This window comes from Saccopteryx bilineata, chromosome 2 (genome assembly GCF_036850765.1).
Source record: "Saccopteryx bilineata isolate mSacBil1 chromosome 2, mSacBil1_pri_phased_curated, whole genome shotgun sequence".
NCBI classification, from domain to species: Eukaryota; Metazoa; Chordata; class Mammalia; order Chiroptera; family Emballonuridae; genus Saccopteryx; species Saccopteryx bilineata.
Window position 1 is genome coordinate 297,476,726 of NC_089491.1, and position 72,089 is coordinate 297,548,814.

At 38.1% G+C, this 72,089-nt stretch overlaps 1 protein-coding gene across 4 annotated transcripts; it reads right to left on the minus strand.

The window, feature by feature from the left end:
- Positions 1–457: 457 nt before the first annotated feature.
- RCOR3 (REST corepressor 3) lies at positions 458–51,083 on the minus strand. Of its 4 annotated transcripts, none has more exons than XM_066261430.1 (12): positions 50,728–51,083; positions 50,265–50,321; positions 39,156–39,233; positions 36,388–36,440; positions 34,287–34,448; positions 32,783–32,907; positions 31,943–32,021; positions 22,574–22,792; positions 20,836–20,913; positions 13,060–13,117; positions 3,522–3,763; positions 458–3,051 (listed from the first exon to the last, which is right to left on the minus strand). In XM_066261430.1, the coding sequence occupies exons 1-12, from the start codon at positions 50,894–50,896 to the stop codon at positions 2,707–2,709; spliced, it is 1,665 nt and encodes a 554-aa protein (XP_066117527.1). In that variant the 5' UTR covers positions 50,897–51,083; the 3' UTR covers positions 458–2,706. The 4 variants fall into 4 exon arrangements, with proteins under 4 accessions (XP_066117527.1, XP_066117529.1, XP_066117531.1 ...); XM_066261432.1 differs by having other exon boundaries at positions 50,731–51,082; XM_066261434.1 differs by lacking the exon at positions 3,522–3,763 and having other exon boundaries at positions 50,731–51,082.
- Between the last annotated feature and the right edge of the window lie 21,006 nt (positions 51,084–72,089).

Consider the following 72,089-nt stretch of genomic DNA (forward strand, 5'->3'; position numbering starts at 1 on the left):
ATAACTATACTTGGTACTATAACCAGAGTATTTGCAACATTATTGTTATTTCAAAAAATCACTAATTACATATTTTTGCTTGTTCCCTATACTTATACCTATTAAAACAGAATTTTACATTCTTTCACCTTTATTTTACTTAATTAATTGTAGGATTAAGAAAACATTTTTATCATAACTTACCTTTATCTCTATCCATATTACTGGAATTAAATTACAAAAAAAAGTTTTTTCATTAATATTGCAGATGTATCAACAGTATGATTTATTTTGTTATGTAATAAAAATAGTTGGGAGTAGACTTTTCAATAATGATAACCTTGAAATTAATAAAATGGTCATTGAAAGATTTCTAGGTTTTGGTTTTTTTTTTATAAAAATCATTACTTAAAATTTCACAGTGAAGAGGTCCTAAATTTCTCATACAACATGAAATTATATAAAAATAGAAGACATAGACTCTTTAACTCTTTAATCCTTTGATTAAGCAGCAAGCATATCACTCTTCCAGGCCAAACACTGCTTAAAACAAAAAAGAAAAATAATGACGTGCAAAATATTTACAAAATATGCAAAGCACACAATAAAGACATTTCACTATATACATGTGTCATATTACTAATGAAGCTAAGAGTTTTCTACTGTGTGCTCTAATGTATGTAAATCAAATTACAGCACATTCCTCAGATACAGCACCTTGGTCTGTGGCTGGGATAGAACAGGTTTTAAATGAATCACAATATACTTCAAAGCTGGACAGACGCTGGTGCTGACCAGCCTGCTGACGTGTCCCACAGACTGTCTACTGAAGGCCTACTGACAAGACGAGACAATAAAAGCTGTATAGAGTGCACATATGCAAGACAATCTCAGCACTGTAAAAAAAGCTTTAGATATTTTCTGTCCCCCATGGCTCTTAAAGTAAAAATAAGTACAAATTCTTGGATACTAAGTATTTAAAATCAGATTTTATCTGGTTATAATTCAGGGGTAGGAAGTAGGAACTACTTAAGATGATCCAATGAGAATGACAGACACGTCCTGGAAAAAGTTTTAGATTAGGCCAGAACTTAAAGCCCTAATGGAAAGAAGTGGTCTAAATGGCAAAATTAAAACTAATCAATTGATTTGAGTCTACAGCTCTTTAAGCTCCAGAGCCAATGGTAGGGACTATTTTCCCAGTAATTTGGGAATATACAACCTCGCAAAACATAAATTAGGCCCTTAGATGCTGACCATTTTGTGAAGTGGTTCTAAATGTGATGAGAATGTGAACGTGCAAACATTTAGCCTTAATTCCACTAGTGTAGCAATCGAGTGATCTGTACCTTTGCACAAGTCATGATTCCAATATGAAATCATTGTATCAAAAATATCAGTAACACATCGCTGAAATACCGTCACTTGTAAAATAGTTTTCGTAGGTGCTAAATGACTATGTGTTGAAATGTTTTTTTTATAAAAAGGGGTCTCAGCATTTTAAGTTAACAGCACAATTGGGACAATATACTGATACCTCTTTATATAACACAGAACAAATTCTTAAAATTTATTTTATAAAATAATGTTGATGAGTTAACCCTAAACCAAACCCAGCCATACAGGTTGGCTGCAAGAAATACATAAACGTATCCAAATAGTACAATAAAGATTATCAAGAAACCATCATTTATATTAAATGCAGACCACATTAATAAGTATAAGGGCAATTTTAAGTTTAGAACCTAAACACAAAAAGGGTATTGTAATAAATGCTTCCATTACCACTATCTCCACATAACTGACAAAATATAATTCTCCTCTAAACTCCCCAGATGTGGGCAACTACTAGTTAAAAGCAGAGAGCATTTAGAAACGTTAAAAAAAATCAAAATTAACTTCATTTTCAAGGAACTTAAAGACACTGTACTTTAACAAATCAGGTCCTCATTTGTATGTAGAATTAATATTCTGACCCTCTTATAACTGATAGATGACAAGTCAATAGTCTTGAAGCAAGAACTGCACTAGGACCCCAAGTTCTACTTTAAATGGTTAGTAGGTTCGGTACATTCTTTGTGGTTTTATATAATTGCTTTGCAATTGATTAAATTGCTTTCTTTGAAAGGAATATATTAACATTCCTTTAGAAAAAAAAGCAAGATTTTTTTGGAGAAAAGGGATATGCACAATTTCTTAAATATGCATTAAATGAAATATACCAAAATCTGAAATGCAGGCTATTTATTCTTGCATTCCCAACATAGGAAAATGTTAAAATTAAATTAAAGAAAAAAGAAAAAATGTCAAACATCCTTAACTTAAGAGACTTAAGGAGTTTTCACAATTCCTAAGTCAATGTTCCTGTACTAACAGTCTTAACTATGAAGAGGCAGGAATATAGAGAAATCTCAATAAAATAAATATGGTAAAAACAAAACAAAAAAACCCTTGGTATACAGAATACTTAATCTTTTTTTCCTTTTATGAGATCACATTGCTGAACATATACTCTAGCATGGAGGCTAACTGTAGGCTTTTTCTTATGTAACATCTCAGTTGCGTGAACTAAAACATTTTAGACATCCACTATGCTAGCCCACTCCACAGAACTCGTGCGCAGCCTCAGGATCTAGGAAGGATTAGTCTCTCCTCTTCCGCATCAGTCAGATGAGCGTTTGTATAATGGTGGGGCAAAAAGGTACTGCAGCTCTGTCCAACTTAGTTTTAGTGCAGTGAGGACTGTGAGTCTGTCTGAATTCCAATAAGTGACGGTGGCTGCTGACCACCAACTGTGGACAACACTGGTCTTGGGTTTAGACGGGGTGGCATAGAATTAGCAGGGCGAATGAGAGGTGGTGGAGGCTGGTTTAGAGTTGGCCGGGGCTGGATGAACCGAGCCTGCTGCTGGAGTGGAGGAGGCTGCCGGTGAAGAGCGGGGGCAGCAGGCAGTGTTGGACGAAGAAGTGGTGGAGGCTGGTTCAGAGTGGCAATGGGGGCTGTTGGTGTTGGAGTGGATGATGGGGCAGGAGGAGATGGACCCAGAGTCCGAGGAGCCTGTGGGGTCTGTGCCTAGAGGTGAAGAAACAAAAATACACACATAAGATGATAGTTCCTAATGAACTGAATACAATATAGTTTGGGCTGTCACAGGAAAAACAAAACAAATCAAAACAAAACAAAAACATAACACCAGTGTTTTTTGGAAGCACAAGCTTCTTTTATTTTAAACAAAACAAAACAAAAAAACCAAAAACCGAAAAAGCAACGAAGCTACCAAACAGGCATCTTTATTAGTAAACAGCTTAACACTGGAAATAAAAATAAGACTATGAAAGAACAATACACTCTCCATTCTTCTAGGATCAGAACTTAGCATGTCATTATGACTTAAGAGTCACAGGAGATGCACCACTGAGTAAGTGTATTGTCAACCTTTCATGCTCATTTAACTAATCCTCTGACAAATTAACCTTACAGAACACCACACGAAATGGTGATTCCTCAACTCATATTAGCTCAAATTCCATACACAAACACACCTCCTCTTCTTCATCAGTGCTCTTCCCTGATGGCACATTAGAAGCACTTTTTGTCTCCTCCCCTAAAGTAGAGGCATCACCATTAGAAGCCTGGGTTCCTTGTTCTGCTTCCCACTCCTGCAATACCTCCTCTAAGTTAAACCGACGCCTGTAGTTTACAAAGAAGTTCTTCACTTGGCCAACAGTCTTGTTGCCAATTACATCTGCAATAGCTTGAAAATCTTTACCATATTTGCGGACACCTGGAAGGCAAAGTAAATAATACACCTGGTGAAGGATCAATAAGGAGAGCTGTGTGTACTATACATCATGCACACACAAAAGATACCAGCAATGAAAATCCTTTCTGATAAACTCTGCTCATTTTCAGTTCTGAGATAGAGGCTAAGATATCAGGGTCCCAGATGAAAACACTCAATTATGTCATTTCATTGAGCCAGCCACTTGCCTTCAACTGAACAATCAGAAACTTACCATTTTTTACATACTCAGTTATTTTCTCCAATCCTCTCTTGAACTCTCAAATACAGTCCATTTATTGTAAAGCATTGAATTCTTTGTTCCATCCTCAATTCCACATTCATTTATTTCCCTAGTAGCCAGTCACCTAAATTTGAGCAACACCGTTTGTAAACAAAACAGGATGGGAATGAACCATCTCTTTCATCCCCTCAATGGACTGAGTGTAGTCTTAGGGTTCCCCCATTAAGAAAAGCATTATATTTTTGGTCTTAATACCAGCTTCAGTAGGATTAGTTGCTATCTCACCAGAGTACCAACAAGTAGAAATGAGATAAGAATTAAAAAGCAAGATAATCATCACATTATGATGAACAAAAAAAGGAAACGTATTTTTCAGAGTTAGATTTCAACTCATCTAATAGTTCTAAAGACTGTGTATATGTCAGTGTCCTAGCTATACTTTATAGACTTAAGAATAAAGTTATAGTAGTGACCACTTGTGCTTCTTATCACTACCTTAACTTTAAGGACTGTACATTCAGTTACATATTTGAGAACCTAGCTTTTCTTTATGGAAATTTTATTAAATTATATTATGAAGGATGGTATTTGATTTATGAACTTCAGATAGTCAATTATGCTACAGGATTTTAAAATGACTTTATGTAATCAAATGGCTAATATCTTGCTCTTAAGGGAATTCTAAGAGGTTCACTGACTCATTCTAGTAAGAGATTCACTTAGCTCAAAATATAAAAGTTGTCAAAATTGTTCATTTTATAATTTGATAACTGCTTTTTAAAATACCAGAAGACAATAACTCATTAATCACAGAGAATGGAGAAAAAAAATATACTGATGCTTATGATATAAAGTCTGTAAGCAGCCAAAAATATGAAGATTGAGAAAAACTTAACATGTATAAAGTCACAGATGAGAGAATAATAGAAGGATATGTTAATACCTCAAGAGAAATGCTAGAATCAGATACTTACTGATACCTATTGGTATTAGCCAATTACATTACAGTACCATCATGATATAACATAATTTTTGTTTTTAAATTCTGCCCTTATTTTATATCAAGAACTTGGGAATAAGTATTTCTTGCTACATTCAACTAGCTAGGCTTGACTCTTAAAGAGCATCTGAGGGCCTGACCTGTGGAGGCACAGTGGATAAAGCGTCAACCTGGAAATGCTGAGGTCACCGGTTCGAAACCCTGGGCTTGCCTGGTCAAGGCACATATGGGAGTTGATGCTTCCAGCTCCCCCCCCCCGTCTCTTTATCTCTCCTCTCTCTCTGTCTCTCTATCTCTCCTCTCTCTGTCTCTCTTTCTCTTCTCTCTCCCTCTCTCTCTCCTCTCTAAAAAATGAATAAAATAAAATTTAAAAAATAGAGCATCTGAGGGAAGTCAGTCATTAAGCTATAACCATATCCCATATACAGTTTTGAATATGTAAACTATGCTCATTTGCTCCAGTCTCAAAGGAACAGGCAGACACATATGCATGGCAATGTAGCAATGATGATATTCCAACATTGTTCACAATATCTCAGCAATGTAAATTAATTTACATTCTCTAAAAATCCATGAGCTAATTTCCAGTTTGAACTTCATACTGAGTATAAATTCTAACAGTGACTTAGTTCCAATGAAGGTTTATTTGGCAATAAAAATTCAAGTTATTTCATATTAGAAATTATTGCTATATATTTGAGTATTTCTCTATGTCTCCTTTGGAGAATAGCAACTCATTTGAGATCACTGCACTGAAAAATAACTATGAATTAGAACACAGTGTTCTATCAGAATCCTAATTTCCATAAAAGTTATTTAATTTACATTCTAGAAAGGAAGAAAACCTACTGAATATGAATTTAGAAATGAAAACTTGAAATAACTCTGGGATCTGATCTTCTGTATGCCTAGCAAGAAATCACAGTAGGACTAACTGACTCCAAGTCTGAGCTATTACAACCCTCAGGACACCTTGCTTAGCAAAATATATCTTAAAACCTACCATTAAGTTGTTTCCATGTAGATTCCTTTATTTAACTGTCCCTGCTTCTTCAGACTCTATTCTTTCTGATCTTCCTTTATTTTGTCTTGCTTTACCTTGTCACAATATGGTTGCATTTCCAGAATTACAGAACATCAAACCAAAACTGCTTCCTATAGGAGCTTTAGTTTGCCTGGACACTTTGAATGTCAAGACCTTTTTCCAAATCACCTAGGTATATTTATTATTAACTCATGTATGATAGTATTATATAACTACTTTGCAAAATCTTAAAGCTCAGACCACACTGAGACGTCTGTGATCTAGCTAAAGTCCCCAGTCATGTCCTAGGAATAAATGGACCGAGCTACTAATGCTGTCAGTCTGCAGGATGCCCGGGGCGGGTCTGGGCACGAGCTGGAGCTCCTCGGCAGCCTTCTCTGAACAGCAGCAGCCTCATCTGTTTGGCCCAGTGTGCTGTGGAAATTTCCTAATTTTCTGCCTGCCCCAGTGTGAAAGGATGGAAGCACGGTCCTGTGGAGTACACATCTGCACCAGCACCACTCCCGTGCTCAGGAGACATGACTGACTTTGCTTCCCTACAAAGCTTCATTCTATTTTTCTTCCCCAAATCACAAGAGTCACATATGGCTGACTTCTTTTTATCACACTGTCAACACTGCTCAACAGCACGTTTTGGTTATAAGGTGGAATTTTTTTTTTTTTAACAGAGACAGAGAGAGAGTCAGAGAGAGGGACAGATAGGGACAGACAGACAGGAACGGAGAGAGATGAGGAGCATCAATCATCAGTTTTACGCTGCGACACCTTAGTTGTTCATTGATTGCTTTCTCATGTGCCTTGACCGCGGGCCTTCAGCAGACCAAGTAACTCCTTGCTTGAGCAAGCTGGTGAGCTTTGCTCAAACCAGATGAACTCGCGCTCAAGCTGGCGACCTCAGGGTCTCGAACCTGGGTCTTCTACATCCCAGTCCGACGCTCTATCCACTGTGCCACAGCCTGGTCAGGCAAGGTGGAATTCTTAAGCTCTTTACAGTGGCTGATAACTAGTCAAACTCTACTAAACATCAATTAAAGACTAATGGAACTATTCCTTTAGAAAACTCCCCAGCTAGGCTGGAGGATAACCTAGGGGTTAGCAATGCAGAGCAACTGACATTAACGACATATGACATCAGAGCTCCTGTCGTTCCCATTTGTACCTGGGGGAAGGATGTTCCATTCCTTTTTCAAGGTTTATAATAAACAAGGCCACCTGACTGCTTGAACAGCAAGGAAATTAAATACAGTGATTATATTGCTCTCCCTGATGGTGTAAAAGGCTTAGGTCCATTTTGAACCATGGTTTTAAATTAAACTTCTCACCTTTAGAGCAAGAGGCCAGTTTTCAAAGGTTAGTGCAAAAAAACTTTAGAGAGCTCTGGAAGAGGTAAATTATAAACATCTCAAGAAGACAAAAAGTTGTTTTCAATCAAATTTCTAAATTTCATTTGGAAGTTCAAATGAAACAAGCTGGCCTCCTATTTGACACACGATATCTTATAATCTTTAATATACAGTATTAAAACTTTGCTTTGTGGATGAACATAAAAATAAAACTCATTAGGATACTGTATTATCTTTTATGAAAGCCCACATTTGCCAATCACTATTGTGTATTACCCAGCAAAAAAACATACATTCACATTTTTTGAGCTTTGGCTGGTAAGATAGTAACTTCAGGAGCACCTGTAATCTGGTTTCTCAACTCTGGACATGGAATTAGAGACTCTTTTTTTTTTTTTTATATACAGAAAGGACATCATGAACCTGTTTTTCATATATTTAAAATGTTATTTTTAGAATTTGGTTTCGGAGTACAAAGAAAAAAGCTAAAACATTAGTGGCAAGTTGCTTCTAGGAAGTGAAATTTGGGGAATCTTTTTTGCTTCTTACAGCAAAATTTCTTATAGTGAGCATGTACTTAGTATAATTAGGGAATGTCAATTTTTAAAAAATATTATTTTGAGATAAAAAACTCAGTAACATTTAGAAACTCTAAGGGTGTGGTTCTTTTCTATCAATAAGAGATACATTTTTAAAACTCAAACTACTTGAAAACGCATTACTTCCTACTTCTATAAATCTCTTCAGGAATTTGTATTAAAAAAGGTAACAAAAGACACGAATGGCAATGGGGCAGTGATTGGTGCATGGAGGCCATTGCTAAAGTCAAAATCACATATTCCCTTTTCAATGTCTAGTCTTTCTCTTCTAAGACTTACGTTCTCATCTTCCATAGTTATCAATTAAAGTCCATGATAAGGATTTTGAACCATTCATTATTTGAAGCAAGTGCACCAGAAGGCTGACAATTATACTTTTGGACCTCTACTCTTGTATCTGTTATAATAGGAGAAACTCTTGAAAGAACATGGTTGCCTTTTAGATGGAAAGGAATGAATCTCCTATCTCCACTTCCTTTTAATCACTCATGTACTTAGGTGACAATCCTTATGTCTTTAATTGCCCAATTCTCTTTTCCCTTCTTTAGAAGCACTCCTAACTTTTAGAAAAAAAAATGTGAGATAAAATCTGAAAGAAGACAGGTTCTAGATTTGCATCTTCATTTCTCCAAAAACAAAAGGAATGTATGAACTCACTGCAGGGAGAGAAGGTAACATTTAACTGTAAGTATAATCCCCTTGAACACAGTTAGTTCTGTCCTTCCCTATCTTATATGAAAAGGCCAACAATACAAAAAAAATTAACTAAAAATTAAAACTGACATCTTGATAAAACCAGAAAAATATGTAGTTTATCCTAAAATAGCACAAATACTTTAGTTGGGAGCATATTTTTTTAGCACTAGTGACTACAAATTATACATTGTACATTTACAAGATCTAAAATAAAAATGGCAAATACTGTATACCATGTTACTGCCCCTACATACTTCAAAGAGTAAATATTTTGTACTATCATTTAAATATATTATTTTTTTTAACACAGCTAACAATTGTTCCATTTCACATGGAAATAAATACCTAGAATCTAATTTCTTTTTTAAGCCTTGCTAAATTAGAAATGTTTATCACATAAATATCAAAATTGATTTTCAGATAATTTTTAAAAGCACTATAGATTAGAAAAAATATTTATATGACATAAACTACAAACAGGGATATTTCACCATGGACACAAATATGTGAAAACTATAATTGGTTTTACAATTATCTAATTTGTTGTAATAAAAAGTTTAGATTCTTAAAGCCAGCATAGATTACAGAAGTTATTAAAATAGCATTCTTGGTGAGTATTTTAAGAGAATTAAATTATTAGCATCTATAAAATCCCACTTGAGTAATCTTAAAGAATGTTACTGAAGCTATAATATAGCTAGAACTAAAACTGACATAACCAAGTTATGATTATACACAAAAACCCTAAGATATTCTTATTTGGTCTGAGATGACTTTACCCCTTCTAAACAAGGGAGAAAGGATGGGGAAATGGTTATTATTTATTTAAATGTTATTAAAATAATATTTATTCAAATATTTATTACTTAAATTGCTGGTATTTAGTTAACAATATGAATGATGACAAGTAAAGTGGGAAATATATACTTAGGGGCTCTAGGAAATTATCTTAAATCCACGGTGGGGCAAAAGCAGGTTTACAGTTGTTCATATAGAAAGCACAGTACTTAATAAATAATAATACAAGAATAAACTGTGTTTTGGACATTCACAGCTGTATACTTACTTTTGCCCTATCCTGTATTTATTTGGCTTTAAAAGAGTTATAACAAAAGTTTATTTAGGCCCTGGCCGGTTGGCTCAGCAGTAGAGCATCGGCCTGGTGTGTGGAAGTCCCGGGTTCGATTCCCGGCCAGGGCACACAGGAGAAGCGTCCATCTGCTTTTCCACCCTTCCCCCTCTTTTCTATCTCTCTCTTCCCCTCCTGCAGCCAAGGCTCCATTGAAGCAAATTGGCCCGGGCGCTGGGGATGGCTCCATGGCCTCCACCTCAGGTGCTAGAATGGCTCCTGCTGCAATGGAGCAATGCCCCAAATGGGCAGAGCATTGCCCCCTGGTGGGCATGCCAGGTGGATCCCAGTTGGGCGCATGTGGGAGTCTGTTCGACTGCCTCTCCACTTCTAACTTTGGAAAAATACCCACCGCCAAAGTTCATTTAATAGTGGAGTTATAGGCCCTGGTCTGGTGGCTCAATGGATAAAGGGCTGACTCAGAGCTCCAGAGATGGCGCATGGGTTCCACCCCTCCTAAGGGCACATTTGAGAAACAATCAATGTATACACAACTAAATGGAACTAAGTGAAACAAGTTGATGCTTCTCTCTCTCTGTCCTTCCACCTCTCTCCTTTTCTCTCTCTCTCTCAAGTCAATGGAAAAATTATAAAAGAAAAAAATAGTAGAGTTATAAATCTCATTATAGTAACACTAGAGTCAATATTTTTCTCTCCAGGTCACTGTAATAATCAACTATGAGTAATATAAAATAAAGCACTTAATAAATAAGTGTCAAATCAGAATATATATGTAAAATGTCTTAAATATCAAGTGCTATATAAATTAAGACATTACTATCAAAACATAAAAGATTACTTTGTAAAATTGAAATGGTTGTAAGAATAACATCATATAAAGTTTAATCATAAATAAAGATGAAAAAAAAGACAAAAAACGATTGCTTGCTAAGATAAGCATTTGACAGCACATCATACATGTTTAAACTACAATTATGGGTTCGAAACCCTGGGCTTGCCTGGTCAAGGCACATATGGGAGTTGATGCTTCCAGCTCCTCCCCCCTTCTCTCTCTCTGTCCTCTCTCTCTCTTTCCTCTCTAAAATGAATAAATAAAAAAAAAAATAAATAAACTACAATTATGTACCTCAACCACACTGAGCCTCAGGCAGAGGTGACATTACTGTAAGATTATATTGTTTGTAAGACACACTTCTGAGCATTATATAAATGTGTGGCACTTGTTAATTCTCCCTCAAATAACTATTTTGGACACAAATAGCTTTATATTGTTTTATTTTATGTAACAATAAAAACAAAAAAACCCAGCAGCAAAAAAAGTGAAAACAAAAATTCCACACAAAGAATCAAATAAAAACAAAGACTTGAACATATTAAGAAAGTACTTTTGAGATCCCAAGAACATGCATATTTCTGCATAAGTTGCTGTATTAGTGTAATTTATTTAAGGTTACTTTTTAGATGTGCTAAGAATATAATATTGACTATATTTCAGTAGAGAGGAAATGTTTGATTATATCCAGAAATGCTGGTCCACTCTTAATATCTATAAGCTGAGATAATGTCCACATATACAGCTCACACTACATATGTAAATCTTGGGATTGTCCCTTTCCTGGAACACAGCACTGCATAATATCCAACCCAGCCATAGATTCAATGGACTCTATCACTTAAAAGTTACGCTGTAAGAACAGTATCAAATCCTGAGTGCTGTATAGAGATACATTAGCCCAGATTTTCCTAGGTGATTCTCTTCAGAAAATCCTTTCACTGGGATAATTTCTTACACTAAAATATAGGATTAATATACTAACCTTTAAGCAACTGAATACTGGAAACCAGGGTTAAATTCTATAGACTACAGACTGTGATGGAGGGAAACACAGGCTTTACGTCCATAAAAGCATGCCTACTCAAATTAACTATGTTAGAGTTACAAGTCATAGTTCTAAAAGAATGTGAAGAAGCCCTTAAAATACTAATTTTTAATAAAAAATTTAAATAGGCAGTTTGTAATTTAAAACAGCTATTACTGAACATTATAAACTAATTAAACTTTGTTCTGAATGAGTCAGAAACTTAAGTTCTACCATTATAGATGTGCTCAATGCATATTGAGTACCCTGTTCCACAGGATCAAGTCTTTTTATTTGTGAAATGACTGTGTTGTGCTTTAGAGACCAAAGAGAAGGCTGACATCATCCTGTGGGTACTCTCCTGTGACATTTTCTAATCACACTGGCTGGGTAGTCCTTATTTGCTTAAATCCAAACCGCAGAGCCGTCTATTAATCAAACTTTAATTACATTATTCTCACAACCGAAAGGTGCTTGCATAGCATTTTTAAATTAAATGTGTTCTCTATGTTTGAATACTTGGAAATATTTTTAAAGGTATACTTATATGTCTCACTGGGGCCCAATTCTCTTACAGTAGTGAACCTGGATAAAAGAGCTACTAGTGCTCCACAAAAGAGGGTTCAATCAGGAAGTAACAAAGAAACCAAACTTAAATTACACCCTATTCCTGCAGACAGTTCATCTTGAAGGGAGAAAAAAGCTGCAACATTGCATAAAAATATGCAATTTGCTCTTCTTTAAGTAATTCAAATATGAGAAAATCCAAACTTATAATGCTTCTAATTTGCCCAAAGTATTTCTCATACAAAAAACGTTTTGTCATATAATTCAACAAAACATTCTTATAAATAGTGCATTTTATAAATATACTATATGTATATTTTTGGATATATCTCTTAAGTCTCTCTTTTGTAATAGCTATATGTTTTTCAAGTAAGGTTTCGAAACATTCAGTGGCACATCTCTTAAGGAAGTTATAATACACTGAAAGTTAAGCACACGATTTTCAGGACCTGACGTTTATCAAATAGAGAAACAATATTATACAGGGAAACCAGAAACACATACAAGTTTAACCATGAGTTATCAATGACTGATATGGTGAGATGAACCCCACCCACTGCAGGGACACCAAAGCAGAAGAAGAGAGACCATATGACTTCTGCGAGCTTGTCATCACCATCATATATTTAGTTCTGAGAATGAGTTACGTGCTGTTCAGGACTTGAAATGCACATAGATAGGCTCAGTATGTCACATTCACAAGTACAAAACAGAACTCCTGGTCACCAGGACTTTGTGGTGAACACAAGAGTCCTTTCTCGATCCATTTCTAAAGGCAGGGAAGAACTACGGTAGTCACCTTTTCACGACAAGTTAAATAATTATTAACAACAAGAACTGCTTATCTTTAATATACCTTGCACTGCTAGAAGCTGCTCCTCTGTGGTCCAACGGGCATTAATTTTCTGATTTGACTATAAAATTAAAGAGAAGTTTCCTAATGAGGATATGAAGACAGACATTTTTCCAAAGTGCTTATTTATTTTTTCTTAACTTTTCACCAAATCATAGAAATGAGATTACTAAAACTCTGATTTTGGAAGATCCCATTTTTATAAGGATTAAAAAAAAAAAAGATTCTGAGTTACCTTTTACCCACACAAAAAAGATAATGAAAGGGAAATGTACCAAGTAGGGAGAAAGAACAACATTCACATTTATACTCTAGTCAGAGATATTAAAATTGAGAAAAATTTATTAAGCACTTATTTTCCAACTACAATGTTCCTATCACTCACTGCATATGTTAATTTTAGCCTCATTTTAAACATTTAAGAAACCTTATTTTCTTTAAATAGGACTTGTGACTTTCTCTAAAATTTATTCTTTTCCTGTTTAGGGTACATCTATCCTATCCTCGCCCTAACAAAAATAGTGTTGTATAAATTAACAGAGAACTGTAGATCAGGTCTGAGCCCTAAAATATTTTTTTACATTTCTGAACCAGAAAATGAATATTTCTCCACCAAGGCCTCTCAGTATTTGTTTCAAAATAAATCCTAAGTTTAGGGGTTTTATTATGGCAAGATTACAACACTAAACATCTAATCAAATTTCATTAGTGTATTCTCTTTGATGAATAATCAAGGACCTTTGACAGTAAATGGAGGAACTGAAATAAGTCACCAGCTACAGGTTTGCAGTACAAACTGCCTGGACATGGTGGCCTTGTGTGATCAAGGACATGCTGGACAAAAGGAAAGAAAGGCTTTCTGTGAGAAGGGGTGTTAGGTCCTATCTTACTCCTGGTCTTAGCAATTGAGTTTCTACGGAGCACAGATGTTCTGAGTAACACCAACTTTCTCACCATGAGTGAGGAGGTAATAAGCATTAAACAGAAAACAAAAATTCAAAATTAAAAAAAATTATTAAGAGAAGAAAGAAAAAAGTAAAATAGGACTTAAGGAGGGGAAAAACCTAAAACAGAAAGCACTGAATTCCAATAATGAGACTAAAGCAGGATAGCCAGGCAGGCCAGGCGAAGACAGTGGGTGAATGAATCAAGGCGAGGATATTGGTGATTAGGCAAAGGAACAGTAAAAAGGTAAAGAGAAAGGGAGGAAATAGGATGTAGAGAAGCAGTAATAAGAAAAGGATGAATTAAGGCTAAAGAAATGAAAATAAATAAATAGAAAGGAAAAGATGAAAGGGAAAACTAGAAAATTTAAACACATGTTCCCCCAAAAGAGGAGTAACAGTAGTAGAATAGACACTAACATTTAATAACAGGAGTTACTCCTCAAAATAAGTCCACATGTACATAGGCGATCCGATGTAATCTTGGCTGTGGAAGGTAGACAAAAGAGGCCCTGGGTACTAAGGATAATTGCACTAGAACCTATTTAAAACAGGTCCCAAATTTCTAAGTAAATAGTTAAAAAAAAAAAAAAGAGTTGACTGCAATTTAATGTGAAATACAAACAAAATATGAAAATTAGTTCATTAAAAAAGTAGTAATGACTTCACTTATATGTGTCATTTCATTTTTTGGCATAACTTCTTTGACTCTACAATGGTATAACATTCCCCAGCCTCGAAATTCATAACATTGGCACAGAGTGGGTCATCTTTGTTTTAAACACTTCAACAATTTTCTCAAGGGCCTCTTAAGTTTTGGTAATCAAATTATTCTTTTCTAAAGTGCTTATCTATGAGTCACTGGCAATTTCCCCTCCATTGTGAATTTTGCTAGATACCCATCTGTCAACAGTGTTGCAAGTGCTTAAAGCCACTCTTGTACTTGCACAGACTTCATGAAGTTCTTCATCTGTTGCAAGGTCTATAATTTCACTTAGTTTTGCTCTGCATTTGCACTGTATTAGCAAGGGAGGTGGTATAGAGCAGGATGCTGATGTGATGGACGGACAGCTGGAGTTAACTCAGGACAGACAGGTGGTGAGCAGAGTTTGTAAGTGCTCAGTTTATTAGTGAGTCTTTTCTTGTTTGGCAACTTTTGCTTCTCTCTTGAATCTCTCTCAGATCAGTGAGCATTTGGATACTGAGGATCTCCTGTAATATTGTTCTGAGGATTAAATTTAGAATACATGTCACACACACATAAAGATATATTTAGAATATATGCAAAAAACATCTAGCACAGTGCCTGAGTGAACCAAAGCTCAAGTTGACCAATTAACGTTTGTTAAACCTGAAAGGCAGACACCGGAGGAAAAGGTGTCATCAATGAAAAGGGAGCAGAAAAGTGAAAGAGAAATAACGTGCACTGTGAAACTTATGTCCAGCACACAAGCAAATCAGGAGATGGGATGAACACTAATAACTATTACTAAAATAGGAAAGTGCCGAGTACACCGGGGGTTCAAAGATGAGAGAAAAAGTCACAGTGAATGGAAATGAAAGAAAAGGAAAGTTGGAAAGGCTAGAGACCCAGATCGGTTTAGGAACAGAAGATTGTGATAGGCCACGCTGAGGAGAATGCATGCCACGTGTATATAGGAACACTAGGATCTGTGTCAGGAAGAAGAGCCGGGAAAGCAGGTGGAACTGAACTAAACTAAACTAAGGTAAGGATCACTCCTGGAAGGGCAGCGAATAGCAAGGTTGATGAATGTACAGTAAATTTAATAAGGAGTATATTTTGGGGGGAAGCTCTGCAGCAGGGCTAAGATTTTAACCAGAACAAGACTGAGCAGAGAAAGCCGGGAGAAGGGAGAAGCTGGAGAAGGACTTACGGAGTTGAAACGCTGATCTGGCAGATAAGGGCTGGCAAGGCCGAGAGGATGAATTTAACTCAGGAGTCAGTGACAATGGGGTATTTATTGGGCAGGACATTCAGGGGAGCTCAGGTTCCCTTGAGGCTAACATAGATTTATCTAGTCAAACATATTTTTAAGAGCCTGGAAAATGTTCATGAGAGAAAATAATGGAGTCCTGTCTTACTCAGATGGGAAGCCTATGAATTAAAAGAAGTTTTTTGGCAAATGTACTCTTGAAAAGTTCTTACAAAGCAGCTATGGAGCTAGACTCACGAGCCCACAGCAGGTACTCACAGCCCACTCCTCCCGCACTGGAATGGACCAGTAGTTTTTTAGTCAAATCCCAGATGAAGCTGATGGCTCAAATTTAGAATAGCACTGAATGAAAAACATCAATACACATTTAAATACAAGACTGGTACTCAGTTCAGGGAGATACACAGGAGGCATGTGGAAGTGAAACTGACTAGGAAATAGCTTTCATACTTCCAGCCCCATCGCTGCTCACTTAGGGGCACACTTTTCATAATCGGAGCTCAGGCAGAACTGCCAGCTTCCCTGCATTTGCTGTGCCTGAACATCCCTCCCCCCCTTTTAATTTGGCAGAATATCTATCTTTGAATTTGTGTCATTTAAGTGTAAATATGATGTGACTTTAATATAGTCAAGTGATAAGACTGACGATATTTCCCAAGAGAAGAGATGAATTCTGAAGATAAAAACTTGGAGAATGCTTCTATTTATGTGTAGAAAGGAAGATTACAGCCGAGAAGGGAACAGTAGAGTTCTAAAAGAGAACATAGCCTCTCAAAAGTTAAAAGGAAAAAAGAGAGGTTGTCATCTATGTCCAGGGCTCAGAAAAAGGCAAAGGAAATGAGGAGTCAGAGCTGTGGAAATTGCTCATTAGCACCAATGTTAACCTTTAAGAAGAAACTTCACTGGAAAAATGTGGTGGGTTGGGGCGAGGGGAGGGGGCCGTTTGAACTGTATGGAATTAAAGTCTCTGTGACAAAGCAGAAGCAATGAAAGAGGGGTCAGACTAAAGGAGGAAAGGGGTCAGAATGTTTAAATACATAAGATTCTTTTAAGTTACTGATTTTCCATTCTCTTTTACACCCAAGAAAGTTTGGTAGAGATTTGTTTAACTTAAGGAAAAGATTAGAATATATCTAGGAATTTAAAACTGCGTGGTAGTTGTCGTTAGCTGGGTGGGACCACTGGGAACATTCTAGTAAGCCCCAGTCTGAAATACCATTGTTTTAAAAATAATGAAATGTCAATATAAAATAAAACAATCCAATATAGGGGCGGCCAAAAGTCAGTTTCTAGTTGTGAGTTTCTGAAATACAGTTTCGTCTTTAATTTAGCATCTTTACTGCATTCTTTCCCTGCTAAATTAATTTGTCTTTACATCTTTCCCATTTTTGCTAGTAGATTTATAATATCTGAGTGGGAAGAATTAGAAAAGGTCACCAAGTCAAACCTTCTACCTAATGCCAAAAATTCCACCCAACACCCATAATGAAAGAATGTCACACCCCCTGTGCATGAAGACATTCACAGATGGGAAAACTGCTAGCTAGCTTCAAAGAGCACTCCTTTCTCAGTCTCTTCCTTCCCGGATTCATTAACCTCCCTGCCCCCACATACCTATCTCCACCCAACAAACAAACTGAAGTGTAACCAAACGCTACCCTCCCAACACTCTCACATACTTCCAAGGAGATGCACTAATTTCTACTTTGCAATGTTCTTTGGATTTATCACTTGGCCATTCCTACAACAAATACTGGCCCTATGCGGTACCCCTTCACCCTTTACATTACTACTCATATGCTTGGTATTTCAGCAGCTGTTTAGTTTCTAAATGATCCCGAACAGTGGTTTTCAACATGAGGGTGGTTAACTTTTTCACAGACCAGCACGAAATTTCCGGTGGACCGGTGATTAAAAATCACTGCTATAGATTGAACACGGACAGGATAACTTCCCTAAAATTAAAATTTTTCATTATAACCATCTCCTCTTCCTAGCTCTCACAGACTTTTAGACTCTGGCCTTTGCCCACTGATCTCTATCTTAAAGAAGTTCCTGTGCAACTCTTGTTAGTATCTCTCATACATGGGGTTCACTAGTCCTCTTTTCCAAGTTCGCCTTTCTAAGTAGACACGTACTACTTGAGAAAGGACTGATTTACACTTGCACTGAATTCTCAGTAGTAATTAGCAAAATAATGAGTGTTCAGGGAATAACTGTTGACTGGTTTTTAAAATGCTTTACTTTCTCCCACTGGATTTATATTTTGAATGTACTGCTCAACACCAAACCACTGTTCATAGGATTCCCTCTGCCTGCCCTTCACTGTATGTGCAAAAACCCTACTTACTTTCAAACCTCAGCTGAAACACCCTCCTCTCGGAAGACTTCCCTGATGATCCCAGCCAGAATGAGTAATGACCACTTGTTTTCCTGGAACACTTTACTTGTAAATGTATCATATAACTTTAATCAGTTTCTCTTACAACATCTAGACTGCAAGTTCTTTTTTTAAAGCAGATGGAAAAATCCATCTCTTCCTCATTTTTATGTGTCCACCGCCCTTTCCCAAACACACACTTCCCACAGTGCCTAATACAGTGTCTTACATGAAATAAGCGATCAATATTTATCGAAGTATGGACTTTATCAAATTTTCCCCTAAATGAAAATAACAAATACAAACAAATGAGTAAGTAAAGCATCTCTGTTTACTTCCAGTTGAGTTACGTCATTTAGTAACCTATTGTTTCAAAGTGAATGAAATTCTTTAGGTTAGGGATTACCTAAAGGAAAGGTGATGAATTACGTGGTTTTTCAAAGTCTTTACTATGACTGTTAATCTAGTCTTTTGAAAAATGTCTATTCAGGTCACTCTCCCCTGAAAACTATAGGAATAATATATGTTGGGCATTTACTAGTGATAGAACATACATCCATTTTCAAGTCATGAATTCAATAAATCAACCTCAAAGTAATATTCAAACTTCAATGTACAAATGGTTGAGTGTTAAGATGGTGGTTGTTTCATTTTGATTTTTTTTTTTACAATAAACCAAAAGATGTAGTAAATGTTCAATAACATCTAACCCAGTAGCTAAATTTAAATGGGGGAATCATATGATTTTGCTGTTACATGAAAATCTCCAAAAGTAAGAGGCAGCATAACATTAATTTAGTACTCCCATTGGACTCTTTAAGAATCTGAAATGTAGCCAGAGGTTCACTATTTACTAGATATGTGACCTTGATCAAGTCAGTAAACTTCTCCTGAGGCCTAGTTTCCTTATAAAATACTAGTATTTGTTTCATCCACTTTGGATTTCTGTGAGCCTCAAATGAGATGGTATGCAGGAAAGTTACAAGTGCCACTACACTTTCACGTCTTATTTTATATAAAGTTAATAGTAAGTGAGACTATCCTGCAATTTTCTGGAAAAGTTGAGATTAGAATTATTATTTCCTTGAAACTTTGGTAGACCCCTTCTTCTGTAAAATTGATTGGGCCTGGTGTATTCCTTTAAGAAAAATGCTAATTTTTTTTATCATTTTATTTAATGACTATAAATTATTCAGGTTTTCTTTCTATTAAAGATAATTTTGGTTAGACATTTTCCTAGGAAGTTCTAAGTTTTGCTTAAATTTTTAAGCATATTGGCATAAAGTTCCTCATGGTATCCCATAATGTTTTCAATACCTGCTGTATTTTTAAATTTAATTATTAAATTATATTTTTAAGTTATAGGTATTTCAAGTTTTTTATTTTTATGCATTTTAATGCATAATTAAATATGGAAATGAAAATAATTTCAATACAAAATTTATAATACTTTTTGTTATAATAATATTCTTGGTATCATATTGTCAATGTCACCAGAATGTTTGTCTATGTACGGCTATATGGGTTTGGAATGATATTAGTCTATGTGTATTTCACTCTTTTCCATTTCCTACCCCTGAAAGAGATTATTCAAAACAAACAAAAAGAACTTTCTTCACAATTCTTTCTCCTGAAAGACTGTGAGCAGAAGGCACAGGGCACATTAGCTGTGAAGCACTACTCTCCTGCCCCTCCCCCAGCCCTTCACACATACTTCACTTGTAGGTCTGTCAGTCAACCTGTGATTTGTGTGGAGGTGAGGGGGGTGTCCCATTAGGACCAAATAAAATTATCTGGTTATTACACAAATAGGCAAGTAGTCTAGAATATAAAGTATAACATAGGAGTCTTAAAAAAGAGAGAGAAAAGATTTTATAATAAAAGCTTCTATAAAAAGACTTGACTGAACGTTATGGGCATTTAACACCTATAATTATCACAAGTATCAAAAACATTAATTCAGTTGAAATACAAGTAAGACTTGAGAAAGTCAACCTACATATCTTGTTTTTAAACTTCATATTCTCAGGGACATAAGTACAAGAATATAAGTTTGCGTAATAAAATTCTAATTGGAAATCTGAGCCAAAGGACAAATATCTTAAACTGAAATTAGTTAAAATAAGCTCCTTTTTTGGTGATCACACAAGCAGAAAAGGACTATGAGCAAACACTGCCGTAGACCCAGAAGTGTACTGGCTTGCTCATCAATGACCTAGTTTCACGTGCACTGGGCCTCCTCATATAGCTATACTTCCTAATCACTTTGCTCGACAGGAATTGCTATGGGCAGGAAAGACATGATTTAACTTAAATCATTAGCCAAGTCTCAAAGAGACTATCTAAATGACAAAGCAGACACAACAAATTATCCATATTATAAAACCTTAAATCTTCAAAGTATTAATAATACATATGACCAAACTAGTAGCTGAACACTGGATAACTTGAAGAACAAGGTTTTACCATACTTAGCAACATATATTCTTCAATAACATACCTCAGGAGGTTTGAATTCTTCAATTCCACCTTCCATTTTCTGTTTAAGTGCACTGTTTACTTGCTTAGCATTCTGAACCTTTAACAAAAATAAACCAAAATATGAACCAGAACACATACTTAGTGAATTTTTGAGTACTCAGTAAATGAAAAGGATATGTACCAAACCCTCTTGAATTTCATTTCAGGAGGATAGATATTTACCACACTTATGGTGCGATATTTCCCTCATTCAACTAATATATACATCATCTAATAAATTAATAGACACAGTTAACAAATCATAGTATTTGGATATCTTTTAAAAATGTCTCTTATAACCAAAGATAACGGACATACACGGGGGGGGGGGGGCAACAGTAGGTTTACAGTTGTTAGTACATGATATTCTTGTATTATCATCATCATAGCCTGCATGTCCTTTTCCATAGGAACAGCCGTAAACCTACCTTTGCCCACCCTGTATAGGAATTAAAATCCATCAATATTTTTCATTACCATAATGTTTTAATCAAACAACAATTATTGCAATAAGAGTAACAATGATGAGGGTAAATAGTCTGTATTAGGTGTTTATTACACTAAGTACCATTGTTGGTGGTCCACGTTACACACTGAGAAAGGAGAACCAACAAGACATCTATTGTCAGGTGAGAGGTGATAAGGGCCTGCACAAGAGCAGCAGTGATGGGACTAAAAATGAGAGATCTGTTTTGTTTTAAAGGAAATCTCAGAGATAAAACTCACATAACTTGGTTACCACTTGGTCTCTGTGTGCCGTGGTGGCGACAATGGCAAGGGATGAATCAAAGATGATTCTGGTATTTCAAAAGACAGCAAACAAAGAAAGAAGTCTTCTAGGGGTTACATGAAATGTCTAGCAGACAGATGGAATTATAACTATAGAGCTTGGAAGAAAAGTCACAGATTTCTGAATCAAAGTCACTGGCACATTGTGTAAGGTTGGCTGATACAGACCAAGAAAGGAGAGACTTCAAAGAGTAACTAGACCTAAGGGACAGTTAACAATAACAGAAACAAACGAAAAAGGGAAAAGAAAACTCAGAAAGCGAGAGACCTAGTTACCAACCATTCACTGAGTACTTACTTTGTTCTGGGCAGTTTCAAGCATTTATATTAGCTTATTTAATTCCTCCCAACCATCACATTATTCTCCACATTTCAAGAGAAGGAAACTGAAGTTAAGAGATGAGAAGCTTTCCTGAGATTACACAGGAAGTAGATGGTGTAACCAGGCTTAGAACTTAGGTTCACTGACTCCAGTCCTGACTCTTCACCACAACCTGGTCATGATGATTATATTTTTATCAGCTGCTACTACAACTGGTGGTGATGATGTTGATGATGATGAAGAAGAAGAGAGTGGCCACTATTCATTTAGCTTTCAAATATGTCAAACACTGCTAAGCAATCTACACACCATCTCAAGTAATTCCCAACGACCTGTAAGAATAGTATTACCCCCAACTTCAAATATAAAATTGAAGCATAGAGAGATTCTACTGTTTAACAAGGTCACAGAACTAACAAGTAGCAATGCTGAGATTCAAATCTAGAATAGACAGAGGCATCTTACCATTTGGGAACAAGGTCAATCTTAAATAATAAAGCTTATATAAAGGGTGACTGAGAAAAATCTGCAAAAAATTGAGTTCACTGAGGTAAAGTAGATAAGCAAAATGGACAGAATCATTAACTATATGATTTGTATAAAATACCTGACGTTTTAAAGAGATCAACTCCATGTCCAGTTGCTTCAGGATGGTGTTGGCGGCATTGGGACTACAGGAAACAGCTACCACGTCTTCCTGGGTTAAATACATGCCCTTCGGGGGGCGGCACTTAGAGCGCTGCGAATGGTGTCGGTGTTGTAAACTCTGATACTCTCTCCTCCCAAGTCCAATCTTGCTAGTTTGGACAGGTTGTTCAGTATTGCCCTAGAAGAATAAAGATAGAAAAATAGGTCATTTGTTATTTAACATGTCTAAATTAAAACAGTCAATTACTACGTAGCAGAAGTATTGGTTACACTAAGTACATCTAGAAAAATACTTCTAACCAATTAAATTACGTATGAGTGTACACACACACACATAAACACAGAGTTCATCAACTGGGTAAAAATAAACATATCATACAATGCAGTCTTGGTTAAGCCACTCAATAAAATGTTTGATTTCTATACCCAAAGGATTCTGAACAAAAGAAAAAATAAGTTGGAGTCTAAACTATTCTTGTTTGCTTCAAGAGGGGATATATATTTCTTTTTTTTTTTTTTTTTTCATTTTTCTGAAGCTGGAAACAGGGAGAGACAGTCAGACAGACTCCCGCATGCGCGCGACCAGGATCCACCCGGCACGCCCACCAGGGGCGACGCTCTGCCAGGGGGCGATGCTCTGCCCATCCTGGGTGTCGCCATGTTGCGACCAGAGCCACTCTAGCGCCTGAGGCAGAGGCCACAGAGCTATCCCCAGCGCCCGGGCCATCTTTGCTCCAATGGAGCCTTGGCTGCGGGAGGGGAAGAGAGAGACAGAGAGGGAGGAGGGGGTGGGGGTAGAGAAGCAAATGGGCGCTTCTCCTGTGTGCCCTGGCAGGGAATCGAACCCGGGTCCTCCGCACGCTAGGCCGACGTATATTTCTTAAGCAATAAAGCCCTCCCCCAATGCTAAATCATTAAGTACAAAGTGTGTGTGCCCTGGCCAGGAATCGAACCTGGGTCCTCCGCACGCTAAGCCGACGTATATTTCTTAAGCAATAAAGCCCTCCCCCAATGCTAAATCATTAAGTACAAAGTGTTTTAAGAAAGTAAGAAAAGGGCCAAATTGGGAATTATGAGAAGTAGCAGATCAGATAGCTGGTAAAAAAGAGACAACTTCTCATTCTCACTTTAGAGTTGTTGAAAGAGAAGTATGCCTCTAACTTAAAGGGACACAGAATTGTCTTAATCATGACAACATTTTTAAACTTCAGGATTATTTAACCTGTGAATAAAACAAAATGTGAATTTGCATTTTGGAAGACATTAAAAAGTTTCTAATAATGATGACCATGAACTAAGATTTCATTTTACTTGTAATATTCTTAAAGTGTGATATAAAAAAAAGTTATTTTGTGCTTCAGAGACAGAAACTGTTCATTATATTGAAGGCTATTTCATAGAATAGATTTAATAATCCAATTCTTTAGAAAAGGAACTCTGAGCCAAAGTTATAAAACAATTATATAATACAGCATAATGAACTTTGTTGCTTAAAATCCAACTCAAAGCCACACACAGCCAACTTGACATTTAGGGAAACTCCTCCCAGTACAGCACTCTTAAAATTGCTGGATCAAGAATTTTTGAAAAAATATTTTAAAACTCATTTCTGAGCTGGTAGGGAAGTGAGGAAATTCCTGAGAGACCAGAAACCCTGAGAAAGCAGGAATCCCGAGGAATGAGGATACAAGAGTTGGCATCTGCCCAAAGCCAAGGCTTTGATGGACAGCAGGTACAGAACACAGGAGATAAAGCCAGAACTCCAAAACAGACTTCATTCTTGTACAAGTAGAAAAAAATGCCCCTGTCCTACCTCATCCTTGGCCTAATGGAAAAGAAACCAAAACAAGTCTCCCCTGAGAATCTCTAACCGTAGGCCTACATTCAAGCAGATTTGAAAACTAAATTTTTATAACCTGTCCAGCCCCAAAACCCCAAAATCAAAAAACTTCAAGTGTCTCAGGATGGTAGGGCTTTCATACATTTAGAGAAGCAAATGCAAATTGTTTCTAAAAAAATACACTTCAAACCCAGGTCTCAAAATTTTTCTCAAGTATGCTCCAAGGAAAATGAACTCACAATCACAAATTGCTATACAAGTCCCGTGAGTGACAGATTGAGAAGCAAACAATAGAATTATACCTGCAAAGACTGCAGATATTAGCATTACTAAATAAAGATAACACAATAAATGTGTTACGTGTGTATAAAGAAATAAAAAACTTGCAAATATGGAATATTATTATAAGGAATAAGAAGAGTTTATCATAACTCACGAAGCAGATATGCAAAGGAACCAAACAGAGTATCTAGAAATAAAAAAACATTAGAAACAAAATTAGAAACTCAATGGATGAATTAGCAGATTAGACAGAACTCAAAGGAATTTTTTTTCTTTAGTGCACATGCATGCAAGAGAGAGAGAGACAGGCAAGGAGAGAGAGGAAGGGAGAGAAATGAGAAGTATCAACTCATAGTTGTGGCACCTTAGTTGTTCATTGATTGTTTTCTCATATATGTCTTGATGGTGGGGGGCCCTCCAGCCAAGCCAGTGACCCCTTGCTCAAGCCAGCAACCTTAGGCTCAAGCCAGCAAACTTGGGCTTCAAACCAGTGATCTCTGGGCTCAAGCCAGCGACCATGAGGTCATGTCTGTGATCCTACACTTAAGTCAGCGACCATGTGCTCAAGCTGGTGAGCCTGCACTCAAGCTGGATGAGCCTGCGTTCAAGCTGGTAATGTCCGGGTTTCAAACCTGGGTCCATTGCGCTTCTGCCTGGTCAGGCAAAAAGAAAACTGTTGACTTAGAAGATACATATGAGAAAAATGGCCAGAATGTAGTACAGAAATATGGACAGATGAAAAGATGGAACAATGAGTGGTCAAGAGACAAGTAGAAGTCTATATATAATATTTCTAAAGGGATTCTCAAAGGAAAGGAGAGAGAGAATGAGGGAGAAGCAATATTTGGAGGCAACAAGAATTTTGCAGAACTTAAGAAGACATTAGATTCAGAAAATTATAATGAATCCAAAGCAAGTTAAAAAAAAAGACATAGAAGAGATCATAAAAGTCAACAGACAGAAAAGACAAATTACTTCCAAAGGAATGGTAATTAGGCTAACAGAAGACTTCTCTGCAGCAAGGATAGAAATCAGAAGCAGTAGAATAGTACAGTATTTTCAAATAGGAACTGTCTTCCTAAGAGGCTAGCCCAGAGGTTCTCAACCTGTGGGTCGCAATCCCGGCAGGGTTCGAACGACTAAAACACAGCGGTTCTCACCCACCGGGGTCGCGACCCACAGGTTGAGAACCGCTGGGCTAGCCCCAACAAAATTAAGGTTTCAAGAACAATGAAGAAACAGACCTTCTGGATATTATAAAACTGAACACATTTATAACGAAAAGACCCTTAGTAAATTAATTTGTAAAGGAAAAAGGGAAATTATTTTTGAAGAAAGGCCTAAGATTTAAGAATGGTAAGCAAAATAAATTTTAAACTGGGTAAATACTGACTATATTTTTAATTTGAGAAATTTAAAACAAGATATAAAATGGATAAAAATAGCATAAAAATTAAGAAGGTAGTGGTTGAAGCCAAAACACTGTGAGGGCCTTGCATTAATCAGAAATTCATTTAAACATCAGTATTAAATTTTAAGCTGGACAAAATTTCTAGAGTACACATAAGAACAGAAATATAGAAACATCTCAAACTAGTACAAAGTAAAAACATGAAACAAGAGATGGATTCTTAAGTTAAAAAAAAAAGGCCTGAGGGTGCGGAAAGAAAACAGAAAAGCATGTCAAATAGAAGCTAAAAATAAGAAAGAACAAAAATACAGAGTTCAGTGATCATGAGCAACATAAAGAAACTAAACTTCCAGATGCTCCTTATAACACATATTTAAAACATGAGAACACAGAGATGTTGAAAATACACACACACCAGGCAAATACTGAACAGAAGAAAAATGGTAGTTATATCAGACAAAATAATCTTTAAAGCAGAAGACATTGCAAGGGGTGAAAGATCAGTGCATGTGGGTAAAAAAGGTTCCATTCAACCACAAGGTAAAACAATTTTCAACTTCTATGTACCTAATAACAAGAGCATAAGCATCAGTGCTCAATTAATCAGATAAGCAGATAAACAACAACAAAAACCATGCTAGCCAGTAGGCAACCAGTAAGAAAATATAGATTTCAATCACAGAACTGAGAAGCTGTAATTAACAGACACAAACAAAACCTTGCGACCAATAACTGAGAGTATACCTGTCTGTTAGTCATTTAGTGGTGGACTTAGTTATCAGATTGACTGTTATGGTAACACATAGTGCTAAGTTCAAGTAACCCTTATTTTACTTAAATCATGGCCCCAAAGCACAAGAGTAGTGATGCTGGTAATTCAGATGTGCCAAAGAGAAGCCTTAAAGTACTTAATTGGTGAAAGGTTTCCAATTAATAAGGAAAGAAAAAATCATAGGGTAAGTTTGCTAAGATCTACAGTAAGAACAAATCTATCCATGAAATTATATAAAAAAAAATGTACGTTAGTTTTGCTGTCACACCTCAAGATGCAAAAGTTATGGCCACCATGGGCCATAAGCACTTAATTAGGATGGAAAAGCATTAAATTTGTGAGTGGGAGATGAACAGAAAACATGTTCTGATCGACGGTGTGTTGAGTCAGAAAGCACTGAGCCTGTACAAACACTTCAGCAAGCGATCCCCTGAAAGGAGTGACACCAGGCCATTTACTGTGAGTAAGGGATAGTCACACAGATCCAAGTGTAAGTTTGGACTGAAAAATATAAAAATTACTGGAGATGCTGCATCTGCCGATAAAGAAGCTGCTGTCACGTTTCCAATAGTTATATAAGTTGATTAAGAGATGGTGAAGGATGGAGACTTGAGTTGGGGTGGCAAGCACACAATGCAGTATACAGATGATGAGTTGTAGAACTGTGCACCTGAAACCTGTATAACTTTACTGATCAATGTCACCCCAATAAATTCAATAAAAAATAAAAAGTTTTTTAAAAAGTTGACTGAGGAAGTTATGTATGTATAGGAAAAAACACACTGTATGTAGGGTTTGGAAATATCCATGATTTCAGGACCTACTGGGGTCTTGGAGTATATCCCTGTACATAAGGGGGACTACTGTACCCTAAAACAGAGTACTTTCACTCCAAGCAATCACAGGGTACTGTTACTGAGTAAGTCACCATGGCAATTTGGTGGAACAATCTGTGTTGTGCACTCAGGAGAGCTGGCATCCCTTTCCTACTGTGTGCCAGTGGTACCCTACAATCATTGAAACATGAATACAATCTTCCATAATTCTAAATGCCCTTTACCCCCGGGGGCAATACTACACCTAGCTGAGAACCACTGTCCAATGGGAACTCTTATACATGTGGATCCAGGATATGTTCTTATGAGTATTGTTTATAATAATAAAAAACTGGAAATGATGTCCAATAGTAAGAGAATGGATTAGTTGTGGCATATGCATACAATGGAGCACTGTAATATAGCAATGAAAGAAACTGAAAAAGCACATTGGACAACAAAACCAACAAAATACAGATAGCTAAAAAATACATACAACAGAATTCCATTTAAATAGTTTAAAATGGACAAAACTAAATGCAAGTTGCTCAGATACATATATGTGACAAAACTATTAAAATAAAGGAAGTTCGATAACTGATAAATTTCAGGATAGCGTTCCCTTTCCAGGACAGAGGTTCCCTCTGGAGAGAAGGGAGGGGTTGCAATTAAGGAGACACACACGGGCCTTCTGTTTCTTAAGTTCAGTAATGGGCACACTGGTGTTTGTTTTACTATTCTTCTTCACTCTGCGTATACTCTAAGGTACTGTAAGTGTCATTCACTATTTTTAAAAGTTGGATCTGTGTTAAAGGCAATAATATAGTATCACTCCCTGCTTGATGTCCCTATCACCTGTGAAAGAGCAGAGAAATGAATGAGGCTGCTAACACACAGTGTCAGCCCTGGACCACAGCCCCACAGCATTCTTCTACTTTTTAACTTAGTCTCCCCTCACGTCAGTTGCTAACAGGATAAACTCAAGGCAAACAAGGACAAAATTTGTATGTGTCACTTTGTATAGACAAACAGTATTCCACATACATACCATTTTGTAGATAACCCAAATTCTCACTCTCTCAGATCTGTACAGGAATTAAGAGTTTATAATTATAATAAATTTGACTGAAGTTTACTATATACCAGGCCCTGTAGATAAGGTACAACTCTTGCTCTTAAAGAGCTTACCACCCAGGGATGGGCAGGTGGGGGAGGGGAAACCAGAAGTAAACAAGTACCACTCGACTGATGAGTAAGTATTACAATAGATTTAAAGAAAAATAAGAAAGTGGTCAATTTAAAATGAAGCACAGGAGAAGTTACCAAGGCTATATCTTACAGAGTTATGAGTTGTTTTCCTGGCAGATTTGGGAAGAAAGGGAACTACAGAATAAAGGGACCAACATAACCACAGGACAAAATGCAGGGAACTCAAAAACTTAGTCTAAAACACTGCTAGTAATTATAAACGTGGGGTGGAGTGAAGAAAGTCTAGCTAGAAAGTTTGTGCTGTGTGTCCACACAAAGCCACGGAACAGTTATAAGCAATAAATTTGGTTTTATAAAGACTGCCTTGGCAACAGGGTAAAGAATAGACTGGAAAGTGTGGTGGGGAGAGCCTGGAACCTTAGAGATGAGATAAGATAAGTCAGAGATGAGAACTTACAAATAGGGCAGTCAAACACAAGAACAAAGAGAAAGAACATAATTTTAAGTTACTTGAGAGAATTTAAAAGTAACGGCCAAATGAATAGAGTAATTAAAACAGTCACTAAAATCAAACACAACAGTTAAAAAGGTAGAAAGAATGCTGTTATAAAAATTAAAGGCTTTCAGAAAGAGTGGCTGGGGGGGGGGGTCGTCAATAACCTGAAATGACACAGAAAGCACAAGTAGACTACATGAATAATCTTAAATCCCTGGAGGTAGCATGAATAATCTTAAATCCCTGAAGGTAGCAGTTAGGAGTCACTGCTGACCCATCAGCAGTTTCAGGGAAGTGAAGGGACAGAAGTCTGACTGAGGCAAACTCAAGAACGAAGTAGAGCTATGGAGTAGCTTTTTGCCTAGACAGGCTGAGAGATCGTTATGCTTTTAAATGAAATACATACTTGGGCATACGTCTGGGCTGTAACGAAAACAATGAAAGTACAGCACAGAGAAGGGATGACTTGATGGAAAAAGTACTAGAGGTGATATGAAGGGATGAACAGGTTCAAACAAGCAGTGGCATTATACAGAAGGGAAGGAACCTTTCTTACTGAGAGAGGCATTCAGTGACAGATTGTTCATTCAGTAGACATCATTGAATATCATGTCATATTATTAGAGTAGTAACATTTCAAAAGTCTGATCATATCAAATATTGGCAAGGAAGTGAACAACGAACACTGTGTAAAGTGCTAAGGGGTACAACATGTACAATATAACTCAGAGCCTGTATTCCAAGACTGCACAGCCTTGTGGGCAAAATACAATGATTTTAATATAATATCCTAAGTGTAAATGCACTCAGATGAAAAGGTATTATGGCAGCACAGAGGGCAGGGGGAAGGGTGGAATTTAAGGGAGTTCCTGCTTGTTATTTCCTCTGTGAAGCAAAATGTGAAGTTATCTGCCAAGATTTGGGGGGAGTGAGAGGTAGTAGGTGATGTGTAAAAAAGGGATGAATGTTCAAAATAGTTGCTTAGATAATAGAACAGTAGCAACTTTTATTCAAGATTTACTATGTATTGGGTACGAAATGGTTTTATACATATTACCTCTTTGATTCTCAAAACAATCCTATTATTTTTACTTTACCAATGGAAAAAAATGGAGGCTTAGAGGTTAAAGACTGAGAGATGCTAAAGACTAAGCTGAGACTAAAAACTACTCTTTGTAAGTAGCAAGAAGTTACGATGGTGCCATTTTCTCCTGCTGTGCCTCAGACCAAAATAGCAACTGACCCAGCATTTGGGTTTATAGGATTAGGGAAGGTACAGCGAAAGGACGAGGGAAATATGGGAGGGGTGAACGATACGGAAAAAGAACAATTTAAGTATATTGCTCACAAAAATTAGGGAATGTTTCAAAATGAATATGAAGCAATAAAGATCCCCTAACTTTTGTGAGCAGCATAGTTGATCGCTGGGCTCAGGGAAACCACCAGGCTTGGGGAAAAGTGAACGAATGAATAAATTTGAGACCATTTAGCATTAATAACACAATTAATAAAATATCAAGTTGAGGTAAGAATAGGATTTTTAGACTTTCACTGGTGAAGAGTTTAAGATGGTGACAATGGCTATAGTGGGCCATGGCACTTGAGTTCTCGGTCATGAAATTAGATGAGGTCCCATTCTGTCTCCAATGTCAATGTTATTTTCACTATTCCACAGTTGCCTAAACCTCATGAGCCTTTCCCCATCAACATTTGGTCTATTTTTTACAATTATGATTCCTTGCCTTAATAAATGAGCATGCGTATCAATTTAGCCTGTTCCTAACGATTCTGAGTCATCATTATTATCATCATCACATTGAAGAGTGTGTGCTTTTCTAGTTGGGGATTCTTCCATCTCTTCCTTTGAGGCAGCTTTCAATTTCAAGCGCCATCAGTATACTTGCTACTTACCATTATTTCCCCATGTATAAGATGCACCTTAATTTTGGGGCCCGATATTTGAAAAAATGTATTATATATAGTTATTGAATTCAAGTTTTATTCATCATAAAATTCATAGAACTCTTCATCTGTGTGAAAAAGCAGGAAATGCAAGTAAAACTTCTACAACCACTGTATAAGACACACCCAGTATTTAGACCCCAATTTTTTCGGGAAAGGTGCGTCTTATACATGGGGAAATATGGTATTTCTAATTTGGTATAATATGAAACATACAAAAAATGGTTTCAAGAAAAACTGGATAACTACCAGGAAGCTTAATTTTATACTGAATACATGTGAGGGTATTTTATTTCCTTTCTATCAATTAAAGAGTAGAAATCATGACAGGATTTATAATACTTCTGAGTAGAGGATAACCCCAAAATTACTTAAACTATTTAGCTCTCTATATTAATGTTTTTCCAAAAATATTTAACTAATATTGGAATTTATGACCTCCTCAATCATTACGTCAAAATGTTTTTCTTAATGAAGTAGTCTCCATTCCTATGAAGCAGATTTGCAGAGCAATTACCAGCACGCTAATGCTCACCATTACCTCTTTCTTGGCTTCTTTTTTGGGATCATAATCACTATCATTTCCATCCATTGGGTGTGTCTCCTCCACATCATCATCACTGAGAAGAGACAGAGATTCGTAAATGTCATTCCTTTCTTTTTTTCCATCCCACTGCTCTTACCAAATGGTCATGTACCTTGCTAGTAATTTTACTCAACATTCCCCAACAGAACACAGGCTGTCATTGGGAAGAATGACTGATGTCATTTTATCATTTGGACTGCTGTAGTGTTTAGAAACATTTTTAAGGAATACAGAATAATTTTAGCAAACATGCCTAGCTAAAATAGAGACCGAACAGGAAAGATATCTAGAAAGAAATATTATTTGGGAAAGAAAACACATATAATTAATTTGATATAATATTTACTATTTTAGTTCTCTAGTTGGACGATATAGACAAAAACCAGTAAGCAGAATTATTTTAGACTACCATAAAGAGAGCTACAATAACACAAACTTTGGTTACTCAGATAACTGTGCAAAGAGCATATCCTATAGAACATATTTTATTAGATATATTTAATAGATTTTAAGTATATGTATTAAATATATCAATACTAAAAAGAAAGCATTTGTGATTACAAACACAGCTCAAATATAACTCAGTTGCAATGTCTGCTGGCTTTGATTAAGTTAACAGTTGAAGAGTTCTTGCTATTAAGATTTTTGAATGCTCAGCTCTTCCTGTCAGAGTGAAAACAGGAATGCAAGGATAAGTGCTTACAATGTGTTGTGATGATTTCTCTACCTTAGGAAACGCAACCAATCCAATACAGTGTCCCTAACAATGTAACAATATAAAGGCATCCAACCTACCTGTCACCCTGATTATGTCTATTGGCTAGTTTTCGGGCCTGACGATCCATCAAGCTTGTCCTGGATCGAGTTTTTTTCCAGGAATAGTAGTATTTTACAAGGCTAGCAATTGTCTTATCTGGAAGCTTGAAAAAAATTATATCATGTTAATAACAGCAAGTTTAATTCAAAAACTCCAATTAACAGAATAATATTCTGATATTATTCTTTGATATTTATCAAAGGCATAGATAAAAATTTTCATGGGTGCCTTTATAAGTTATAAAAAGTGTTATATATAATCCTAGTACTCCACCCACACATGACACTGACATTTCTGAATAAATATACCTATTTGTTCAGAGGGAGAGGAGAAAGATGTCAGAAACATAGTGAGAATGACCCTAGCAGTCCCCAGGACATTCATTCAATACTTGTTTTCCTTAAAGAGTTACTTAATTCCTTTTTTCTCTATGTAAACTATAACTTTTTATTGATATATAATTCATGTATCATAAAATTCTCCAGTTTAAAGTGTACGAGTAAAAAGAAAAGTGTAGAAGTCAGTGGTTTTTAGCATATTTGCTACTATGTGCAACTATCACTACATTCCTGACATCTTCAGAACCTCAAAAAGAAACCCTACACCCATTAGCAGTCACTCCTTATTCTCTCCTTAACCTCGTCCCTATGCATTTGCCTATTCTGAACATTTCATATAAATGGAATTATAATGTGACCTTTCACATCACCTTCTTTCATTTGGCATAGTGTTTTCAAGAAAAGCTATTCAATTCTTAAGGATACTTTTGGATAATTTTGTTTTAAATCCAGGTTTTAAAATGATAAATAATGCAAATAGATTTAGCCTACCAAATAAAGTCTTTGGGTATTAAAATGACTAATGATCATTCACTGATTTGTCATACAGGCAAACAATGCACACTGTCAATCAAAACTACTTTTCTATTACGGAAGACAGACATATTTGCAACCATCTAGTTTTTATCTATTTGGGTTAAAAGTGTTTAATGTAGCAACTTCTCAGGCTTATATTATTTTGACACAATACTAAAAACTCAAGAACTTGAAATAGTGATTATGTTCTATAAGAAAAAGCAATAGTTCCTGAACAATACTGTATTACAGAATATTTAAAAATTGATTTTCATATCTAAAGAAATATAAATTAGAAAATAAAATCCTTATGTTAAAAAATGAAATGTTTAAAAATAAATCTGAAATTATGATTTTTTTTCTTGTCATGGCAAACTTTAAACAATACTATTACATATATATTTAAGTCATAAAAAGTTAATTATCACAATAAAATAGTGAGTAACTGTCATGCATTAGAGTGGTTATAGACAACAGGACTATATGCAAATATACTTATTTCAAAATATTTCTAAAAATTAAAATTTGATCGGAAAACTTTTTTTCTAGTTAAATCATTAGGAAGTGTTTAATATCAGCTTAAGATATCATTCAGGTATGAATCACAGTAGGACCAAAATTACCATACCATTTGTTGAATCCTGTGAAAGCTCTTCCCATGAAAACTAAAGGCTTGTTCAAATAGGACTTTATCTTCCACTGTCCACTCATCCGGAAAGGGAGTAAAATTAGGGAGATCAGCAAGGGACTTCTCAATGTTATGTTTATGCCAGAACAACATGCCAAGTGCCTTTGGAGAGAAATCAATCCCCTTTGGTTTTTAATGGACTTATGTTCCATCATACTTAAGTGAGTTAAACACAAATCATGTTAAAAGCTTTAGCCTATGACTTCAACTGAAGATACACTCACAGTTTGGGGCTTTTAATCAGGGTTGCCCAATTAGCAGACCTCATTCATTTCTTTTAACTCAGGGTCTCAGAATAGTGAATGTTCCTACATACCATATTTGCTGCAGAATCTAGGAAACAGTGAGCTGAGCAGAGTGACTATAATTACTACAGCAGGTCTGAAGGCTCATGTCAAGACTGTTACCCACATTCGTTCATTTGCCAATGTGTAGAGAAAAATATGCTAAAGGAAAAATATCCAGTAAACCAGTAATTGAATGAAAACTATCAATTATAACACAAAACTAGAAGTGCTCAGTTGAGACTTAATAGAGAAAAACGTGTTCTAACCTTTTAGAAATACATCATAAACTAAACACTTCCAAGAAGTAAGAATACCTCAACTACAATTAAAACAATACTTTATCACATATACTTTTTAAAGTTTTATTATCATAATGTACACAAAGCATTATTATGAGACAATGACTTTATTAGCAAATCATAGGAAAGCCTAAAATGAACAATTTCCAACAGTTCCACAATTATCTCTTTTATTGTACGTATGTAGTAGGTCTTTATCTTTACAGTAAGGTACTAGACATTGAGGTGATCAAGATTTATTTCTTAAATGACTCAGCAACACATTTTAAATATTGAGTTTTAAAGTTAATTTCTTTACTTTGGTAATCCTTTAAAATGAACATGTGTGTCACATTTTAAAGAATTAACTTAAATATTAAACAGAAAGTAAGGCTTAACACAAAATACACAACCAAAAGCTTCAAAATTCACACAAAAAAATAACTACATTTAAATAAACATCTCAATTTCACAAAAATGACTTTTTATTATGTAATCAAGTTACTGACTATAAAGTTAATTCTTTATAATGCAGGTTACAGGTAATTCATTTATTTTACTAGCAATTCTGATAAAGGTTGATCTAATACTTAAGAATCTCTATTTTATTTTTATTTTTCCATATTCTCTACCTCTTCATTACTTGGTATAAATAATAAGCCATATTATCTCCTTTCAAAGTTATCTAATTTTTGAAAATCCCTTTGTGAATTATTTTATTCATAATTTAAAAGTCAAATATTTCTTTAAATATAAAATATAACTTTAAGTTCTTTTAGATTAAAATGTCAGTGCTGGCCAATTGGCTCAGTAGTAGAGCGAAGGCGTGGCATGTGGAAGTCCCAGGCTCAATTCTGGGCCAGGGTACAAAGGAGAAACGCCCATCTGCTTCTCCACCCTCTCCACCCTCTCCTTTCTCTCTATGTCTCTCTACCCCTCCCACAGCCAAGGCTCCATTGGAACAAGGTTGGCCTGGGCGCTAAGGATGGCTCCATGGCCTCCGCCTCAGATGCTAGAATGGCTCCAGTTGCAACGGATCAAGGCCCCAGATGGGCAGAGCATCACCCTGTAGAGGGCTTGTCAGGTGGAACCTGGTTTCTCTGCCTCTCTGCTTCTCACTTCAGAAAAATACAAAACAAACAAAAAAGTCAAAGAGAATTATTAATACTTTAAATTTTTTTTTTCCTTTTTGGTAATCATTTGCCAGAGTAATCCTGCAAACTTTCAGATATTTTTAAAACTCAGAATAGAATAAGAAACAGGTATTTAGTGAAAAATGTTCAAGCCCTTGAGACAAATAATGTTATAAAAGCAAAATCCTCAATGTTGAAAGTTCAGACTTTGCCAAGACTTTTAGTATCTCTGAAGTTGGATGAACTACGTACTACACTTTTAGGACAGAAAAGATCAGGAGATGTTCTTTGAATTTCGTAAATATTGAGGCAAGCCTTAATGTTAAAATGTTTCTTTACATACCTGTTCCACATTGTAGCCATGTTTCTCCTTTGCAATTGCAATATATTCATCCACTGTAATGAAACATGTTATAGAATTAATTATATTTACTTTATGAGCCTAGATCTACTACTTCTTTTTTTTTTTTTTAAACAAAGCAGAATTTAAGAATTTATATTCCAGGGGTAGGAAAAAATAGCCAAAGTCATTTTCCATGAAATGTTACAAAAATACTTTTACTTCTATGAATGGGATCAGCAGTTCACCTGGTTTAAAATTTTACTTAGTATGACTTCTATGTCCATATAGCATATACTTATTAAATCCAATTACTACAATCACTTTTGAATACAAGAAAGATCAATTTGTGGGTAGCCAATAGAGCCTAACTTCAGTGTAAAATATTAGATAATTTCCTGATTTTTCTGTTGCAATCTTTATTTGCAGTCACTTAGTTATTTAAGACCCTATCTCATATTTACAGTTGGCCCAAACCCTTTACCTTCCCATTTTGTCAGCTACACATAGTATACAAAGTAAGAGCATATTTAGGTTGCTTCAGTATCCCTAAAATTTTCTTCAGCTCTTCCTACACTGCTTTATACAAAAGGTGTTTGACTATTCCAGTTTCACTGATTCTCCATATGTAATCAAACCAATAGAATCATTTAGATGGGCACAGCGTCAGAGGATACATGGGCTACTTCTAGGCTCATTGTTGAGAACTCTGCCACTTCACATTCAGCAAGACTTATTTTTATGTGAGATTTATATAGTCATCCTTCATCTATCTATTTATATCTATTAATATTATATGTGTATATTCTTTATGTACATTTTTGAGAGGCAGTGGTTAAGAATCCTGATTCTAGAACTGCTAGTCTACCTGAGCTGGACTCTCAGCCTTGTTGCCAGTGTTTTAACTTTAAGCAATTACCTTGAATTTTCTGTACCTTAGTTTCCTCACTCTGAATGGTAATAAAAGCAGTACCTTCCTCCTAGGATTAAATGGCTAATACATGTAAAGTGCTTAGAATAGCACTTGGCATATTTTAAGTACCTTATAAGAATTTGTTATCATTATTAGTCATTACGGTACAGATTAATATATAAATATGCCATTATAAAAATAATGCTGTTAGAACAGCTATCTTTTATAGATGATGTCATATCTCCTTAATATTAACATTATAAACTTTTGGTACAGAAAATCCAAATGTTATACTTTGTTTAGAACCCATAATACACATGACAGGTCTAAATATATGCTGATTGAATTTAACAAAAATGTCTTATAGTCCTATAAATAGAAGGCGAAACAATCAGCCTGCAGTTCTTAACCCTGGCTATGCATTAGTCAGTGGAGGAGACTGTAAAACGTAAGGAAGTTCACGCTCCATCTCTGAAAATTCTGATTGAATTGGTTTTATAGAGACCAACATCAGCAGTGTTTACTTTTTTAAAGTACCCTCAGGTACTCTGGCTGGATAGCTCAGTTAAGAGTGTCGTCCCCATAAGCCAAGGTTGCGGGTTTGATTCTAGTCAGGGCACATAAAAGAATCAACCAATGAATGCATAAATAAGTGGAAAAACAAATTGATATTTCTTTCTTTCTCAAAAAATTTTTTAAAAAAGAAAGATCTCCCCAAGTGATTCCAATGCATAGCACTAGATCTTCCAATGGACAGTCCCCGTGGACACCGTACGGCCAGGAAATGTTGGCTCTCTAGATTTTGTTTACCACTTTGCTAAGAAAGGCACCATTGTATAAAAACAGTGCTAAAACAGCAAAAGCCAATGACACCCTGACTTAGTCTGTGAATGAAAACCTTTGCCTATAATGAGGACTGAACCGAAGAAGCCTGAAAAATCTCTTTCAGGTTTCTCAGTACACAGATCGAGGCCAGCTGGAATTTCATGTTTTTGTTTAAGAATGCCTCAAGAGCATTTAATTCTGAGATTACCAGCTAGACCTTTTGCTAGTATTCTAAAGCTCTTAAATGGGAAAGATGATCAGGAATGCAGAATATCACTCAGTTTTCAATTTTTAGTTCCCTTATTGCATCAATAAATATGACTTCCTATGTATATACACAATCATTATTTTTCATGGGACAGCTATAAGATTTAGTAAATATTTTCAAAGATAAGCTTATTTCACAGCTGCTAGAATAGCTGCTGGGCGGTAGTCTGTTTTAGTAAATTCAACGATAACTAAATGGAGGGATGGGGATCTTAGTTTTGTTACCTGCACGTTTCCTATATCTGATGTGCCGCAAAGGATCAGGTCCGCTACATCACATTGAAGTCTAAAGCCACACCATGATTCAAGAAGTGCATGGTCAATGATCCAGAAGGTCTCCGTCCAGAAATGGAGGGCAAAGATGACCTGATTGATGGCTGCTGAAGTCAGTTCTTTCCCCTTTCCTCTTTAAAATGGTAATGATAGTGGGCTCTTCATTTCTTTACATCTCCATACACTGAGGAAAAGCCTGTGCGGATGTCTACATAGTAACTCCCTCCCCTGCTTGAGGATTTAAGCAGCAATGCCATCAGATCCTAGGTTTCCTCTGTCTTCCTGGGCCTGACACAAACTGGAATGATCAACCCACTACCTTTCAAAAGGAAAAACATTCTAATATAACAACCTCCATCAAAACACAAAACAAAACAAAGACAAACTGGTTTTTCTTATGAAAATCTAAGAGACTCCAAAACAAATATAAATTGCATTTTGAATTGGTTGATAGATCTCTATTGACATGAACATTCAATTTCAGAAAACTTACATTTGGCATCTGGGATAGTGTGATATGGAGACCATACAAGCATTCCTCCATTGTCTTTATCTGTGTACTTTGTGGCACCTGGGGAAAAAATTAATTACTTTGAATATGTTGGCTTTTTATTTATATTCAAAATAAGTATAAACAAAGTTAATTCATTTCTATTTTAGTACAGTATTTGTAGAAGAGGACAAAGAAACAAAGTATAGGAATATAGAAGGAAAACAGATTTACCTTAAATATATTAAATATCCCATTTATGAAAATGAAGAAAATTTCATAAACAAGACGCTTATCCCTTTAAATTAAAATAATAACTCTAACCTAACCTTGTATACATTACTTAGGAGTCATTAAAAATTCTTTTTTTTAACAGAGAAACAGGGACAGACAGGAAGGGAAAGAGATGAGAAGCATTAATTCTTCTAAGCACAGCTCCTTAGTTGTTCATTGATGCTTTCTCATATGTGCCCTGAGGAGGGGGGGCTACAGCAGAGTGAGTGACCCCTTGCTTGAGCCAGCAACCTTGGGCTCGAGCCAGTGACCATGGGGTCATGTCTATGATGTCTGTGATCCCACACTCAAGCCAGCAACCCTGAGCTCAAGCCATCGACATTGGGTTTCGAACCCAATGACAAAATGTGTCCTTTTGAGGTCCTTTGTGTCCCAGTCCAATGCTATTATCCACTTGGCAACCACTTGGTCAGGTTCATTAAAAATTCTTTTAAAACTATAGAGAATACCTCAAGTGTTAACTGTTTTGCCCTACATCTAAATGACAAGATTACTGTAATTTTTAAATACTTGTATCTAATTTTTATGATTTTTATTTATGAAGTGTTGATAGCGAACATCAACTAATGGCCAGAACTTCAAAATTATTCACATAAAATATAAAGAGAAATCTGAAGTTAAACTGTAATCATTTTAAAAGTTAAAAGGTATTTGGAATACAGAACATTAATTTCCAGGGACAAAGGAACTACTACTATAATCTCAATCTAGAGGAGTTATCTATAAAGCAATAACTTAATGTAATTTATTTTTATTTTTGGAGAATCATTATACATCATTACTGTGGAGTCAACAAACTTTAGACAGTGATACACTATTACTGACAAAAGAGCTAAAAGTGTTAAATTTTGTCTTTTACTAGAAGGAAAAATTAAGGATGGAGAAAAGAGAAATGACAGAACACTATCAAAGCATTAGAAAAATCATAATTGCAAAATAGATCTAAAAGCAATACTATCACATTGTCATAAATATCTTTAATAAAAGAAAACAAAAACAGGAGCCAAGTATTTAGCAAAGTGCAAGTTAGAAGTATATTATTTAAAATTTCTATTCAATAAAAATAAATTTTAATGTCTTTTAAAAACTTAAATATTAAAATACATATTTAATTAAATGTATAGTCAGGTCTACGGGGAACGCAAGATGACTGTCTGGTTCTTCCTGATTTGCTGGCATTTTTTTAAGTTTCTGCATTCCTTCATCCACTATAGTACACTAAGCTGGACTTCACTCAACTGCCACTTGGTCTGAGTTATCAACAGGTTTGTGTTGTTCTGTGTATGTATTCTGGATGAGCTGAAGCTTTCCCTTTGCCACAAGGCTGATGCCCTCATAGTGGCAAATAAACTATTAGAAAATGTTTCCCATTTGGGGATACTTTCCAAAATCTCTAGTGATTGGAGTACCCACTACACTGAGCAAATCACATGAACTTTAATGGGCAGACTAGCAAACTTCTTGGATTTATGATTGCTCTTATTACCCTCAATAATCAGGCAAGGTTGAGAGAACTAATGGAAAAAATGACTCAAGCAGAACAGGACTGAATGAACAGATGAAAAGGGTTACAATTTTATGACTTTTTATCAACTTGAAATGTTGATTTTTTGTATTTTTCTGAAGCTGGAAACAGGGAGAGACAGTCAGACTCCCGCATGCGCCCGACTGGGATCCACCCGGCACGCCCACCAGGGGGCGACGCTCTGCCCCTCCGGGGCATCGCTCTGTCGCGACCAGAGCCACTCTAGCGCCTGGGGCAGAGGCCAAGGAGCCATCCCCAGCGCCGGGGCCATCTCTGCTCCACTGGAGCCTCGCTGCGGGAGGGGAAGAGAGAGACAGAGAGGAAGGAGAGGGGGAGGGGTGGAGAAGCAAATGGGTGCCTCTCCTGTGTGCCCTGGCTGGGAATTGAACCCGGGACTTCTGTACGCCAGGTCGACGCTCTACCACTGAGCCAACCGGCCAGGGCCGAAATGTTGATTTTTAAACTCTTTCCGGTGAGTTCCCCCTCCCAGGAGCAGACCTCTGCCTTTCCCTTCCCCTTCTTTTCCCCCCACAGGAGTGCATCTTCTAAGCTCTATGGGTACCCAAGAGACTTGCAACCAGGGGAGCAATGGGTTACAGCAGCTCATCCCAGGCTAAGCCCCTGAACCTGTCTCCAAAGCCTTTCTTTCTTCCCAGAGAGCCAAAGCAGCCCCACAATGCTCATTTATTTCAAATTTCCAGAGCTAAAGCAAACCCTCTTAGACTCTCCTGTTGCTTCAGAATTCTCCATATTGCTGTGTGTGTGTGTGTGTATGTGTGTGTGTGAGAGAGAGAGAGAGAGACAGAGACATACACACAGAGACAGGGAGAGTCAGAGAGAGGGACAGATAGATAGGGACAGACAGACATGAAGGGAGAGAGATAAGCATCAATTATTCCTTGCAGCACCTTAATTGTTCGTTGATTGCTTTCTCATATGTGCCTTAACCGGGGGGCTACAGCAGACCGAGTGACCCCTTGCTCGAGCCAGCGACCTTAGGCTCAAGCTGATGACCTCAGGGTCTCGAACCTGGGTCCTCTGTGTTCCAGTCTGACACTCTATCCACTGTGCCACCGCCAGTGGCCAGGCACTTCAGAATTCTCTTAAGCCCCTCCTTGTTTCACTATTCCTACCTTTAATAAATGTACTCTGAAAAATAAACAGATAAATAAAACCTTTTGTTTTTCACATATAAGGAAATTTTTCTTTCTCTTATAGTAACCTAGAGTAATTTGGTAAATTATACCTTTGTAAGCAGTATGAAACATTTTTTTCTTTAATTAATCCCTCCAAACTCTGGAAGCTCTCAATGAGTATTTTTATTCTCAAGGCAATGTCTGTCTGCAGAAGTTCAGTAAAAATCAGTTCTCTTTATAACAGGACACAGGGCTTTCACTGGAATGTCATATTTGAAAGAGACATGCACAGGCTCACATAAGACCAGAAAGCTATAAGGAATTTAAATTGACTTTGGAAGTCAATAGAAGCTCCTTGGAAAAAGAGCCTGGCACCTTGCCTACATGATTCATAGTAGTCTTTCCAGGTAAGGAATAAAGGTTGCTTACTGGGAGATTCAAGGGAAGAACTTCAGTATACACTGGGTACCTTGAGGAGAGGAATTAACCCCAAATCTATAGGTATTGTAGGCAAAGTCTCATGGCAAATATGCGATTTGGCTTCTCAGCTTTGAGAGATCTTGCTAACTAAGTAAGGTGGAAGAGTCCTTATGGAAAATTCCAGCAAAGCAAAGTTAAAAGAGCCTATGTGGTTCATTACTTTTTTTGCTGAACTTATACATATAATCAGGCCAAGTTTATTGAAACTAGACTCATTTTACAAATAAATTAAGTCTTAATTTGTTTATCTTTGGTAGAGGGGGTGATTTTAGAGAGAAAAATTGCTTCAATCGACCTTTGTAGATATTAGATTCTAGTGCTGCTCATGGTCCTGAGTTTTTTGAAAAAAAATTTCTACCTATAAATGGGACTGAATCCTGAGTTTTCTAGTTTTCTTAAATATTTGGCTGCTGCCCTCCAAACATTTTCATTTTCCCACCCTTTGCCTTGGAATCGCTGAGAACTAAAACTGCCCTCTTTCCAAGGCCATAAAAGCTAAAGTGGGACAATTTGATAAAACACAACCACAGCTCATCTATGGACAATCTGTGCTTGCTGCAGAAAGATCACCCGACATTCAAACTGCAGACAGAAGACTCTGAGGCAAGAACTGCCTGCCTTACCTCCATATGAAGATGATTCAGGACAGGCATCTAGACATTTTCTTGACTGCCTGCCTTCAGCACTCAGAAGCAAAGATTATAATCTGCTCCAATCACTAACCTTTCTTTTTCTTTTGTTTCCATAAAGATGCCTCTTATTAAATACCTGACTGCTTGTACCATAGGCTTAACTTTGGGAGCCCACCCAAACCACCACCTCTGAAATGAGACACAATTGTATACCTAGACTGAATTTTTCTCAAGACTGAGACTGGTTTAATGATGTAGAACAATCTACCAACCCAAATTCTGGAATGTGAAATTTCCAGGGATGTTTCAAAGGAGGGGACTGTGGAATCTAGATGAGTCACCCCACGATGTGCCTCTATGGTATGAAGATTGTTTTGAGCTAGAGGCAACTTTAGCCACAGCCTCAGGAGAAACTTCTGCCCCCCCCACCCCATTAATTGCCTACAAGAATCTGAAGAGGCCTTACCTATAAGAGATTATCAGCAATAACCTTTTTGACCCATCTACATAACAGGGCACACTTTTATTTACTAAATATCTGCTTTTCTTATCCTCCTGCTATGACCCTTAGAGGCTCAATACTTCATCCCTAGATTAGAATGTCTTACACTCAATCTCTATCTCTGACCCTCTCCTGCATGTGAGATTTGGACTCTATCATGTATGTGGCAGTTCCATACATATATATGTATTATTTTATTTTCTCTTGCTAAAAAATAAAAGATATTTCTAATTTTAACCACATAAAATAAAAATACAAAAGCAAAAGAGCCAAATCATTCAATGGATATAACATAGACATACTATTTAAATTGGTCAGAAGCCTTTATTTAATTAATAAACTCTCTTGCTATTTCAAGTGAGTATCCTAAACTTCACTCCTTTAACATGAAACTAATTTTTTCACAATGGGTTGTGACAGTAAGATAAGTTAAATCCTACTTAATTAAACATAGACTGCAACAAAGGTTTCCATTCAGTTTCAAGTCTTAATAGCAAATCATGCTTAATATTTAAACATTTCCTTGCATCTGATTCTGGCAATACAGATGGTCTGAATTAAAGTATCTTCATTAAATATCTTTTCTTAAGCAAATATTAATTTTAAAAAATATTTCCCTCATGAAGAATAGTTGTTTTCCCCAAACTCTTAGCACTGTAATTAAGGGTTTCATCTGACAGAAACTGGTACCCAGACTAACAGCTCACTAGCATGGATGTAAGGGTGCATGTGTAGAGTGAGTGTGTCTGGTAGCAGAAAATGCCTAATTAGTCATTTCACAATGGTCTTTCCCTAACCACTGAACTGGACTCCAACATTTTCAATCCTAATCATCAATAAGGTCCAAGAGATGACTGATGTTCACAAAAAATAAGAGACATTTTAGTATAATGATTAAGCTATAGATCAAGACTCCAAGGTTGAATCTCTGCTCTGCCACTTCCTAGCTTTGTCGCCTTGAGCAAATTTACTTAATCTATGTGTCTCTCAGTTTAACTCATCTTTAAAAACAGGGATGATGAGAACAACTACTTCACAGAGTTGTTAAAAACTTAAATGAATTAACAGAAAGTAGGTGGCAAATGGTAAGCATTATATAAGACTAGTACTATCACTAAGTACATGCTTATTGAAAACAGTTCTTTCTTAAGTTCCCCTCTTTCTCTGCTCTGGAAGGGCTTCTTCTCACATTATCAATCAAATAAAAATTTGAATGAATAAAACCCCATGCGGCTCTAACACGAATGCCAATGTCCCTTCTTACCAACCCTTTGAAAATGAGATCAAACAGCTGAAATGACCTTTTGCCTTTTCTGACTTATAAACCTGATTCCTCTTCTATAAAATATGAGAAAGTAAAACAATTTACTTCCTAGGATGCTTTGCATTCCATTTACAAAAGTCAAAATAAACCAAAATACACTGCTCACAAAAATTAGGGGACATTTCAAAAATGAATATGAAGCAATAAAATATCCCCTAATTTTTGTGAGCAGTGTATTTAAAGAACACAAACCCAATGTTTCTATTGCTTTTATCTGTAACAATGTTGAAGATTATATCTCAAAACTGCCTGATATTCATGAATACTAAGAATCAAACTTGACTCAGAAACAAATAACCAAGCCTTAGAAGCATTCTAACTTCTAAATTGATTAAAAAGAACAACCAACCAACTGACCAACCAACCAAAACCTAGGTGGCAAACTACGGCAATTTCAAAAGACTATATAGCAGCCTGACAATTCTGAAAATAAAACTATTGAACATTTTTTAAAAATATTAAATAAAACACTTAAAAGCTTAATCCCTTGGCCCTGGCCGGATGGCTCAGTGGATAAAGGTGCACCAGAGGTCATGGGTTTGACCTGCGGTCAGGGCACAGAGCAGCAATCAATGAGCACACAACTAAATGGAACGACTAAGTGAAACGAGTTGACACGTCTCTCTTTTTCCCTTCCTCTCTCTCAATGAGAAAAATCAATGGGGAAAAAAAGTTTAATCCCTTTGAAATTTTTTAGATCCCAACTTCAGTTGGTAAAGTGCATTTATGAGACCAACTGGGGAAAACCAACAACTTATAAAACAAAAGTACAGTCGGTCCTCTGTATCCATCAGTACCACAATCGCCAATTCAATCACCCATGAGATAAAAAATATAATATTTGCAAAAATATGGTACCTTGTTGAGGATGTGTACTACGTAGTGAGGTCTATGATGGTTGCATCTATATTAAACACATAGTTTCTTCACTTCATTACTCTCTAAACAATACCGTATAACTATTTATATAGCATTTATATTGCATTAGGTATATAAAGTAACCTAGAAATGACTTAAAGTGTAAGGAAGGATGTGAGTAGGTTATACATAAATACTATAAGCTAGAATTTCCACACCAATAGCAAATTTTAAAATAAGTACGAAAATAAAAATCTTTTTTTAAATTTCCTTTAAGACTTTTAATATAAAAAATCATGGGACAAATATTCTATATAAAGAATTTAATATTAAAAATATTAAGATATTCCAAATATTTTTGAAATTCTACCATTTATAAACTAGGCTTTGAATTATATACTTAATTCACCAATTTCAGACTGGGGTAAAACTAAGACTTTCTAAGAGGTACATAAGCTATGGATATCAAATTCAGACCTTCAACCTCCCTGTGTTCTCTTTTCCAAGACAATCTGCCTGAGACCTTACCTGCAGTATAAGCTTCAGCTCATTCTACTTCAACCTTCTTCATAAATGCCTTTCTCTTACTAAAATAAAAAGGTAGGTCTCTCACTCTTCCCAAGCCTTATAGGAGTTCACTGCCTAAAAATTTAAAACCTCTATAGTGCCAAAGGCTATCAGCAAAGCCCTCCTTTACTCGAGGCACACAGCTATTAGAATTTTAATCAATTATGCATTAAATATAATAACTCAAGCCAAAAGAGATTTAACACTTAGAACCTTCTAGTCACAAGAATACATGTTATGGTGGTAGAGAAATTAAGACAGGTGATCAATAAAGCACTTTCAGGCACAAAAAATACATTATAAAATCTGTGGGGAAAATGCATGAAAATAATTTCAAAGACTTTCAGACTATTGGGAGTCTGTTCATATATTTTATAGAATAGATACGATCACATTAGTATTTATAGTTAACTGGATACATTTAAAGTAAGGATACAACAGCTTTATTTCAAAGTGTTAATATTTTCAATAGACTGAAGATTACACTTCCCACCTATTTAAACTCAGTGACAAATGATAAATGTCAACTTGAAAATATGTGAATCTGTTTTCTCAAAATTCTTTTTTTATGTGTATGTAGGCAGGCAAATTATTTTGAAGAACCCTTCTTTATATACATTAAATTTACTTCATCTTGTGATATAGTTAACATTATCTCGCTTTACAAATGAGAAAACTAAGGCCTGGATACATCAGGTAGTCCATCCCAGGTCACTACGCCATATTAGCTAAAAGGCATTTGAGAAGTAGGACTCTTAATCACCACACAAAACCATTCCTCGTGATATACGCAGTCACTAGGCACTAAATAGAAGTTGGGAAGAAAATAATCAGAAATTCAGGTATTAAATTTTTATAAATGCATTCTTAGCAATGGTCTGTTGATGTAAACTATTCTTAATCTTATAACTTCTTCAGTAATTCTAACTTAAATGTCAATACTTCTCTTATTTTCTAAAAGTCATTTAATAATTTATTCTGTTTAATTTCTATCAACATCATCATCTCCTCCAATAAAAATATCTAACACACAAAAAAAATCCTCTACTTGTTCTACATTTTGATCATAATAATCTTGGCAACTAAGGAATTTTTCTTCCAAATGACTTAGATGCCTATGGGTGAACAATCTCTATGAAGACAGACTAAGAAAACATAGAAGTATGAAAAAGAAGAAAAGAGAAAAAAAGCTGACCAAATCTCAGTATCTATCACTAATAAATCTCTTCTTTTCTCAGTAAATATGTTTAAATTTTCACCCAATTACATTAAATTGAAGAAATAAAAACTTCACATAACAGTATAACACTTAGAATAAAGCAGTGGTACTATGGTGAATGGCATAGAGGCTCAATATCTCCTTATAAAATCTAATAATTGACCATCTACATTTGTTTGAAAAGATTTGCCTGTAACATAGACAACTAACTATATACTGGCTGATTAGGGGTCTTGTGTTTAAGAGTCAAATGACTAAGGTTTAAACGGCAACTGGCTTTTAGATGTACCCTCTGGTTCAGTATTCTTCTGCTGGAGATTAAGGAGAAAATAAATAGGTAAATTTAAAGAATGTGACTTATCTTTATTATAAAATAGAGAGTATCAATTATGGTCTGAGTAAATAAATTGAAAATATAACTTTAAAAAATAGTAATGTTTCAGTGATCCCCTCACACTAATATTCTTAGGTTCAAAATAAGCAAAGTATGATTATGAAGTAAATGAGATAATCCCAATAGTGGCCATGGAAAACCACCTGAAAAGTCCTCTTCATTTTTAATGAATTATTTTTCAAATTTTGAAATCTGTTCTGGTACTTAATCTATTATGAAACAAACAAAAAAAATACTTTACAATGATCAGACCATGACATATAAATTTGTTCCAGTATGAAATCTGGCTCTTAAACATAAGACCCCTAATTACCTTGTGTATAGTTGTCTATGAAACATAAACCTAACTAACAGGGCAAAAAAGATAGGTTTATTAACCTATGAAATAATTAGGCAAAATCTCTGGCTGCCAAGTTCTAATTTAAAAATAACTTTATCAATTCCCCAAAAAAGCAGAGTACCAACAAAAGCCCCAATTCAAAAAAGTATAAATGTATGCAGAATCTGTCTTAATTATGAAATTTAATCTTTACTGAATAATTGGCCCAGTCACGTAATCCTGGCAAGAATTCCAGGAAATATTTTTTTATTTCCATATTGTAACTAGGGAAACCGAGGCCCAGGGAAGACCAGTGACCTGCTCAGAGCATTAAAATAAGAGCTGGGAACTGAACTCAGAAGCCAAAGCCTGCTCTTTGCAAATGACTTGCTAAAACCTGAGATAGCACAGTAATGTAAGGTGTCATTCATCTACTAGCTACATCAAAGACATTTTCACAAAACACTGAAAATTATTTGAAGCCCACATCAATAGCTTTTGAATAAAATGTATTAAGAGCCATGTCATTTAGAGGGCAACCCAGATCTACTGAGCATTCTTGCATTTTTACCTTTTGAAAAACAGCCTGCACTGACAATTCTTTTAATACCCATTATTTCTCTTTCTCTCTCTCTCTCTCTCTCTCTCTCTCTCTCTCTCTCTCTCTCTCTCTCTCGGACCAGGAAGAGAAGCTACCTAAAACTCTTTAAATGGTCGGTGAATATCATTTTGCATTGCCATAACTAGTATGGGAAGAATGGAAATACCCAGCTATACTATCAAATAAACATTCTATTTCCCTCAAGAAAATATAACTAAACCATATTAATATCTAATACAGATAGCAAGGGTCCGACACAAACGTAACGTTATTACGAGTGGGCAATGTGCAAAAAAACTGACCCATACACCAGCCCCTTCAAAGTCTGCCCAAAGCCTGAACTGGAGAGGGTCTGGAGTGGGGTGGGGAGAAGGAAACACGCTCCACAACGAGAGGCTCCAGCAAGGGCGCCTCCATATGCGGAACTCTCACCCAATCCCTGTCCAGGCTGAAATCCCGTGACCGCCAGAGAGCCTGTTTGGAGAAAAGTAGACAGGGAGCCCGCAAGCTGGGTTGGCAGAGGACGCTGGAACCTGGCTGCTCCGGGAGAAAATGTCTCCTTGGCAGCTGCTGCCACTGTCCTGTGGTCTGACTTCCTAGGGCTGGCTCTCGGGCGAGGTGTGTGCCTCTGGCTCCTCCCCACCCCCTTCCCTCATCCCTTTCTCACCCCGGCTCCTACACTCTGCGGAACTGTCTCGAGCAAAGCTACACCACCTAGCCAAAAAGAAAGGAAAAAGAAAATCCCTGGTGCGCACGGGTCGGGGAAGGATCGCCCTGGGCTTCGACTAGTGACAGCAGCCTGAGCATCCGCCGCCCTCGCGGAGCGCGGCGGCTCTCCGCTCCCGAGGGCTGGTGGCTGGCAATTGACATTGGCATGGTTCTTACACAGCCTCTCCTACAGCCCGCGGCACTGCAGGAGTCGCTCCTCCCTGGACCACGGACCCCCTAGCAGCCGAGGGCCATCTCTCTGCTCTCCCGACCTCGCCCCAAGCGCAGGGGGCAGAAGGGCGATGCCACCAGCGCGCAAGTGGCCTCCAGAGAAACCATGTTAACCTTGCAATGCACACATCTGCCCACACGCCCTGTGTCACAGCCCTGCCAAGCCTGACAGCCTCCCCGCCAGAGATGCCTGTCCATCCCAGCCCCGCATCCCCTCCCGATCGCACACACGGACCCCTACCCCGCCCGCCCTCTACCCCTTCCACCCTAAACCAATCCCAGGAAAGGGGAGACAGGATTTTGCCTAAGCAAATATATCTACCTGGATCAAATTCAGGGATCCGGGCTTGGTATTCAGCTCCGACTCTCATCCCAACATCTGCAAAGCAATGCCAAAAGAGAAAGAGACAGAAAAAAGAAGAAAAAGAAAAGAAAGAGAAAAGAAAGAAAAGAGAAAAAAAAAAGAGACACTTAATAAAATATAAAAATTGCTGGAGGGAGGAAAGAAGCGGCGGATGGCTGGGAAGATATTAACTCCGGGCACTTTGGGAGATGGCAGAGGATGGGGGCGGGGAGCCGGGGGGGGGGCGAGGGCGGGGGATTGGTCGAGGGCGGAGGGACGGGGGTCGCAGGGGGGGTGCTGCTGCACTGCACCGGGAGTTCGAGGCTACCGCAGCGCCCGGGCTCCGAGGGGAGGGAGGGCGGGAGCGCGGCGAAGGGAGGGGGCTGGGGGAGGGGAGGAGGGAGGGGGGCAGGCGGGCTGGCGGGGAGGAGTTCGAGGCTACCACCGTGCTCGTCGTCGCTGCTGCAGCCGCTCTCGGGCTCCGAGAAGTGCAGCCCGCCGTTGGTAGACGAGGCGCCGCTGCCGCCGCCGCCCGCCGGGCTCTTGGCGCTGCCGTTGGCCGATCGGTTCTTCCCCAGTAACTCAGGCCCTTTCTCCATCATGCCGGGCATGGTAGAAGAGGGGAGGGGGAAAGGTGAAGGGAAGAGGTAGGCGTCAGGGGGAAGGGGGAGATCGCTTACGAGTGCGGGCGGGAGGGAAAGGAGGAGGAGGAGGAGGAGACGGCGGCGGCGGCGGCAGCGGAGGAGGAGGAGGGTGTTAATATGGAGCCGCCATAACCGCCCCGGTCCGGCAGTAGCGCAGTCGCCTCACAACAACCCGCCCCTGCCCCGCCTCTCTCCCCTCCTCCCTCCGCCCGCCGCCCGCCCCGCGCGGTCCCGGGCGCCCCGCTCGGTCTCCCCGCGCGCTACTCCGCCGCCAGTATCACTCCGCCCCGCAGGGAGGTTCCGGCCGCCGGGGAGGGGTGACGAGGAACAGGCTGGGGGGGCCGGGGGAGCCCTGCTCGCCGCGGAACGGGCAGCCTCCGTCGATCACTAATAAAATCGCCGCAGAGGCGCGGCCGGCTCTCGGGCGTCCTTCCTAGGGGGCGCTGCGGGGCCGGCGCGGAGGCGCACGCGAAGGAGCGGGACTCTTTGCCCTCTCGGGGCGGAAGGAACGCGGCCCGCGTGAGAAGGGGGGCGCGACCTGAGAGCCCGAGGCCTGGGAGCCGCCCCCCTTTTCTTTGGGGCTGCGAGGGCCTCTTCAGGACCGGCGGTGAGCTGTCCGCCGCCGCCGCTGCGGGGCTGGTGTCGCGCGATTGCACGCCGAGGAGTCGGGCGGTGGAGCAGGGCGGCCTTCGGGTCCCCAGGCCCATCCGGCCAGAGAAGGAGACTCGGTCATGAACGCTGCAGTTTTTGTTTACGAATCTCTGAACTGATTCCCTCGGAGAGACCGATGGTGCCGAGCTGACTTTCCAGTGCTGAGCAATGCACTAAAAGGTCTTCTTGTTTTTAACCTTACTCGCTCCCCTCCCCGTTTTTCTCTTCTCCCGCCTCCCCCCTTCATTAGTTCGGGAGTAGGTGCTGTTAGTGGGGAAACCAGGACAGGGCTCTTGCCCAGTTGGCGCCCACCCAGAAGGTGTTGACCTGTGGTCAAGGCTGGGAGCCGCGCTGGAGGGAGGGCGGAGTCCTGAAGCGGAGGTGAGGCCGGAGCTGCATTCTGGCAGGGTTTCCAGCCTGGCAGGACATGTGCTCTGTAATGCCTTTCTGAATTGCCTTAGGCAGAAGGAACAGGGAACTGCGTTTTCCGTTCACCAGATTTGAGGACGTCGGCTAGAACCACTGCGTTTGGGCTACTTATGATTTCTTTCTTTTTTCTTTTTTCCTTCATAAGTAAGTATGTAAGGACCTAACTGTGAGCATCTACTATGCAGATGGATGCAGAGCAGCAGTGTTTGGGATCAACAGTGTTTTCCAAACATATAAAAAGATTGCCCTGGAAGAATTCTATTTTAGGTCAATGCAGAGTGAATCAAATCAGAAATAAGCCCCTCTGGCCGGAGCAAGCCTTTACCCAAAGGAATCAGGAAATGAGCCAAGAAAAGCCTGGGAAGTAAATATAAATATTTGGCAGGGGCCTTGTCTGAAGGGAAAAGTCTCTTGGGCAGGTACAAATCTATCTGGTTCTGGTACTGGTATTGGAGGCAGTTTCAGATCTCTATCAGAGCTTGATACAGAATTCCATTCAATATTTAAATCATACAACTAAACCTTTTAGTCTATTCCTTTTCTCAAAATAAGTTATGAATATTATTTTAATTCCCTTATATTTTATAAGGAGAGAACTTTCTGGCCAAATGGATTGAATAGCCATTGGCCTTGACAATTTAAGTTTCTCACTGTAAGTTAATTGGTATTTTTGTTTTTATACACAAACTTCTGATGAACATGAATCAGCAACTCTGATCTTTTAACACAAAAGCCAGACTCTGAACTGAGTGAATTCATGAAGAAATGTCACTCTGAAGCCTCTTGGCCAGGCAGCATTCTGACACCTACCTAACTTTGTAACACCTTCCACCCGCTTTTCTGCAGAAAGGAATTTCTGCATATAGATCAAGCACCAAAATGTTGGAAGATTAGGGGACTTTTGTAACTTTTTTTTTAAGCAAGAGAGGAAGAAACAAGAAAGAGAGATGAGAAGCATCAATTCTTTGTTGCGGCACCTTAGTTGTTCATTGATTGCTTTCTCATATGTGCCTTGACCAGCTGAGCCAGTGACCCTTTGCTCAAGCCAGCGACTTTGGGCCCAAACCAGTGACCATGGGGTCATGTCTGTGATCCCACGCTCAAGCTGACAACCTCGTAGTTTTGAACGTGGGCCCTCAGCCTCCCAGGCCACTGCACTACCGCCTAGTCAGGCTTATAACTTATTTTTATTAGTTAAACACTTAAAAAGATTCCACACTTTTTTTGAGTAAGGAAGAGGGCAGAGTAAGGCAGACTGCATTTCAGTCATGGGAGAAGAACCTCTGGGAGGGACGTGGGCTATGTCATTTTTTAAAAAAGAAAGGAAAACAAGTTTCTGTTTTGCCTCTGATAAAAAGCATCAGGGCCCAGTTCTGAAGAATAATAATGAGCCTTAAAATGATTTCCCCACAATTAACAGGACCATTTTGAAAGAGAAATGACCTAAGGACAAAATTTTGGGAATATCTATAAGGTGCCAAAGAAAGAAAAGAATCTGAATGAGGAAGAGGAAAAGAAAAGGTTAATAAACAATGTCCTGTGATGCAGTCATGGGAAGGGTTTAAGGAAAAGCCTTTGCCTTTGTCAATTAGAAGGATGTTATTTTGTTTGGCTGTTTTCTTACTAAATTTTTCTTTTCTTTTTTTTTTTTTTTTTTACTATTTTCATTGTATGTTAAATTTCAAACAGATAATACATTATTATACTTCCAAAATCAAAAGAAATAAGAGGACTATTTCACTATGGTACTGGACATCCCAGCGACTGGAATAAAGCAAGGAAAAACGTATAAGGATTGGAAAGAAATATGTTATTTGGAGAAATCATGATAGTCTATATAAAATTATAATCTATAAACTATTAGTATTAATAAGTGAATTTAGCAAGTTACTGGATTTAGTCAGCATATAAAGATCAATTATGTACTAGCATTAAACAAAGTGAATTTTTAAAAATTGAGAACATACAAATGCATCAAAAATATCTCTTACCTAGTATATTGCTTTCCGATGCCACTGTAATAGATTACTGCAAACACACTGGCTAAAAACAAATTATTCTCTCAACAGTTCTGGAGGCCGGAGTCTAAAATCAAGGTGTCAGGGCATATTCCCTCCAGAGGCTCTAGAAGAGTATCTGTTCCTTGCCTTTTCCAGTTTCTGGTTTCTATTGACAGTCCGTGGCTTGAAGCCACATCACTGTAATCCCTGCCTTTATTTTCACATTACCTTTTCTGTGTGTGTCTCAAATTTCCCTCTTCTACCATGTAAAAACACTATTGACATTTAGGACCGATCTGGATAATCCAATATTATCTCCTTATTTCAAGATCCATAACTTAATCACATCTTCAGAGATCTTTTTTTCCTAGTAAGGTAACATTTATAGGTTCCAGAGATTAGGACCTGACATCTTTGGGGCACTATCCAGCCCTTTGCACCTCAGAATAACTTTTAATGGAAGATGTGTAGTCTAAGAACTCTGTACCGAATATTTATTATTGAGAGAAATTAGTGAAGACCCAAGTAACTGGACAGATGTCATAGTTCGGAAGACTCAATAATGTAAAATGTCAGTTCTCCCGAAATTATCTGTATATTTAGTCTAATCCTTATTAGAATCTCAGCAGGCTCTGTGTGTGTGTAAATTGACAAGCTGATTGTGAAATTTATATGGAAATTTCAAAAGATCTAGAATAGCTAAGACAATCTGGAAGAATGAAGTTGTAGGATCTATACTACTAGGTATTAGAACGTAGGCCAATAAAACAATAGAGTTCCCAAACAGATGCTTATGTGAATGTTTTATTTATGCAAAAGTGACATGGTAGTAATGTGCAGAAAAAAAATTTTTTTCAATAGGTGGTGGGTCAGTTGAATATCCATGTGGAAAACAAGAAACCTTGATGCCTACTCATGTTATCTTTATAACTTTGGGTAGTCAAATATTAAACAGGATATAAAAATATGAAGTTATAAAGGAAAATAATATTCCAGGTGCAGAAAATAGTATGAAAAATACAAAGAATCTTGAATTATGTTATGTCAGGAAAACTAGAAACAGTTTTGTATTCCTGTAGCATGAAGTCAACTCTGAATGAGGCTGGAGAGGCAGGCAAGAGCTGAACTTCATAAAACCTTTTCTAGCATTCAAAGGGTTAAGTAATTTACTCTAGGGGAAGAAGCCCTGAGGTGAGCGGCCCTGTGGGGAAGTCCACAGTCACAGGAGTGAGCTCAGAAGGTGATCTACTGTGACTTCATGAGAGACCCTGAGCCAGAAGGACCCAGTTAAGCCACTCTCAGATTCCTGAGCCTCAGAAACTGTGAGATAATAAATGCTCTTGTTTTAAGATTTTATTTATTGATTTTAGAGAGAAAAGGGGGAGGAGCAGGAAGCATCCACTTGTAGTAGTTGCTTCTCCCATATGTGCCTCAACCGGGCAAGCCCAGGGTTTCAAACTAGCAGCCTCAGTATTCTAGGTGGACACTTGATCCAATGCACCACCACAGGTCAGGCTTTAGTTCTTTGTTGTAAGCTAGCTAACATTTGGAGTCATTTTCATGCAGCAAATAACTAATGTATAAAGATATACTGTAACACAATGTATCCTCTAAGTGTCCATGTTCTTGGGTACAATTATTTGAGGTAGAAGCTGTTACCTTTCCCATGTTCCAGGAGGGTAAACTGAAGCACAGAAAGAATTAGTTGCTCTGAGCATCCTACTAGCAAGCATAGGTGGGTCTGTCTCCAAAGCCCTTGCTCCTACTGCAGAATTTCACAGCCTTCTATGTGCCAGGTACTGAGCTGAATCAGCCTGGCGTTATTGTTTCATCTTATTTGATTCTCACCTTAGAGGGAGGCGGAGGAGACTATTCTAGAGAAAACCACCAGACAACACTCGCACAATGCCTTCAAGTTAACAAGACACCGACTTCACTCTTACCTATGACGTAGGCAGGGCAGATTTTGTTTTCTTATCCCTAATTTCAAGTTAGACAAGCTAAGGTTCAGAGTGAGTAAGGACTTAGCCCAAAGTTGAACATAAACTCGGGAGTGGTAGGAGGATGGTCCTGAGGCTTGAGAGCTACTTCCTTCTCTCTACCCAACCAGGCCACTCCCTAACCCAGTGGTTCTCAAAGTGTGCACCAGGGCGCACTGGTGTGCCCTAGAAGATTTCCAGGTGTGCCCTATGGTATTCCAGAGAAATATGTATCTGTTGGGGACCAAAAAACCAATAGGGTTTTTGGAGTTTAGATTGTTGGGGGACAGAGGTGTGGGGAATTGGCTGTAAGCTGACAGTCTGTCCAAACCCCCCCCCCCCACCTCACTTGCCTGACTAGGTTGCAAAAGGCTGTTAAACTGTGGTGCTGGATTGTTTACACTACCCCCCACGTTCCCTGGAAAGACTGGAGGCAAGTTTCTTCTATCCTTTGGTATAAAGTTAAGATGATATGTATGGTAGGGGTTTTCTGCACTTGGTAAAATTCTTGGGTTGCCATGGAAACGAGATCAGAGACCACTGATTTGCTAATGGACTCACTTTGCCCTATAAATAAAGCAAGATGCGGTTTTTGGGTGCGCTTTGTTCTTACCAGCAGCAATTACAGGGCCCTCCCAACCCATATTTTCTTAATTCTGCACAGTTCCCACTCGGGACCTGCAATTACTAGCTGCTCTGGTTTGCAGCATGTGCCCAGATATAAAAATAAATATCGTTACTTTATTATATCATTTCATTACAGAAATACTGCTCTTTTTGTTAACACATCATTATTATATTTATTATTAACATATCATTATATTATTTTTAGGTAAATACACCCAAATAAAATGGATAGATTTCTCAAAAAGAAGCGTGATATTGAAGAATCCGATTCTAGAAGTGAGCAAAAGTTAAGTGTAAATAAAATAGGACTTGAAGGCAGATGGGCAGAATTTAATTTATAGCATGTTCCATCACTTAACACTGAACAGTATGATTGGATTAGAGACCCATTCATGGAAGCTTCAAGTGATTTTGGTTTAACATTAACAGAAGAAGAAGAACTGGCAGCTATATCCACTGATTGTGGATTGAAGATTAAACATAAGGAATTGTCTCTTGAAGCCTTTTGGATTTCTATAAAAGAAGAATATGTGGTAATATCTAAAAAAGCTTTGAACATTTTACTATAATTTTTAACATCCTATTTATGTGAATTAGGATTTTCTACCCTCAACACAATTAAGAGTAAAAGAGGAATTCTTCAATGTATTGACAAGGAAATGAGAGTTTGCCTTTCAACTATATGCCCAAACATTGAAGAAATCTCTAGGACACATCAGGCTCATGTTTCTCATAAACACAAGAATGAAAAAACTTAACACATTCACACTGAGACCTGCCGTACTTACTAAATCTTACTAAGAATATATCTATACATATAAAAAGATAACTTTTTGTCGTTTTTTTTAATTTTTTTAACCCCTCTTTTTTTACGAATTCTAAAAAGCATAACTCAAAAAATGTAACAAAACTTTTCTAATGTCAGAATAAATTTAATTTTGTATTAATTTTGTTTACCATAAAAGCACGCTTGGACTTTATATTTTTTTCTTTAATATTTGACAATTATTATATAAATAACGTATTTCTCAGAAATTTATATATAGTGCACCTACAATTATTTGTAGGATTTTAAATGCGCCCCACTTTAAAAAGTTTGAGAGGCACTGCTATAGATAATGGAAAACGACCAGGGGGATCTAAGCAAGAGGGGTTTGGTTGAAATGGTATTTTAGACAGAAATTGAATTTGGCAAATAAATCAATTACAAGGCTGTTAAGTAGTCAAGAAATGATATGGCTTAAATTATGGCAGTGGTAGCAAGGACAGAAATGGACAGAGGAAAACATTTAGTAGGTAAAATTAGCAAATATTGGGGATTGAGTAAATATGGAAAGGAAAAGTGAAGGGAGGAGTCTAAACTGATGCCAGATCTTGCCTGTGGTGGCGCAGTGGATAGAACATTGACCTGGAATGCTGACCTTGCTGGTCCGAAACCCTGGACCTAGCCCAACCAAGGCACCACAGCCACGCAATGAACAGTTAAAATGAAACAACTACGAGTTGAAACTTCTTACTCTTTTCGCCCTTCCCTGCTCTGAAATCAACCGATAAAATCTTAAAAAGGAAAAGAAAAAAATCTTCAACTAATGCCAGGATTTTTCCTAGGGTGTCTGGGTGGATGAGTGTGTCATACGTAGGTGGTAAATACTGAAGACTTAGCCAATTTGAGGGACAAGGAGAATGAATTCATTTTTAGATGTATTATCTTCTCCATGGGGAGATATCCAGCTTCAGCTGGATATATAATTTATATCAGGACTGGAGAAAGGGAGCTGTTACCAATTCATGGGAGCTGACTAAGATCATGAAACCTAACTACACTGCTCACAAAAATTAGGTGATATTTGTCGCTTCATATTCATTTTGAAATATCCTCTAATTTTTGTGATCAGTATAGATCACATAGGAAACAGATGTAAACTGAGAAATATAATGAGCTGAGAATGAAAAACAGGAACACTAGTATTGAAGGGCCAGTAAGAGGAAAAGGAATCTATAAAAGAAACTGAGGAAAAATAGCAAAATAAGAGAACTAGGAGAGTGTAAACTTGCTGAAATCAAAAGTATAGAGCAGCGGTCGGGAACCTTTTTGGCTGAGAGAGTCATGAATGCCACATATTTTAAAATGTAATTCTGTGAGAGCCATACAATATGTTTAACACTAAATACAAGTAAATGTGTGCATTTTATGTAAGACCAACACTTTTAAAGTACAATAAGTCTCTGAATTCTTTTTAATAACATTGTTATGCTATTGCTAACCAATGATGAACAAAGTACTTCTTACCATTAATGCGACTTCTGCTGCTGCATGGTTTTGCTGATGGCTTTGTAGTCTGGTTGATACATGGTGAGGTTAAGTTTAATGCAGGCATTGTGACTTCCGTCCGTTAAACTTGATCGTAGGTTGGTCTTAACATTCTTTAGATATGAGAAAGACTGCACACGTGCATATGTAGAGCCGTTTGGCTATTGTCAGTACAGCAATACTCACATGCTACAGTGTGTGGTATGTGATGGGAAGCGCGTTCCAAGTTTTGACAATCAGCTGGTCCACGGGTTAAAGTTTTTTCATTTCTCCCCACTTGTGTTTGCTTGCCAACTCTGCTTGCTGTCGTGCAAGTCTTTTCAAATCTTCATTCAGTGACTTGAACTTACTTACCCACATGTCTGAGGCTTTCACAGCTTTCAGCTCAAAATCTCTGACGGAGACACCAGGGATGTAACTCAGGTCAACACTCTTCACTGCACACTCGTGTGGATGGGTGATAAACTTAAAGAGATGAGTGCGCTTACGAAATTCTCCAAAGCACGCTTTGAATGACTGCAGGAGATTAGATATGGAGCCCGCTAGCTGCTGGAGATCAAGATGTTGAGCAGGGTCACTTGCTGTGCATGCATCTTTAAACTCTCCCAGTTTTTCAAAGTGTAGTAAACAACCTGTTTCAATGTTGGTGATGAAGAGTTCCAGCTTGTTTTTAAATGCAAACACTGCTTGTTGAAGGGATAAGACTATATTTCCAACGCCTTGTATTTTCACATTGAGCTGGTTCAGATGGTCAGTCATGTCCACGAGATAGTAGAACTTCAGGACCACTCAGTGTTAGCTAATTCAGGATGCTCAACGTTTTTCATTTCAAGAAAAGTTCGGATTTCGCTCAGACACGCTGCAAAACGGCTGAGCACCTTCCCTCTTGACAACTAACGCACATTACTGTGCAGAAGCAGACCAGGATGATTATTCCCAACTTCATCCAACAGTGTTTTAAACTGGCGATCATTTAAAGCTCGGGCAACAATCAAGTTGACCACCCGAATGACCAGCAACATCACCTGAGCACAAAGTGCCGCCTGATGTAGGATGCAGTGAAAACTTAGGATGGGTCTCTTTTCACATTCATGAAGAAGCACTACAAATCCTCTGTTTTTCCCCACCATGCACTGAGCACCATCAGTACACACCGAAATAAGTTTTATCCATTCGTAGATTTTTCTTTAGCTAACTCAGTGAAAGACTTGAATAAATCCTCCCCTCTTGTCTCTTTCATAGGCAAAACAGCAAGACTTTCCTCACGTAGTGTGTCACTGACAGCATACCTTGCAATCACGCTGAACTGGGATAAATGGCTTACTTCTGTTGAGTCATCCAAAGCGAGAGAAAAGAATGATGCTGCATTTATGTCCTTCACCTGTGTTGCCTCAACTTGATTTGCCATCATGATGGTACGATCATGAACAGTTCTTGCTGACAGAGACATGTCTTTTATTCGTTTGATTATCTTGTCTTTATCCAAAAAGTCTTCAAAAAGTTCATTGGCAACATCAAGCATGAATGTTTTGGCATACTCCCCATTGTGAATGGCTTTTTGTTTCTCACAATTGCTAAAGCACCAGCAAAGCTAGCCAAATTGCAGTCACCTTGTTGGGTCCAAACACGGAGTTGCTGCTGACTAGCTTGCACTCTGCACAGTAGTTCTTGACATGCTTTCTTCCTGCTGTCCCCCGCTGGATATTTTGATGCAAATGTAGTATGGCGTTGTCGAAGTGCCGCTTTGTATCTGACCGTTTCATCGATGCAATTTTATCATTGCATATTAGACACACTGCAGAACCTGCTCTTTCCACAAAGGCGAATTCCTCTGTCCATTCCTGCTGAAAGGTACGATACTCCCCATCTTTTTTTTTCTTTTAGCCATCTTCTTCATCAAAAGGGTTTCTGCAATTAGCTAGCTGGCTACTTGATTAAAAGGAGGGAAGTTTACTTCCTGACCTCACAATGACCTGTGTATATTATGCATTATCCAATAAAAATTTGGTGTTGTCCCAGAGGACAGCTGTGACTGGCTCCAGCAACCCGCAACCATGAACATGAGCGGTAGGAAGTAAATGGATTGTAATACATGAGAATGTTTTATATTTTTAACATTTTTTTTTATTAAAGATTTCTCTGTGAGCCAGATACAGCCATCAAAAGAGCCACATCTGGCTCATGAGCCATAGGTTCCCGACCCCTGGTATAGAGAGATCCAAGGAGAAGATCAGGGAAGCAGAGAAGTGCAGGGAAGTAAGTAAGTCTTGATTGAGTATGTACAGTGCTTAGGCAACAAAGAGGTCATCAATGATCTTGGTAAGAGCAGCTTTACTGGGGTGATGGGCTGAAAAGCCAAACTGCAGTGAACTGAGGGGTGAAGTAAGAAACTGCAAATAAAACAAGGAACTACAGCCTGACCAGGCGGTGGTGCAGTGGATAAAGTAATGGCCTAGGATGCAGAGGGCCCAGGTTTGAAAACCCTGAGGTTGCTGATTTGGGCGTGGGCTCACCAGCTTGAGAGTGTGGTAGCTGACTTGAGTGTGGGATCACAGACATGACCCCAAGGTCACTGGCTTGAGCAAGAAGTTACTGGCTCAGCTGTAGTCCCCCCCCCCCCCATCAAGGCACATGAGAAAGCAATCAGTGAAAAACTAAGGTGATGCAACAAAGAATTGATGCTTTTCATCTCTCTCCCTTCCTGTCTGTCTGTCCCTATCTGTCCCTCTTTCTGTTTTTGTCTCACTGTGTCTCTCACTAAAAAAGTAAAAATAAATAAAACAAGGGACTACACTGAATGTTTTGAAGCAAATTAACTACAGAATTATAGGCAAGGGTATATATATATGTAACATTTTAAAAAGTGAAATACCAAATGCATGACCCCAAGGTCACTGGCTTGAGCAAGAAGTTACTGGCTCAGCTGTAGTCTCTCCCCCGCCCTTATTAGGTGGACATTTAAGCTGAAACTTTGTGCTTAGGAAAAGAGACAATAAAGGTTTTCTAGGTCTCTGTACATGGTAGTTACAGTGGACCCTGAAAGAGAAGATACCTACCAAGAAGGGCTCCTGGTGGCTTAACTGAATTCAAATTAAACAAAACAAAACAATCTAGCAGTCATTTTACACAGGGGCCTCTCATGCAAACTGCACTTCACGGAGAAGCCTGCACCTACCAGCCTCTGCACTGAACTGCCTGCCTGTGCTCTGTTTGCCATCAGAGCCAGCCCTTACTGAGTTCTTAGATCTTTCACCCAATAAAGCTAAGGCTTTCTCCATGGGATCAGAGCTTCTCAACTCTATCCCCATCAGCTTCTTTACTGACCAATCAGAGTAGCTCCAACCTGAGCAATCAAGACAGTGCCTTTAGGCACCAGTCAAACTGTAAGGACTTCGAGTCCTTATCTGCATAAAGAAGGACCAACTAGGCACCAGGGGTGGGACTTCTGTCTTTATAAGTCAGCTCCTCTTTGCCCCTGGGAGCTCACTTTCCCTTCCCACCTAGGATTCCTTTTTCCTGGCTGGAGCTGAAACTCTGAAGATGTCTCACCAGAGCAGAGCAGAATAGCTGTAGCTGGGGAATGGCCTGGCCCTAGGGTCACCTAACAGCAGCACACCACAATTGAGCTGTGTCACAAATGAGATATTTGCACAGAATAAAGTTTACTTCACCCCAAATTGGGGATTCCTTTTGATGTTGAATTGATGCCAATAACCTTTTAGTTGACAATTCTTTTTATTTATTTATTTATTCATTTTAGAGAGGAAAGGGAGAGACAGAGAGAGAGAGAGAGAGGAGAAACAGAGAGAGAGAAGGGGGGAGGAGCTGGAAGCATCAACTCCCATATGTGCCTTGACCAGGCAAGCCTAGGGTTTCGAACCGGCGACCTCAGCATTTCCAGGTCGATGCTTTATCCACTGTGCCACCACAGGTCAGGCTAGTTGACAATTCTTAATAACAATATATTTAAACATTTTATGAGTTCTATATTTAGGTTTTCAAAAATTTTTTTCTGTACTAAAATATTTTTACAACTTTTTTTAAACATTACTATTGTGATTAATTTTTAGTCTTTAACACCAATACACACCAACACAATGGACTGGAAGTGACCTTTTGAAAAATAATGAACCATATCTACTTATGTCAACATAAAACAGTCTTGATTTTTAAAAATATTTTCCACAATTTGAGAGAGGATGAGAGAGAGAGAAGCATCAACTTGTTTCTCTTGCATCATTTAGTTGTGCAATTGTTGGTTGCATTATGTACCCTGACTGGTGACTGAACCTGTGACCTCTGCACACCAGGACGACGCTTCATCCACTGAGCCACCAAGCCAAGGCTGAACAATATTGATATTTTAAGAGAAATAGTCAATGTGCAAATAGTTAATACAAGATTCATGTATATTTGTGTGTCTGTCTTAGTCTGCTTAGCCTGCTATAACAAAGTACCACAGTCTAGGTAGGTGGTTTATTAGCAGCAGAAATTTATGCTTACAATTCTGAAGGCTGGAAGTCCAAGATCAGGGTCCTAGCATGGTTGGGTAAGAGCTCTTTTTCAGGTCGCAGACTTTTCCTTATAACTTTATGTGGTGGAAGGGGCTAGGTATCTCTTGGAACCTCTTTTATAAAGCACTAATCATATTCATGAAAGTTCTACCATCATGATTTAAGTACTTCCCAGAGCCGTGGGAATTACTTAACGATGGCGTTCCATGCAGCAGGACACAGGAAGAAAGGCAGAAGACATATTTCTCTTTAAGGAGATTTCCTGGAACTTCTATTTATGCTAATATACAATGTCCAGAGCTTAGTCTCATGGCCCACTAGCCTCAAAAGAGGCTGGGATATGTCAAAATACTCTGCTAAAAATCAGGGTTCCCTTGCTAAAAATGAAGGAAGAAATGACCACTGAAAGGCAGCTAGCAAGAGTTCTGTCACACTGGCCCTTTAAGTATTTGAAAACAACAATCATGACCCACTTTCACTCCTTTTTCAGACTAAACCCTATTTGACATGTCTTCACTGATACTGTTTTCAGATCCTTCATCTTTTTTATTATTAATATGCTCCAGTTTGTACTAAAAATAAGACACTTCCCTAACTCGGTCAGATCTAATTGGTGCAAAATCAATGGGAAATATTTTGACCCCTTTGTATCATATTTTTATTAATCCATCCTGAAATTAGCTTTCTTGACAACAACTGCCCATAGTTACTAAATCTGGAGTCCACAGTAACCTCTGGGTCTTTTCTACATGTCATTGTTTAGCCTTGTCTTTCCTCACTTAGACTCCTGTGGTTTTATTTACCTTCTTTCCCCTTCTTGAGTTAATGAGTTTTGTGTGTTTTTCTTTATTAGTGAGAATATGAGTGGGGGGTTTTTGTTTGTTTTATTGACGATATTTTCTTATTCATGTTTTTTTTTATATTCTTCTTCTTAAAGAAGTCTCTAACAATTCTTGTAATACTGGTTTGGTTGTGATGAACTTCACCCTTTCTTGTCTGGAGTTTCACTTCTTTTCCCTTAGTTTTAAAAATTATAAAATAGAATCCATAATTTTTTTTCCCTATTTAAAAAGGTGTTTAAAGAACACAGTCATTAAAATTAGTCTATAGGGAACACTCTAGAATCCAAATCATGTGGTAATTTGAAGGTTCGGGGATAAGATTAGATGTATTAACCTCTGAAATGGAAACGAACAAATATTATATTTATTTATGGAAATAATCCTAGAAAACACTTTGAAATGTTTGAGAATCATGCTGCTCATGAGATTAGGGGCTCCTAAAATATTTTCTTGAAGATTAGAGATAGTAATCTAAATATAATGTGCAGAATAATGTATAAATAATGACAAACACAGTCAATGACACATAGTAACTATTCAGATAATTATTATTAAATGTATAGATTAGAAATAAAAACTGACCAAGGAGATGGCACCCTGAATGGTCCTTTATTTAAATAGAAATATTCCTAAAGATAACAGTACAAAGAGACAGGTTCTCTAGAGAACCTAAGGTTATTAGGATATAAATTGGATTCCCCCTTTCCTTTTGGTTACAGAGTCTTTTAACTACATCTTGATCTAATTCCATTACTTTTTCTTTATTGATTGATTAATTTTAGAGAGACAGATAGAGGAATAGAGAGAGAGAGAGAGAGAGAGGTGCATTCATTTGTTGTTCCACTTAGTTTTGCATTCATTAGTTGCTTCCTATTTGCCCTGATTAAGGATGGAACCTGCAACCCTTGGCGTTTTGGGACAATGCTCTAACTCAGGGGTAGTCAGCCTTTTTATACCTACCACCCACTTTTGTATCTCTGTTAGTAGTAAAATTTTCTAACTGCCCACCGGTTCCACAGTAATGGTGATTTATAAAGTAGGGAAGTAACTTTACTTTATAAAATTTATAAAGCAGAGTTACGGCAAGTTAAAGCATATAATAATAATTACTTACCAAGTACTTTATGTCGGATTTTCGCTAAGTTTGGCAGAATAATTCTTTATAAAACAACTTACTATAGTTAAATCTATCTTTTTATTTATATTTTGGTTGCTCTGCTACCGCCCACCATGAAAGCTGGAATGCCCACTAGTGGGCGGTAGGGACCAGGTTGACTACCACTGCTAACTGACTGAGCTCACTGGCCAGGGTTAATTCCATTACTTTTGGTTATCACCACAATGCCATTTTATTTAGCATAGGCCAAATTTGTGGCTCTCAGAGCTTGCAAGTATGAAATACCTTTCCTGCCCAAACACCCTTTTCTACACATTTATTTGCAAGTATCCCCTTTCTACTTCTTCCTAGTCTCAGATGATGTGTTTTACTTCCTTTTCAAGAGCAGTTCAGCCACTTTGTCCCTACCCTTCCTTCATTCTCCAAAGTCTTGCTCTACCAGTTAATCACTGATCTGTTATTCTTTGTTATTTAGTAAAGCTTAGAGGAAGTTCCTGTCTAGAAGTAGCAGTTTGCAGTAATAGAGAATGAAGGTAAACGGAAACAAAATGGAGCTGGGAGATGAGAAATGAGGTGTTGGGGGTGTGTGGGGAGAAACAGTTAATAGCAAAAAAATCCTATTTATTTCCCTGAGGTCCCTGAAACTGACTGTTTCCTGTAGCTTTTTCTTTAACTCTTTGAGCTATCCCAGCATCCTCCAATAATTCGTCTTCTCAATCCATTTCAAGGTAGAGTTCTGTCACTCACAACTTTGGCTGGCAAGTTCTTTTTTTTTTTTTTGGCTGACAAGTTCTTACTAATACAATAGTATTTATAAATAGTATTAAGCCCTGATTTTCACATATTTGAACTGTTCTATAATCCATCTCCATGTAATATTTCTAATTTAATAGTAAATAAAATTAAATATTGGAAACAAAGGTAAGACTTTTTCTCCATGACTTAATTCAATTTAGTACTTTCTTATCCCACCCATTACTCTGATTCTGACCACATGAACTGTGAGATAAATGTTATATTAAATGACATGTTGCCTGACCAGGCAGTGGCGCAGTGGATAGAGCATCAGACTGGGATGTGGAGGACCCAGGTTCGAGACCCCGAGGTCACCAGCTTGAGCGCGGGCTCATCTGGTTTGAGCAAAGCTCACCAGCTTGGACCCAAGGTTGCTGGCTTGAGCAAGGTGTTACTAGGTCTGCTGAAGGCCCACGGTCAAGGCACATATGAGAAAGCAATCAATGAACAACTAAGGTGTCGCAACGAAAAACTGATGATTGATGCTTCTCATCTCTCTCTGTTCCTGTCTGTCCCTATCTATCCCTCTCACTGTCTCTGTAAAAAATAAAATAAAATAAATTAGTCTTATAAAAAAATAACATATTGCTCAAAAGAAACAATAATTCTCTGGAATGGCAAATCTGAAGCCATAAAGAGGGAGAGCAGCCTGACCTGTGGTGGTGCAGTGGATAAAGCGTCGACCTGGAACACTGAGGTTGCTGGTTCAAAACCCTGGGCTTGCCTGGTCAAGGCACATGTGGGAGTTGATGCTTCCTGTTCCTCCCCCCTTCTTTCTCTCTCTCTCTCTCTCTCTTCTCTAAAATGAATAAATAAATTAAAAAAATAAAAGAGGGAGAGCATTTTCTGATGACATGGGATTTGGAATGATCTGCCTCCCACAGAGCACCGCCCTTGGAGTCAATCATTTTAAACTGTAGTGTATTTAGTTCCTTTTTGTATTTCCTCTTTGGGCCTTCAGGTTTAATAAAGGGTTCTTACCTTAGTTAAGCCAAGACCACTAAAATGATAGTTTTAAGTATTTTCCTTCAAGAATAAGGAGAGCCCATCCTATTATGATTACATGGCCACCTCTCCCTCCCTTTAAAACATTTATTCAGCAAATGTTAAAATTTAAAAACCTACTGATTTGTGCACCAGATCCTCTGCCTGAGGTTGGGGTTACAAGGATTAACTAGACCTGGTTTTTAGTGAGGGAGTCTGACAAGTCCACAAGGCCATTAAATACAGCTGACAAGGGCTGAGCCTCCAAAACTATGGAAACACAGAATGGGGATTCTGTAAGACTTTCTCTAGGGCCTGATTTCTGAATTGAAGCCTGAAGAATAAGTGGTAGATGGCATAGATGCAATAAATGGAAGGCAGTCTCTGGCAAGAGAGAGATAGCATGTACAAAAGCCTGGAGCCTTAATTTTGGGTTATTCTATTCCATCTTTTCTGTATTTTTAATGTCTCCCTTTCCATTTGGCTCTTCTTGCATGGCCTATAAACATCTTAATGTTTCTCAATTCAAAAACAGTGCAAGGCTCTGGATGGTGGCTTAGTGGATAGAGGATTGACCTGGCATATGGATGTCCCAGGTTCAATTTCTGGTCAAGGCACACAAGAGAAGCGACCATCTGCTTCTCCCCACCCCCTCTCTTCCTTCTCTCCCTCTTCCTCTCCCGCAGCTAGTGGCTTGATTGGTTTAAGCAAGGCCCCGGGTGTTGAGGATAGCTCTGTTGGAGTGCATCAGCCTCAGATACTAAAAATAGCTCAGTACTGGAGCATTGGCCCCTGATGGGATTGCCAGGTGGATTCCAGTCAGGGCACATGCGGGAGTCTGCCTCACTATCTCCCTTCCTCTCACCTAAAATAAATAAATAATAATAATAATAATAAAGAATGCAAAAAAGTAATCCCTCCTTCAATAGTGTGTCCTCTTCAAGCTCCTTCTCCTGTCTTCTTCCTTCTCATTGTAGTCATGCTCCTTGGAAGAATATATGGTCTACTTCAAGTCCCTTACCTCCCATTTCACCTTTAACCTAAGGACATAGGGAGACTTTTATGGGGAAAGTAGAATGTTACAAGTAAAAAAACCCAATGGTGCCTGACCTGTGGTGGCGCAGTGGATAAAGCATCATCCTGGAAACGCTGAGGTTGCCGGTTCAAAACCCTGGGCTTGCCTGGTCAAGGCACATATGGGAGTTGATGCTTCCTGCTCCTCCCCCCTCTCTCTCCCCTCTCTATAATGAATAATAAAATCTTTAAAAAAAAACACAACAATGGTAATTCTGGAAGATGAATAGTAATGAAAAATGAGTTCATAGTGAGTGGGTTTGTGATAAGGTGCCAAGGAACTGTAAAAACTTAGTATTAGCAATGCCATTTTAAAGAGAAAAGGTCAGGCCTCTTGCCCTCTCCTTTCTGTGGAGAAAGGAAGGAGAAGAATGCAGGAGGAAGGGCTTGCAAGGGCAACTGGGTCAGCTAAGTCATAATTTAACTACAGAGCAAGGAAGATGGAACTTATCTGAGAATCCCTTCAATTCTCTCTCTCCTTTTTTTTTTTTTTACAGAGACAGGGAGAGTCAGAGAGAGGGATAGATAGGGACAGACAGACGGGAACAGAGAGAGATGAGAAGCATCAATCAGTTTTTCGTTGCGACACCTTAGTTGTTCATTGATTGCTTTCTCATATGTGCCTTGACTGTGGGGCTACGGCAGACTGAGTAGCCCCTTGCTCAAGCCAGCGACCTTGGGTCCAAGCTGGTAAGCTTTTTGCTCAAACCAGATGAGTCTGCGCTCAAGCTGGCAACCTCGGGGTCTTGAACCTGGGTTCTCCACATCCCAGTCTGACGCTCTATCCACTGCACCACCTCCTGGTCAGGCCACTTCTTTTTTTTTTTTTTTTTTTTTTTTCCTGAAGCTGGAAACGGGGAGAGACAGTCAGACAGACTCCCACATGCGCCTGACGGGGATCCACCCGGCACGCCCACCAGGGGCGACGCTCTGCCCACCAGGGGGTGATGCTCTGCCCCTCTGGGGCGTCGCTCTGTTGTGACCAGAGCCACTCTAGCGCCTGGGGCAGAGGCCAAGGAGTCATCCCCAGCACCCGGGCCATCTTTGCTCCAATGGAGCCTTGGCTGCAGGAGGGGAAGAGAGAGACAGAGAGGAAGGAGGGGAGGGAGGTGGAGAAGCAAATGGGCGCTTCTCCTATGTGCCCTGGCCGGGAATCGAACCCGGGTCCCCCACACGCCAGGCCGACGCTCTACTGCTGAGCCAACCGGCCAGGGCCACTTCTTTTTTTATAAAAGCCTTTAGAAAAGAATGTTTATGTACCTTAATTAAGAATTCCTGCCTGACCAGGTGGTGGCGCAGTGGATAGAGCATCGGACTGGGATGCGGAAGACCCAAGTTCGAGACCCCGAGGTTGCCAGCTTGAGCACAGGATCATCTGGTTTGAGCAAGGCTCACCAGCTTGGACCCAAGGTCGCTGGCTTGAGCAAGGGGTTACTCGGTCTGCCGAAGGCCCGCAGTCAAGGCACATATGAGAAAGCAATCAATGAACAACTAAGATGTCGCAACAAAAAACTAATGATTGATGCTTCTCATCTCTCTCCATTCCCATCTGTCTGTCCCTAACTATCCCTCTCTCTGACTCTGTCTCTGTAAAAACAAAACAAAAAACAAACAAACAAAAAAGAATTCCTACACTCTGACTCACCTTCCCATCCTAAAGTCATGAGAGTGATGTATACTAGACAAAGGGATCACGAGCCCCACCTTACCCACTCCAACCAGTATGTGATTTGGTCTATAAAATCAACCACAAAATTGTAGGGACTTCTACATGATTTGGGATTGTGCCCCGTGTAGCTAGCCGGCTAATTAATAAACTCAAAATTTCATTTGGACTTGGTGTCTCTGTGTAACCTGTGGATTAAAGTACAATACTTTACAATAGGTTCAAGTGAAGATTCTGGAAATTTGGGGGATGAGCAGGGAAGAAAGACTTTTGAGTAGCTTCCAGATGTGTTCCAGGCAATAGGGATAAAGAAAGGGGATTTTTATGAAGTTTTAAATAAGTGTTTATTCTTGGTGATTTTAATAGAGGGTATAGCAAGATTTGAATTTTTATTTTAATTACTTCAGTTTGCTGGATTTGTGATTTTTTAAATGCCAAGACTGAATTACAAGTCTGAATTATATAGATTATATTTAACTTTTAAGTTACTAAGTGCAATAACATTTTAAAAAAAATTCTAGTGTTCCATTAGTGTGATATTTTAAGGTACCAGAAAAACTATTTTTGGTTGGAATAAAATCATTATTCTAAAATATTTTGAAATTTGAATCATTGATAAACTGCATAACAATTTCTATAATCAAATTGTGTTTTACTTGTGTCAATAAAATCCTTCTATATCTCCATAATTCCCAAAAGAAAGAGTTAATGACAATTGAAAAGAAAAACTACTATTAGTAGAATAATACTTGAGTTTCAAGAACTCCTGAACAAATAAAATAGCCAGTATTGAAACTAATTCTTAAGAAACTTTTTGCATTGGAATCCCATCATGAAAATTAAGAAGGCAAAGGAGTACTGGAAATAATTTCTGTTGAAGGAAAAAGAACCATAGCTTGCTATCAATAAAAAGATTGCTACCCATGGAAAAAATTGTTATTAAAAATATATTCTTGGCCCTGGCTGGCTATCTCAGTGGTAGAGCATCAGCCCAGTGTGTGGAAGTCCTGGGTTTGATTCCCGGCCAGGGCACACAGGAGAAGTGACCATCTGCTTCTCTACCATTTTCCCTCCCCTTCTCCCTTCTCACTTTCTATCTCTCTCTTCGCCTCCTGCAGCCATGGCTCGGTTGGAGCAAGTTGGCCCCAGGTGCTGAGGATGGCTCCATAGCCTTGCTAAATAGCTTGGTTGCTGGACAACCGAGCAACCATCCCAGATGGGCCCAGTCGGGGACATGTGCAAGTTGTCTCTCTGCCTCCTTGCTTCTCTCTTAAGAAAAATAAAATAAAATAAGTAAAATATATGAGATACTTAGCCTCATATTTTTATTTTATAAATTAAAAAGCTTCAAAAAAGAAAATTCCAGTATTTAGTTATTATTTGAATCAAATACCTTAATTCTGGTATTATCCATACCCTTTGGTATAGCAATGCTGCTGTTGTTGTATTTTTTTTTTTAGATGAGAGGAGGGAGGATAGTGTGGCAGCGTCCTGCATGTGCTCTGACCAGGATCCACTTGGCAAACCCATCTGGGACCAATGCTTGTGTACTGAGCTATTTTTAGTGCCTGAAGCTGTCACAGGGACCAACCAAGCTATCCTCAGCACCCGGGGCCATGTTCAAACCAATTGAGCCACTGGCTGTGGGGGTGGAGGGGGAGGGGAGAGGGAGAGAAGCAGATGGTTACTTTTCTGTGTGCCCTGATAAAAAAATTGAACGTGGGACATTCATATGCTTGGTCAATGCTCTATCCTAATCATAGCAATCGACCAGGACCAGCAATGATTTTTTAAAGTTGCAGTTCTCTCATAAAATCGTCTGTGATTCTGTCCCAGAGAAACTGTGAATTTGCTCTCCTGAAGAGGTTGTGCAGACTCAATGATACTTCACTGAAATCTTCTTCTTACATCAAAGCCTTGAATATTTATGAAACTGGAAGTAATTATTAATAACACTGGGAGACTACTCCTTTCAGCCTTGTTGAGTGTTTGTTTAGTATGAAGAAGGCACTGAGAGCTGGATTAACTCTGTATATAGGACAACATGAAGTTGTGGACATTTCCAGGGACAGACTGCTTCACCAAGGCACAGCCAGTCAGCCAGCTCTGTCTTATTTTTCTTTAACTTAAACCATGTCTATAATTGAGATCCATCTGTGCTACGTAATAAA

Excerpts from the sequence above, each read along its gene's own strand:
- RCOR3 (XM_066261430.1), bottom strand. The coding sequence starts at position 50,896 with ATGCCCGGCATGATGGAGAAAGGGCCTGAGTTACTGGGGAAGAACCGA. Across the intron at positions 32,908-34,286 it reads TTCACAGGATTCAACAAATG|CTTCCAGATAAGACAATTGC; the intron begins GTATGGTAATTT and ends ATTTTTTTCAAG. Across the intron at positions 20,914-22,573 it reads TGATCTCTTTAAAACGTCAG|GTTCAGAATGCTAAGCAAGT; the intron begins GTATTTTATACA and ends TTTTTGTTAAAG.